We start from the raw sequence: 72089 nt of genomic DNA, 5'->3' as shown, positions 1-72089 counted from the left end.
ATGGGGGCTGGAAGACGCTGCGTGCAGAAGAGAATGTGCAAAAATTCGTGTTATAATCTTAAATTTACATAAGTGAAATCAAGAACTTTAACTTCACATTCAGTCATGTATTGTGTTCGAGTGCTAGCCAGTTAAATGTGGATAGTAAGTTATTCGATGTTAGGGAAGTGAATGCTAAAATTGACATTGAAACGAGCTTTAGTTATGAGAATTCAGACCAAATCAAGTGGAATGACACTTTCAGGATTATTTTTATTTGCCATATTATTTCCATTATTTTTGACAATCGATAAATCAACATGTTCAGAAATCGTCCACCAAAGACATTTTCGAAGAAGTAGTGATAAGCAAGAAGCGTCTCCTTCGAACAGTGACACCAACTTAAAACTCGTTGATAAAGTGCTTGATGAGGACTCCAGTGAAGATCAACAACACTCTCATTCAGCATCGGAGAACTTTCTTCAAAATCTCAGAGAACAGTGTAAGAAGCACGTGTCAATATCCTTGATATGCAATAACCTTCGTTTAATATTACCGATTACATCTAAACAACCAGTTCCAAAATCGAGCACATCCTCAGAGGAAGTTTTTGAAACTACAAACGTCAGAACAGAACCACTGCTACAAGATAAGAATATTCGAAACAGATTAAAAGGCTTCGTGGAAGAAGAAGTACGTACTTTGACACCCGACCAAGATGATCACATCACGGTTATGCCAATGGATAACCGTTATCAAATGTACTATGAACATATGATTAAAGATAAATCAAACAATGGTTACGAAGTCCCAGGAAATGAAAGGCTACCTCTATTTGAAAGCATAAATTTTGATCCAGAGTTCCAAAATTCTGCAAACATTCCAAGACCTGAAGCATATGACAAAAGACCTGAGGAATTTGAGCACAAGAAACTTTTGAAACATAGAAGTGATGTGTTGAAATCCAGCTATACACCAGAACCACAAGAACCCAACGACTTTATTGTGCCTGATGAATCTCCAAATGTAGCGTATCTTAATCATAAGATGTCTGATGAACCTCACCGTACAGAAAACAAGCAAAACACACACTACGAAAATGTTTATTCTAAATCAATTGAAATAGACGATATGGCAGTACCAAATGCAGACCTGGACAATGATTATGATGAAATAGTTGAAGATAATGACGGAGTGCTTACACGTGAAGGTGAAACTAATCTTGAAACTCAAGGCGAACATACACAAAAACACGTAAGGGAAACTCAAGAGGAAATTAGCTGTGACGATAATGTTAATTGCTTGAATAATTCCACCGACGAAAATGGTACAGAAACAGACACTGCAATTTCCGAAAGAGAAGACATTGCCGACCGCATAATTGATGATTCTGTGAAAATTTTTAAGAACTCAGTTACAGTAAAATTTCCTACATTCGAAACAGTTACAAACAAAATCAAAGAGTGGTATCAGTCCATGTTTGGCCCGGCTTCCAGAGATGAAGGTAAGATCAAAAATATACATACACAGTAACTCATACTTATTGCTTGAAATTTAAGAGTGTGATCCCAAAACTCGCTCAGTTCACTTGGTCATTATTATGATTTATATATATATATATATATATATATATATATAAAATTATGTTTGAGACTATTATTACTTTTTAAGCATGTTTTCTTTCGAAACAACGCCAATTCTTATTTAAAAGGATATGTTACAGTATATGTCACTTGAAAACTCATTCATTTCGTAGACCGATGCATTAAAAAACTAGACCAGAATTTTCATAAAAATGGACTGAACGCGCTTTGAGATCACATTCTTTAATAATAGTTGAGATTGCAGTGCGAGGTATTAGCGTTTTTCACCTATCATAAATATATAAATATTCAACGTTTCGGATTCCAGGATTGCAGAACAGCTGTTGTTAACGAATCAAACATCCAGGTTTCCCCTTTCCCTACCTTCCCTGATGGAGCCGGCACACACCTCCGAAACGATGAGTATCTTTAAATCTATGCCGCGGTATAAGCCGGGAATCTCGCACCACATTGAGCACCGTAAAGACTCCAATCATATGGTTGTAGGCCCAATTATTTACAGTTAGACAAACCTTTCTGAAGATTACCATACGAAGCATTTAGATTCAAATGCGCTTTTATCCGTCTGACAAAGTTTTGAGTAATTAGCAAGAGTTATTTATAAACCCTGATTCAATCTTTAAGTTAACTGAAAATTATCATTGAAATTTCATAGGAATAAAACTTATTTTTAAACTTAAAACTTGACAGAAAGTGCAGTAGTACCAACAGAATATAAATAAATTATTTATTTATCAATTTTGAATTTTTTGGGATGAGTGACTGAAAGTACACTCTTCATATGTACATACATCTATATTACGGTGGAGTAACGGTCAGCGCGTCTGGCCGTGAAACCAGGTGGCCTGGGTTCGAATCCCGGTCGGGGCAAGTTACCTGGTTGAGGTTTTTTCTGGGGTTTTCCCTCAACCCAATACGAGCAAATGCTGGGTAACTTTCGGTGCTGGACCCCGGACACATTTCATCGGCATTATCACCTTCATTTCATTCAGATGCTAAATAACCTAGATGTTGATACAGCGTCGTAAAAGAACTCAATAAAATAATATATATATATATATATATATATATTACGCCCCGTGAATGCAAGAGACGAGCGCTAGTAGCCCTAATTGCTCTAGTTGTTAGTATACAACCTACTGTTTCGTCTATGAGCGAGGTCATGTTACAAAAGATAATGCAATGAGTGAGTAATATATATTATATATAATGTGTATAAGAAATACGGTGCATAATATTAATACGTTGACAGTATTTATACCGGTACAACACTTTCAGCACCTCCGATACTCGTGTATTCACTACTATCTCATACAAGTCGCTGGCATAAACAGTAAACACCTCTTTTTCTGTTTAGTATTTACTCATAGGTCACAAAGGCCAGAGGGAGAGGGAACAATGATTCATATTCTTTCCGGACGCAGATTTAACTTGGGCGCATAGTATAGCTCTTTGGCTTGCTTATTCTGCTTCTACCCAATAATATTATTATTATTATTATTATTATTATTATTATTATTATTATTATTATTATTATTATTATTATTATTATATAATTGAGCAAGACAAGCAAAAGCAATATTTTAATCACAAACAGAAACTGAATGAGTCGATGAATGAATGGATGGATGGATGGATGGATGGATGGATGGATGGATGGATGGATGGATGGATGGATGGATGGATAGGTGGGTGGGTGGTTGGGTGGTTGGATGTAAGTATGGCTGAATTGGTAGATGAATGAATGAATGAATGAATGAATGAATGAATGAATGAGGGAGGATGGAGGGAATTATCATATTTAAAAGGTGCACGATGACGTCAATGTCAAAATCAATGAGGAGAAATGGGAGAAGAAAAACTGAAAATGTACGTGAGAACACGTCCTTAGCTAGGGAAATTGCGCTGAGAAAATATGTCCATGTAAGCTACAAGCCTTTTGACCACCTTTCTCACTCCGATTTTCACCGTTCCTTTGAAAGAACATTGGAGAATTTTGAAGGAGAAAACCGAAAAATGGACGTAACCTAATACCTACCATTAGAAACAATGAAATTCTAAGAAAATTCCTTTCTTGGAGGCACATTGAACAGATAATTGAGCAAGACGGACCTCGTGGAGAACCACAAAGAACTCATTTCATGTTACAGTTCTATTTCTATAGTACCACGTATTACAACAGACTGAAGCATTCATGTTAAAACGTTACAATTTTTCTGTCCTTCTGGTCAAACATAGACATGTCAAAAGCATAGCTTACTGCATATTTTCTATTTTATGTAATGTCCAGCTTTAGGACTTATTAGGTTTGATTTGTGTGTTGCAGCTCGTGGAAAGCTTAAGAAGACAATGAGTCCCATCTTTATAGGACTCTTAATCAAAGGAGTGATAGTTCTGGCATCTGTCATCGGATTCGTCATGAAAATGGTTGCAGTTAAATTTGCCTTCTTCAGTTTGGCAACAGTGATCATCGCATCCGTGTTCATGTACAGAAAAATGAACGCCCCGCAGGGTGGCACCATATACGTACACACAAATGGTTATAAGACTGGAAGCGCATGGGATAAAGACGGCTACAATGCCAACGGTCATCCTCAACGAGCGTTGAAGGATATCACAGGTTTGGATATGTGGGGAAAACAACATACAAGTCACAAAGGAGAACACTCTACCACTCCGTTAAACAGTGACAATTATTACCAATACTACAACAACTACTACAAGCCAAGTTCTGGGGTATACACAACGGCAAGTTCATATATTACTTGAAGCAAACTCGATGTCACCAGATTTCTTAAAGTTATGAAAAAGTTTCATTCATAATACACCAAGAGAGAAATGATTTTAATGGTGATGTTAACAAGACGGTAATCTAAGAAGGTCTGAACACTTCTTTTATATTTAATTCGTGTTCTTATGTTTCATTCCTTGAATGTTATTAGTATATGTTATAAAAGTATTGTCGGATAAGATGTAACTCTTTGTGCAAAGATTTTCTAACTGTAAAAGAGAAATTTTACAAGACAATGTGTATTTAGAGTAATTCATTCATGAAAGTTTTAATTTTAATGTGCGGTATATTTTTGTACACATTCGTCTGAGGTTTAAATTTTCTAATGAATTGTCTTCAGTTAATTAGTCTTTCATCAAAATTTACTTAGAGTTTGTGGTGTTTATTTACACTAAAAATGTTTCTTTAAAATTACTAGAGTTCACGGCAATTCGGAAGGCGGGTTGTCTGCTAGCGTTTGCGTCGAGAGAGACAGATAGAGAGAGCAAGGCAGCGTACAACATTGCCACATCGTACTTCACGCGCACGTGCAATACAAATAGCGCAGGAGAGAATTTAAATTATCAAAAGACAATAATGACCTTAGCCGTTGATTACTGTAAGCATGACACCAAACAAACCCTCTTTCCTTCACTAACAATATTCTTTTCACGTTTCTCAATCCCACACCACATGCTTCTGCAGTCGTTTCTTGCACGTTGGCAACCTTGCTGCCAGCATCAAGATGGCCGGCAGTGTTCTGCTCGTTAACGTTTTTATAATAATTATACACTTTAAACACTATTTTCCGCGCCTGCTTGTGTAATACTTGTGTTTTTACAGTCTCCTCTTCCATTTATTTACCTTACATACACATAGTAAATGTTAGTTTTACTTATTCAATGTATTGAAACACTCGCACGTGAACAAATGAACTCAGGAAGTGCTTGTTATAGACTGATTCCGATTGGTTCTCCTGTTCAAGCTTGTGACGTCACATGCCATACAGGCTACGGCGTATCTAGTGGCCACCCGCCTTCCGAATTGCCGTCTAGTCTAGGCCTACTTGTCTTAAATTTTAGGAAATTATATATACCGAAGTGAAGAACTTCATTTTGGATACATGTTGCATTTAATTTATTGGTCTGACCCAATATCTTGGGTTTCCCCTGCGACACAGAATAGCTCACAATAAAATTTAAAATGAAAAATTATATAAACAGGTTTCAGACAAAAGTGAATAAGACATAAGAAAGGAAATAGAACCAAGTATAATTTAAATTGAATGTACGCCATAAAGAAGCTGACGAAATATCGCTACAGAAAATTTTATAATGGTGGTGACGATGACACCTTGAAGATCTCTCGTCAGCTTGTATTTTTCCATCCACTTTACAAAGGCTTTGGGAATGGTGCCTCTCGCTCCAAAGAAGAGACCGGTAACTGTGATTTTTTCAATGTTGTACTTCGCTGTATTATTTTAGTCATTTAACAAATATGAAGAAATTTAAACGAAAATTTGGGAAAATATTACGTATATTACGATACATTAAAATTATACGCCTGGCATGAACATACAAATCAATCATCCAATATCACATACTTTGTGTTTCCAGAAATACAAGGTACAACTAAATAACTAAATACAGGGAAAATCTAAATCATTGTTACAAAAAGAAACCATTCCTGTGACTGCTATAATGAATTTATTTCACAAATACAAATACAACATGAAAGGTTAGGTACCCCTCTAAGTTTCCGTGGACATTCACAGATGTTCGATGTGGGCGCCGTTTGTGACACGGCAAATGTCTATACGAAACTCCCTTTCACGCCACAACTGTGCCAGCATAGTCTAATCAATTGAGTTAACCACGTCGTCTATCTGTTGCCTTAATTCCTGTTAGTCCTGTGGAAATGGGAATACGAACACTTTGTTCTTCACACACCTCCAAAAGAAATAATCACAAGATCGGGTGAGATGGGGCGACACAATAAAGTTATATTTAACATATTGAAGGTAGTGAAATAATGTATTTCATTTCATTTTATTAGCCAGTAGTAACTTAAAGTTTTAAATCTGTTTAAAAATATAATAATTTCATGACAAGATACTGAGGCAAGAAATATAACAATAAACAACAACACACACTATGTATAAATTATTTAGAGATATGAAGTACATTATTTCACTACGCTTAACATCTTCGATAAACACCTTTTCACAATCTAGGTATATAAGCTATTACGAGCATTCAAGTAAGTTATTTCCAATGTCTTTGGCAAAGACCTAAGCTATTAAGTGATATATATTACGTCATTATTTCATACCTTTAATGACTTAGGTCTCTTTTACGCACTAAAAACTATTTAGTAATATAATAGTTATTTGTGCTACAAGAGTCGAAAATTTAACTTAATTTTTTGAGTACGAGCGTTAACGAAACAAAGCCGCTAGCTCAAGTGCAGAAAAATAAGAAAAAAACAAATTTACTTTAAATGTTAATATCTTTCTCCGTTTCTAGATATAAATTGCTAAAGGTAGACATACATCTTATATGAACTCTTTAGAACAAGCCAAATTTGTTTGTTGATGACACAAAATTGGAATATATTTTGTGTAATTTTAGAGTAGATAATGCTTCAGGAAATGTAGAAAGTGAAGTTGATGAGATATTAATATTTCTTGAACTTTTGGCTAATATTTACATAAATTGAGTATTGAATAATAATAATACAGCCTTATTAAATTTAATGTAGTCCTTGTGCCGTACATCAACTTTTAAGGGGCTGTATCGTTTGTCAACTCTTTGAACAGTTGAAAGTTCTTAGATTTTAATACTAATAGTAATAGTAGTTACTTTTAACACAGTTTCCCATAATAATTTATTTTTAATTTACTATCATGTTCTATTACAGACCCATTTAACAATGGATCTATAGAAAGTACATTATTAATTTTAACGAATTCGATAAAGATCTCATTTACTTATTATATAAGCTATAGAGTAAAGATCTACTTTATGTTAAGCTAGTATGGAAATATTTATGGATGATAGGTAACTATTGCTACGTAAAATAGTAGGGTAAACATTGGTAATTTCGTGGCAGTGGTTATTTCGTGATACTTTTTCTTTGCTCTCTCGTGAACTAACCAATGGTGTTACAAGATTCAAATTTCCTCCAAGGGATTGCTTATAATGTCCAGTTTCCAGAAACATACAGCTACGCTTTGTGTGACTATTGTAGCTGCTTCAGTGAGCTTTTATGTTTGGAGAGAGCAAGTTAGTGTCGACTTCTCAGGCATACAAATTTTGTGGATGTTTGTAATTACATTACAGGCTTATTACTAAAGGTAAGCATATGATATTTGGTACAAAGATTTATTGCATCTTTATGAAATTTTAGGAAATGCTTTTGGAATTTTAGGTACAGCTGTAGTCACCATATAGGCTTAGCTTTACTGATAGAAATATTAGCTGTTTGAGGCGAAATTTTGTTGAGCATTAAGCGTTACATATTATACTATTTTAAAAATTGTATTACAATGCGAATTTTAGAAATCTGAAGATGAGATGTGATAACAAAAAAGAAAAGGGGGACGCAATGGGATCAGTGTAGCTTCTGTTTGATTTGTTATCATGCTAAGTGCCAATGATAAGTGCTAGATGACTTACTTGCAAGAATTGTGACAGAAGGTGAAACATGACTCCACCATTTTGGACCAAAGACAGAGGCAGGCAATGGAGTGGCATCATGCAAATTCACCAAAGAAATAGAAATTCAAAAGTGCACCTTCGGCAGGAAAAGTTATGACTACTGTGTTTTTCGATTCAGAAGGACTCTTGCTTGTGGATATCATGCCACACGGAACCACCATTAATTTTGACGCGTATTTGGCAACTCTCAAGAAACTTCAAGCTTGACTGAGTCGTGTTCGACGACATCAAGAGAAGCAAGATGTTCTGCTATTGCACGACAACGCACAGCCATATGTCAGTCTCAAGACCACAGACCAGATCAGAAAATTCGGATAGAAAACACTGAAACATCCGCCTTACAGTCCTGAACTGGCACCGTGCGATTACCATCTCTTTGGTAACTGAAGGATCCCTTCGCGGAACGAGGTTAGAAGATGACTCCCTTGTGCACGCTGCTAAAGAGTGGCTCAGACGTGTTGGTCCAGACTTTTACCGTGCTGGTATACAGGCCCTCATTCTTAGGTTACGTAAGGCAATTGAAAGGAACGGGGATTATGTGGAAAAGTGACATCTTGTTCCTAAAGGATGCATCTACATTCTGTAAAAAATAACAAAGCTGTAGGATAAAAATATAATTTTTAAACAAATGTTATGCATGACTTTTGGAGTTATCCTAGTAATATAGGCTATAGTAAAGTTCGTAATAAAAGTGTTCACCCTTTCAGGGCAAAGAAGATCAATTTCAATTTCAATTTTTACTTTGATTTCATTCTTATTATGTGTTCATATGTATTTCTATGTTTTCTTGCTATGAATATTAGACGGAATTATTATGTTTGAAGTCTTGTAACAATAAATGAGAATTTCATTTGACTTTAATAAATTTTTCCACAATTCTTCTACCTCTCACGAAATTATCAATTTAATATCACGAAATTATCAAGGTTATCACGAAATAACCAACCTTTCAGCTTAAGTTGCAAAAGTGGTTTTTGGTACGTGTTCAAGAACGTGACCAATCTTTTATGTCTCCAGATTTGTATAGCAAATTATCGTCTTTTAGATGAAAAAATCGGAATAAGGATATATTTACACATTTGCATTTTAAATTAATTTTCATGAAATTACCACGAAATTACAAATGTTTACCCTATATTGCGATACAAATGTGGTAAGTGAGATTTACGGAAACGAAGAGTTCACTTAACACACATGTATTGCATACGGTACTATTTTTTGCATGATGGGTATTTATGTGAATTGGATTATATTTAATTTTAACTAAAATATTATATGTTTTATGGGTATTTATATGAATTGGATTATATTACACTGATAGAGATTAAAAGATGAATCGCATATATTGTTGTTATGGCAATATACGACAAATAAGTACTGTTGCCCGTGTCGCCATATCTTGAAAGGTATATAAGCAACTCAATTTATTTATTTTTAAATTGTTATGGGAAAAGTTATGGATGATGTGTGCAATGATGCAGAAATCTAAGCGGCTTGGATGACTGGATGTGCCGAGTTACTACCGAACAAATCTAAACAAAGATATGATTTGGTATATACAGCATTCTGTAAATGGTTAAAAGAACAAGATGTGAATATTAATGAGAAGAATGTATTGGCGTATTTCGTTCTAAGTAGCAATTAATTAAAGTCTCCAGGAAGTTTGTGGTCTGAATTCTCAATCTCTAAACAATGATTGTAGTGTTACGATAAATATTTCAAAATAAATGTTCGTATTGTGATGTATTTACTTCCGGCAATAGTGCTTTTGGTCAGTAGGCCTATTTCAGCATTGAAATTTCTTTTGTTTCCATAGCAACTATATTACATGTGGGAATGTCAATTTGCAATGCATATCAACGATATGCGTAAGTACTAAAATTAGTTACAAAAATATTTATGAATAGTAGATAACTATTTCATTAAAGGTATATCTTTGTAATGAGCTGTATAGTTGTAAATGAATCCAGGGTTACATTCATCAATACAAATGAAATTGTGAAACTCGATTTATTAAAGTTTTACGTTAAATATTCCTATAGTTTTGATAAATGATATGTGACACTGTCCTTAGCAACAGCCTAGCAAGAAACTTACTGAGGTTAATTACTTACACTGAAAATTTTGAAAAACCGTTAAGTTCATTCTTTTCACTTAATCTATTTTGAAGCATAATTTATTATAACTGTATAATAATGCAACAGAAATGCTCAAGAATGTCTTCGGATCGCAAGCTGGTAAGCCAGTCAGACAACCCTGTTTTACATGTCTGCTAAGGATTTGTACGAATGTGGACAACACATAAATTATATTCCACAAAAGTACCCATCAATAAATTTGTTTTACTTGATGTTCTTTTATTTCTAACTAGGAACAAAACAGAACGTTACAATAATTTATTTATGAAAAGTGAGATAAACGTTAATGTAACAATATGAGAGTATTGGTAGCATTTATTAGAAGGTATTAGAAATTGTAATGGCGAGTCAAGAAAAAACCTGCCAAATAAACATTTATTCTCAGTCTGTAATTATATTTTTCAGTTTTTTAATGTTTGGTTTTGGTTTCCTCTAATAAATGTTATAAGGTAAGTATCTTTAAGTTCTTCAGGTCTCCAAAGTTCGCCACTCGTCATTTTCATCAAGATAAGATATTTGGCAGCAATAACTTAATGAATGATGCGTTAGAATGTCGTTGAATACACAAGATGTATTACCAGTATTTCTTGCTATGAGGTAATCGCCATGTTAACAATGGTTGCCGGTATAAGATTTGCTCCGTAAGTGTCCGTTTTATCCCACGGGATAAGTAAAGCATTTGCAGAGTGTAATATATCGCTTTAAAGCCTATTTTATGTACTTTCTGGCTGTATTTTTATAATTATTACATTTATGTCTTACTTTATGACATTATTATTAAATGTCGGAACTGTTCTTAAGTTCGCTACTGCAACTTCTTCCATGGCAAACGTAGGATAATTCGGTGCTGCTTCTCTAAGATCGTTTTAAACAATTGGCAGTTTAAATAACTGATTACATTTTTTTATTTTAGTATTTAAATGAGTGATAATTTAGATATTTTATAGGTGTAGAATACCAAAATTATTAATCGTATGATAATATATTAATGATAAAACTTGTGTAATTCCTACTATGACAATTTTGTCTGTATTAAAATATATATTACATCTGTACTCTGATGATATTCAAACATTACTTGAATTTACAACAGGCACACAAGCAGCGAACTTAGCGAACTCAAGCATCTTAACTTCGTCAGTTGCATCTCTCTATCTCTTTTGTTTTTGTACGAGAAGGAGTACTTTATTCTTTACGGAATTTTTATTTAAGATGCTCTTTAGCATGAATATTGCAACGCAATTTTTTTTTATACTTCCGAAATATGACTTCATCATCATTAAAATTAAATTTGCTTAAGGTGGCGAACTTAGGGAGACTTACGGTATAATACGATTTCTATGCAGTTCTTTGTTATATATCTTTGTACTTATTAAATTAATATTTTAAAATAATAAATATAATTTAATTGTAACTCTTAACATAAAGCAATTCAAACTTCGTTACGTACATGGTTTAGTTAACGTATTAAGCAAATGAGGAACGTAGGAACGAATATTTTATGAGAACTTCGCGTGGTTGGCCTGTATTCAAAAATATCACAAACCGCTCGCAGTGAGAATACGCATCATTTTAAAATCTCAATAAAAGCAATACGAAATCGACGATGTGACGAAATGGATTGGAGAAAGAAGGAAGGGATGGAGAGAACATGTTTTAAAGATGTCAGAGAACATCCGAAAATCCCTATGATGGAGTACCTGGATACACAGGACAACCACGAAAACAGTGGCAAGAAAGCATATCACCTTCTACCCAAAGAAAATTAGTACCAATTAGAAAAAAGACAGAATTTAGTCCTAATATGCATGCTACATACATACGTACGTACATACATACATACACACATACATACATACATACATACATACATACATACATACATACATACATACATACATACATACATACATACATACATACATACATACATACATACATACATACATACATACATACATACATACATACATCTCTTTAGATGGGTGAAGACCCATGTCGGAATACTAGGAAATGAGATAGCTGACCGTCTTGCCAAACAAGCCGCCATAGAAGATGAAGGGGAAATAGTTTATAACAAAATACCGAGAGATACCATATTAACAGAAGAGAGAGAAAAGACCTTAAGAAAATGGTAAGAGCAGTGGACTATCTCAACTAAAGGCGCAATAACGAAATCATTCTTCCCATCAATTAAAGACAGACTGAAGATAAATTTACCTGTCGGGGCAGAATTTACTTCTATTGTGACAGGTCATGGCTTCACAAGATCGTACCTTCACAGATTCAAGATTATTCCAACTCCAACGTGCCCTTGCAGACTAAAAGAAGAACAGACAGTCAACCATATAATGTTAAGATGAGCCACACTGACAAAAGAAAGAAGAATTCTACGTGCTAGTATAATACGCACAGGTCAAACCTGGCCTTCATCTTTTGATCAGTTCACAACAACATACATCAAAAGCTTCAGAAAATTTATAAAATCCATAGATTTTGGCAAAATGTTACAATAATTGAAATTAGAAATAATACTAACAATGATGGTAACCTAAAATAGAAGTACAATCAGGCAACACTTGTATCTATAAGAATTTCAAGATCTCAATCAAAATTGTAAATATCTTGTTCTCATGTCATGAATTATGTAACTAATTATTGTAATATTTTATGTAAAGCATGTAGTACTACTCCAATGTAATGGAGCATGCTGATATACAAAAAATACATACATACATACATACATACATACATACATACATACATACATACATACATACATACATACATACATACATACATACATACATACATACATACATACATACATACATACATACATACATACATACATACATACATACATACATACATACATAGTGTATATAAATGCTGTATGTATTTATATTTATATATAATTTCCACAACAATGACTTCAACGAATCAAAGTCTAAGAATTTTACTATACACATTTATCAAGGACTTCACAGAATGCATGGATGATATTCTAATTCCCAATAAAAAAGTTTGTATCATCAATAAGTCCACTAATGGTACAACAAATAGAACACCATTGCTTCATTTAGTTATATGGCAGAAAAATACTGTAGATATAAAAATGTATCCCAATTGACTAAAATATACATAATCTATTTATTTATAATCACAATTATTACACGAAACTTTGACATGGATTTTGCTATTCAGTCATGCAATAATTTGTTATGTAAAAATTTATAAAGATTACTTATAAAATATCATTTGCCAACAACTAAATTATAGGCCTAAACAATTTCCTCGCCTTCTTTCATGAACATGTATGTACAGAGAGAGACACACGGACACAGGTACACGTACATACATAATTTACGATACAATGAAATGGCGACATCCTTATGTGATACGAATTTGACATCTCGTAAGTCTGGTAAGATAACACCTCATACTCTTATGTTATGGGTTAGGTCCGGCAGAGACCTTGCCAATAACGAAAAAACAACAATCATAACTGTCTGCATCAGTGTCAAACACTGAACCTTATACGACGGTGAAGTTTAAATTAGCCTACAAAGAAAGATTGTAGATGTTTAAATGCTTGGTCTAATATCCAGTATCGTAAATTTGTATGTTTGTTGTACGCAAGGTGCAGTGGGCTGCAGAGAAAAATTGTAAATTATTTCTTGCTCACTTGACGTTGCAATTGAAATTGTTGCCAAATAAAATACTATCCTGCTATGAAGAGAAGTTTTCGTTCGTTGCCTTTGTTCTACTTTGTGATATACCTGTAATCATACAGGGAAATATGAGTTGCTTGAATATCTACATTTTTATTTTCTCTAAATTTTATGTTTTAATTTCAATCACATAATGATGTACAAAATGAAGTAATTTACTCAGAATGACCAGTTGCACTCCGGACACTGACCGATGTCAATAAAAACCGTTTCGTGTAAGTAGTTCATTATTCTGTACACTCTAATAGTAAAGACGATAGTATTGTACTCAGGTCTGTAGTGACGCATGGGCCACAAAGGCCCAGCCCCAGCGTGGCAAATTTATAGGGGCGGAAAATTTTTGAGAAAATAAAGAACTCGAGCTGACAATAAATATTTTATATTTTCCTACTTCGCTGATGTCTGCTTTAGACAGTTGTTGTTTAATCAACCGTCGGAAGACAGGTCTGAACCTCACAAGTGATACCAACAAGACACAACTTATGAAGCAACTAGACCAGGAGATAAAAGGGTAGGTTGGCAGTTCCTTACAAAAGTGAGTTGGTAGGGGACGCAATATTTTTCGGGCCGGTGAGCATAGAACTATCTAAATGTGAGATCGATTCTGTTTATGTTCATTGTATGGAGGTTGAGAGGCAGCGCTGTGGCAGATAAAATCATACAATAAATCATTTGGACATGTGACTCACTGGCAGAAGATGAAGTTATTGATCCTAATTAGTGTGCATTGCTTGTATCGACTTCCCAGTTCATCATAGAAACCGATTACGACATAAATGTAACTGAAGTAATGATTGACTTATCATCATCATCATCATCATCATCGTCCTTGCAGGTATTAAGCCTAGTGGCCTGTTAAGGTCTCCGTCCATCTTTCCAGGGGGCGTCCCAAAGATCGTTTTGCATGTGGTATATAGCGGAGAATTTGTCTTGGAAGTCTGGAACGGTCCATTCTATTGACATGGTTAAGCCATTTTTGTCTATAGTGGTTGAGATGTTCATAAATAGGTGTAATTTTCAATTCTTTGTAATTAGTTCATTCCTTTTGTGGTCCTTTGTGATTGACTTATGGCATGAAAATGTTCATTTTTGAGGTATTATTATTATTATTACTATCATTATTATTATTATTATTATTATTATTATTATTATTATTATTATTATTATTTGTTGCTGTTGTTTAGTCAACTGTCCGAAGGCAGGTTTGAACCTCATACGTGACACTAATAAGGCATCACTCATGAGATAACTCTAAGCCAGGAGATATTGGGGTAAGGTGACCAATTTCTTTCTCCTTCCACTGCATACATCGCTGACTAGTAACATATTACACTAATCTGACTTCAGATGTACACAAACAATTATTGTTCTTCCTCTGAAATAATATCAAGAGAGATATAGGCCTACTGTCTGATATAATAGATGTAAGCCCTACATATCAGCCTTATTATTATTATTATTATTATTATTATTATTATTATTATTATTATTATTATTATTATTATTATTAACTGCTGTGTTTATCTAGCATCTGAGTGAAGTAATGTTGATAATATCAACGAAATAAGTCCAGGGTCCAGCGTCGAAAGTTACCCAGCATTTGCTCTTAATGGGTGAGAGAAAACATCGAAATAAACCTCAAACAAGTAAGTTGCCCCAACCAGGATTTGAATTCTGTCCCGCTCGTTTCACGGTCAGACATGCCAACTGTTATTACACGCGGTGGAACTTTTGTCGTAGTCTTAAACCTCAACCTGCACTATGTGGCTTCACTTGCTTAACCTCACCATTGCATATTGTCTTGTGGATTGAATGTTTTATACATTAGGCATCAACTTGTGACGCAAGAAGATGTGACTCAAATTGCATAAGGATGAACCGAAGTCTGCCAACACATTCCACAACGTGTATTAAATCAGACTTCAGTCTGAAGATAGAGTTCGATATTTTCTATTACCTCCTACAAAATATACTTCCACTAACATTCTGAGCTGTTTATACCTACACTGTTTACTGTAGAGTTTTCAGAAAATAACATATTCCTTCATATATAGACTATTAAATAATAGTCTACAATTTTAGAAGAGGTAAATACATTTAAATACTTAGGCTGCAATCTTTCATCTTATCTCCTACAGTGATACACACAATTAAATTTAAAAAAATATCAGTAACTCGGTATACCATGAAGAAGGAAGTGAGAGAATAAACAACATTAAAATTTTATAAAAAAAAAACAATGGCATTACCAGTTCTACTGTATGGCTCAGAAAAGTAGACGTTTACAAAACAGCAAGCGAAAAGAATCGAAACCATGGAAATAGAACTGCTTAGACTTCTGGCTGGATACAGATTTTTGGACCATAAATACGAGGAAGATATCAGAAATGAATTAGAAATAGAAAGTATTACATAAATTACAAATATGTATAGACATAGACGGTTCACATATGACAAGAATGGATAGCAAAATACTACTAAAAGTGTAACACAGCAAAATATATGATTTTCGTACCTTCAGCCCATTTAAGGATCGAATGTCTGTCTTCCAGATATTGTAGGTCTGCACAATAATTTAACATTAATACGTTTCGTGTGTTTTCTGTTTAATGTTCAGAAAAGAAACTTATTTTTGTTTCAAAACTTCTTATGTATTGAAAAAAAAAATATCATCCATTTTTCTTTCGATATTGATTATTAATTTATTTGTCTCCGATTCATCCTACATTAGTAATATTGATGGTTTTGATTTAATATATTGAAATATAAAAATATTTATTCCTACAGCCCCTCTTTATCGACAGCTATACTCAAGACTCATTTCGCTGGCATTATTACCTTCATTTCACTCAGACGCTAGATAACCTTTGCAGTTGATAAAACGTCGTAAAATGAATAATAATAATAATAATAATAATAATAATAATAATAATAATAATAATAATAATAATAATAATAATAATAATAATAAGGCTGATATGTACATTTATTATCAGGCAGTACAATCTCACTTGACGATATGTGTCAGAGGAAGAACAATTGTTTCTGTACATCTTAAGTCTGATTTGTGTAATGCAATATACTACATGACGTTAGTTATTTACAAACTTTAGAAAGTGATTAAAATTGTTGAAGACAAGTTTGTCCAATAAAGCCATATTTTGTGAAACCTCATTATGGCCCCTCATGTCTAAAAGTGTTATTCATTCCTGACCATTAGACAATTAACTTTGTTTGCTTCCATGGTGGGATGCAAGAAATTACATGATAATTTTCTTTGGAGTCTGGATATTCAATTCCTAAATTTGTTTTACTGGTACGTTTTAAATAACTTTGTATAAAACAACGAACATTATAATTATTGTCTAGGGCAATTATTCAAAATGAAACCCATCCACCTCATTGCACTCATTTTAATGTTGGCCGTAGTTCATGTGGGATTATTTGTCTGTTTCCTTAAAATTATTAAGTACCCAACAAAAGCTAAATCAAACACAGTAAGCGATATGATATTTTGGAGAAACTTCGCTACACTGGTAAGTCACTGACTGTAGTATTAAAGTTCGATTTACTGAGCCCTTTCTCTTTATGATAATAATAGGCTACTAATAAAACTTGGTGAAATAACTGGCCAAAAACCAACTTCCTGTTAAACAGAGTGTAAAAACTAAATTCAGTGAACATACAGTACCCTGTTTTATGACCATCGTCACGTAGACTCACCTCTGTGCGTAAAAAAACCTGCCTGCGTACAGAATAGTGTATGTCTTCATGTTCTGATTACTGCCGGTGCCGATGAATATCGCTTGCAGTGTAACACTGTCATCCCAATGGCTCGTATAAAGAAATCGTGTCATGTCAGGAAAACAAACACCCGTGAATGAAATTTTATCTGTTCTTAAATGTTCGAGTAATTACCGAAAGAAAGGTTCTACTCTACATAAATTTACGAGGTCCTAAGTTCTTCCAAGGGTAGAATCGAGGGCACAGAGCTCCGGATGTGCCAACCAACACAGATCAACCGAGAGTGATTAAGTCTAGACCTGATGTTTATGCCAAAAACAGGGAAACCTCTAATGAATGAGCTTTGAACCGTATAGTTTTTTGATAGTTTTTGTGAATTGACTTGGAAATTTAAGATTTTCACACAAAACTGAGGAGCACACTTTCTAAATTGTATGTGTAAGGATTGGGACTTCCTGTGACCATTGTCTATCAGGCCTGCACAAGGTTTGCGTTCCCCGAGCCGGCTCATAGCTCGAGAGTGGAATGCAGATATTGGCTGCCCTCTGTATAAGGGTGGACTGAAAGAAGGGGTAATCTCGTACAAAATGTACACAAAAGAAAGTACTAGTAAGAGTGTTCATGAAATGAATTCCCGTTCAGTGTTTACAAAACTATCTTGGACAATTATTACCATAATTAATAAAGAAATATTTCTTTTACAGAAATAATAGAAATTATAGAACTGCACGCATTGTATTCTTCACCTGATATAATTAGGAACTTAAAATCTAGACGTTTGAGATGGGCAGGGCATGTAGCACGTATGGGCGAATCCAGAAATGCATATAGAGTGTTAGTTGGGAGACCGGAGGGAAAAAGACCTTTAGGGAGGCCGAAACGTAGATGGGAGGATAATATTAAAATGGATTTGAGGGAGGTGGGGTATGATGATAGAGACTGGATTAATCTTGCACAGGATAGGGACCGATGGCGGGCTTATGTGAGGGCGGCAATGAACCTTCGGGCTCCTTAAAAGCCATTTGTAAGTAAGTAAGTAATAGAAAATCTATAGCAGCTTAAATGTACAATGTCATTTGGTTATATTTTTATGTATCAGTACATGAAAACTGGGTTTTATGCTGTTGGCAGCTGGAAGGAACACTACTGTTCGTAATGAAACATCAGTTACAGATGTTCGATGCCTGAATTTATTGAAGTTGATTATAGAAAACAGTAAAATTGCTGACAAATATAAATGTTGAGCCTAACATAGCAATCATTTTCACAGCCAACCTGTGTAGTCGTGGATATTATTGCTGAGATTTAGTGTTGTAAAACTCAAACAGCCTAGTAGTATTATTCAAACGGTCTTTAGCTCATAGGTCCCATTGAAGATCAATAAGTTCGAGCTGTAAATCGTTAAATGTTAAATATTATGTTCTATTTAACGACGCTCGCAACTGCCGAGGTTATATCAGCGTCGCCCGTGAGCCGGAATTTTGTCCCGCAGGAGTTCTTTTACATGCCAGTAAATCTACTGACATGAACCTGTCTCATTTAAGCACACTTAAATGCCATCGACCTGGCCCGGAATCGAACCCGCAACCTCGGGCATAGAAGGCCAGCGCTATACCAACTGCGCCAACCAGGCCTGCCTGTAAATTGTATGACACTGTTTCAACTGGTGTTGAAGGAATTTATTATGATAACTTTAAAATTATTTGCAATTAAGACAAGATCTTGTAACCTAGAATTAAATTTATTTTGAATTTCAATTAATATTTGCACATAATCGTTTAACATGGCTTCATCACGAGCAGTTTCTATCGTTCGAAAGTGAGCCATATTACCTTCCCGAAACTGACTTACGAGAAGTGTAAGTTTACGACTGAAATCCCGTAATTTATTCAACATATCAACAATGAGCTGACCTTTTCCCTGAAGATAGATATTTAAATTGTTAAAGATTAATAAATTCTAACGTATCCTACCTCATGTAATAATGTAACTTTCAACTCCTGAATCTTTTTACTGCGATCTTCACCAACAAAACCATCGTATCTCTATGTGTGGACTAGTAATGACGCATTATATTATGTTTTCCTCTTTCTTTCAAACTTTTGTGGCAGATAAGTATTGACTATAGCTACTGTGAAAAAATAAGCATTTTCCCATGCAATATTGAAAGAATTTGCCTGATGATCACTTCTCCGTCTTTTAGATTCCTCCATTATGTAGCCGTAGATAGGCAATAGCTACTGATAATACACACTACACCAGATAGCTGCGTGGACTATCCTCTACCTATATCAGGCATACGTCATTCCGACGTACCTTTCCGGCGAGCTGTTAGACGGCTCTCCCGCTCCGAGCCGCGCTCAGTGAGCGCCGTTTGTGCAGGCCTGAATCCCATTAAGCTATTAACAAAGGGTTCTGTAAAAGTAAGCTATGAAATTAGATTAAATGTTTCGTAATGAAAGATTACTTAATTATTATTGAATCCCTGCTTTCACCTACACCTTTACATCTTTTCAGAAATTGTTTTCATCCTAATACAAAATACATTATAAAAGTATTTTCTGTATAAGTTATGCATTTGTGACATACAATTGACAAGGACAGTAAATAATATAATTTGCTTTGAAAGGGACAGTAAGGTACATTTTCAATTACGACGCTTTCTCCATTCATTTACACCTGTGAGTAACGGTCAGCGCGTCTGGCCGCGAAACCAGGTGGCCCGGGTTCGATTACCGGTCGGGGCAAGTTACCTGGTTGAGGTTTTTTCCGGGGTTTTCCCTCAACCCAATATGAGCAAATGCTGGGTAACTTTCGGTGCTGGACCCCGGACTCATTTCACCGGCATTATCACCTTCATCTCATTCAGTCGCTAAATAACCAAAGATGTTGATAAAGCGTCGTAAAATAACAAACAAAAAAAATAAATAAATAAATCCATTCATTTATTGATGTGAAATCAGACTAAAATCCGTAATTATCAGTACCATCCTACTTTACATTAAAGTACATTCTTCCTCACCTTCCTTCGTCCTTAAAGTAATTCTTATGTTGCATTTGGACACGGGCGTAGCTCAAGGGTAACAAGCTGGCCTCGTGTCCAGTGTTCAAATCCCAGCCCGTTTATTTTTCAAGGTTTATCCCAACTCTAATCTTATGAAGAATCGTCGGTCTTATGTCGCCACAATAACATATAATTTTCAACAATGTTTTCAGTCCTAGATATCCTCGCTGTTAACACAGTGTCATTAAGTAACCGATTGAAAACATAGGTTTCTTTCTATTAACCTTAATTTTCCAACATAACAACTAGTTCTATTTGGAAACGAACAAGAACACAACAATACGTTTGCCCTGATAACCAATATTCTCTCACTTTGTATTCTTCACACAATAATATTAATAATAAGTAACCAGTTTCCGTTGAACGCAGCCGCTGATCAAATGATATTCAACCCCTGTTGCTGACCTTCAAAGACACGAGACAACGGCCTACTGGGTGGTATACGTGATTCGCTGCCTCAAAGGTACTGCAGCACAGCGTCGATGGAATCTATGTTGTCCCGGCTTCTGGTGATGTGGTGCCAAATCCAATAACCCCCTTCCTAGCACCTTTCTGTCACACCCATTAACAATAAAAACCTGTGAATAACATGAACGCCGGCCAATACTACTGTCTACTTCAATACCGCAATATCAAAACTTGTTCTGTACTCAAAACTGAAGATTTAAAACTTTTTTAAAATGTTTCTTCTAAAACGCAGAGTCTATGGAGGGCTTTTACTATGCTGGACTATAATGCAAGTAGTCTACGCAGTTGAACGCGAAGATGTTAAAGTTAACTCGGAATCTAATTTAGCAAATTCTATTTCAAAAATAAAAACGGAGAACAGTAAAGTTGAAGAACTTAGTAATATAGACAAAGAGAAGATTGAACAAGCAGATAAAGCTCCAAATACAGATATGGAAACTAAGAGTGAGGACTCAAAATCTGAAGCAGGTGACGAAGATCCTTTGGATCAAGTTTACAGAGAGTGTAAAAATAGCTTATCGTGCGCCGAGGGGCGTATGGTGCAGCTCATAGATCAACTAGACGTACGGGAATCCGTCCCTCTATTAGACGATCACGTGACGCTCGTGAAAAGTCCTGAGGCTGAAGAAAAAGACGTTCCGAAAAATGACGGCACTTCAGAACCAGGTGCAGCGTTACTCTCAAGGATAGACAGGTACCTGAAAAGCCACTCAATACGAGTGGAGATTCCAGAATTTAAAAATGTATTTCCGGAGATTCCTGGAAGACTTCTACAGGAGAGGTCGGTGGATATTGGACTGCGATCTCTCGCTACGGATGACGCTTCAGAAGGTTAGTGTCAATCAATTTTCTTTAACTTAATAATGATTTTATCTAAATTCTTGTTAAGAAAGAAATTAGAAAATGTTATGTGACATATAAGCAGTAAATTAATATTCCTTAGCAACTTGTGGCACCTGAGCCTGCTTGTTTATATCATATTATTCCATCAAAATTCAACCACTTCAATATGATATGGGGGAGAGTTGGGTAGTATCGGACATCGGGTAATATCGGACAGTGAGTTTCTTTCATCTACCACCAGATGATAGTACCTGAATGACAAGGTTACGTTTCTATGATGTCGCATACAGAAACGTAACCATGTCATTCAGGTACTACCATCTGTTGGTAGATGAAAAAACGCACTGTTCGATATTACCCGATATCCGATACTACCCAACTCTCCCCTAACTTGTACACAATATAATATTCACGGAACCAAATACATGTTATCTGTAACTCACTGTATTTGTAACATATCTTTGGAAAAGAAGAAACAAAGGACGTGTGAACGCAACTGATTATCACAGCATTATTAGTATTATTTTAATTTAAGGCAATGCATCGGTGAAAATCCTAAAATTTGAATTTATTAATGTATGAACTTTAAATTTTTACCATATCATGAAAATTCAATGTTAATATGAGTACAATACATCAAATTGCATTGCTATCTAATGTACAATTCCTGAGATATTAATTTTTAATTAAATGTTTAATATCTAAATTTAAATTTCATCAATATACATCATGCGATGAAATATATAAATTCAATATTAACCTCACAAGATCAATATAAACAAACAGATTTGGGGTTTCTAAGAAACTGTTGTTACTTTCCTACAAAAAAATTATATATTGACATAATTTTTCTTTTCGCATTTTATAAAATTTTATAAAATTATATGATCATTATGAGCACTATGAAAAAAAGGCCAAATCACATTTTTAGTTCAGTATTTATACACAATTCCTGAAAACTTCAAGATAATTCCATGAAAACTGTATCGCGTAGCGGATTTTGAATGCAGCAAAATGCTGAAAAAAAATTTCAAAATTCAGATGTGAAAAACTGTACATTACCATCATCCTGTTGCCCTAGAACTTTCCAGAGGAGAGTGCCATTTTAAAATAAAAAGTTTATTCACAATAAAATACTGAAAAACTAAAGAACCTATTTTTCCATTTTTGAATATAATTTCACCGATGCATTGCCTTGATAAAAAACAGACGTTTTATTGTGAACTATTTCAAAGTTAAACGTCACGTGTAATATTTAAAAATAATTTTGATTAATTTTTGGTGTAATGAGGAGTTCTTTACTTGTATTATGTGAGGACTGTGGTAATTTAGATGTTGAATATATTTTAACGATAACGATATACAAATTGTGGAAATGTCCAATTCTTAACTGCAAACTTTTAAGAACAAATTTTAAAAATTTGAATGGGAGTTATTTTCTTCAGGCGAAACTGATGATTGGTGTAAAAATATCACTTCGGTGAGTATTTTTAAGCACAAGAATTTACCATATTCATTTTTCTTGGCATTGTTTCAATTCATGAAAGGGTTCAAGAGTTAAATCTGAAACGTCTTCTCATAAAGAATCTAGAAGTACTTGTGAAAGTGTTTTAACAATATATTAAGGTAAATGTTAATTTATCCTGTATTGTGATATTATAACACAGAGCTTTTAGTGATTTTATATGATAGGTTATTGAAAATTTCGATAAACTTCAATCAAATAATATAAATGCATAAAATATTACCAATATATAATAGTGAACTTTATCTACATTAACTAGAATATCCAAATGTTATTTTAAAGAACAAAATCTACTTTAAGCATATAGACGACAGATATGATTATTGGGTTCCCCACTATACTGAAATTACACTTCAACTTCTCTTTAAGGAAATACAATTTTATGTAGGCCTACAAAAAACTCAGACAATAAATTACATACAGTAGAATACCATAATGGGCCAGCCTACAACCATAACTGAAAGGGTACGTAAGACCTTATTCTGACGACGTGAAAGACTTTTTAATATATAATTTGAAGACACTGTATCAACTATAGTACTAGGTTATTTAGCGTTGATGAAAATGATGACAGAGAGATGGTATTTGGCGAGATACATTCGAGGATATACCATGGAACTACCTGACATTAGTCTCACAGTCGTAAAAATTTCGGAAAAACTCCAACCAATTAATCAAGCGGGGTTCGAATCTACCACCGAACACAGTATCGGATATGAAATACTTAGTAGTCACCTTGGAGGAATTTTTGATCTTGTGTCAAAATATATAGTTCACTGCTATTACAGCTACCTGAAGGTTGCGATTGTTGTACACGTTACTAAAGTCTTCAGCTCTTATCCTAACGATACACTGAAGAGAAATAATGCCATTGTTGTCCAAAATATGAATTCCTTATTTTGACTCTTAAAAAGTATTTCGATGCTTACAGATGTTCCTAGAAAAATTTCAAAGACTTGTAGCCCTTGGAAAACTTATTTTGACAGACATTTTAAAAGATTTGCGCGCTTTAAATACCCTACATTCTTTCCTGTTTAACTCCAATTTTTTTTTCCGGTTTTTAGCTTTTTGCATTTTTGCCCATGTTCACATAACTTACATTGTTCTACAAATTTTGAGCTAGCTGGATGAATTTTTTTTCCGCACTTCCCTCAATCTACGGTATGAAAGTTCGCATACATTATCTCAGTAGAAATTCAAAAGTATTTAGAAAAAATTGTACAGTCATGGATTTTTTTTCGCATCTGAGCTATAGCAACGTCAATATTTTTTAATGGCACACTTAAATTTTCTATGCCAATTATTATGAATGACAGTATACTGAACATAATAGTAAAATTTCATTTTAAAAATGTTCCATAAATATGTGATGGAAAGAATTGAAAATATTTTTATGAGACACTTTTAAAAAATGTACAAAATAAGAATTGAGCTGAAAATTTTTGTGTATACTTATGTACGAGTAGTTATATACCAACTAATGTATGCAAAAAATTGAAACTGTAGGTCCAAAACTTTAAAATTTTAAAATTTAACTTTAGTGTGCGCTTAAAAGTAAAGTAATCCTCTTCATTCAATTGATTCTGTCGAAACTTGCATGTTCGTGTTCAGCTTAAGCTAGACATCAACCAAAACTCCTACGAATTTGGAAAAAGTGGTTCATGGGAAGAATTATAGCCTAAATAATATAAATAAATAAATTCTTCTTCTTCTTGAAAAAAATGTTCATGAAAATTTAATGGTATCGTTCCTTAATATACCACTTATTATTAAGACTTCCGCGTCCAACCTGTGGAGTAACGTTAGCTCATCTGGCCACGAAACTAAGTGGCCCGGATTCGATTTCCGGTTGGGGGCAAGTTACCTGGTTGAGGTTTTTCCGGAGTTTTCTCTCAACTCAATATGAGCAAATGCTGGGTAACTTTCGGTGCTGGACCCCAGATCCATTTCACCGGCATTATCACGTTCATTCCAATCAGACGCTAAATAACCTAAGATGTTGATAAAACGTCGTAAAACCTGCTAAAAAAATTAAGACTTCCGCAACATTTTATCAGAAGTTGATCAACAATATCGACCATCTCACATTATTACTATGAAATTATGATTCAGCTACATTTCGGTACAAAATAGACATAACGCTAAAATCCATGCTCTGAGATTGGCATTTAAGTTAACAAATATTTTAACAGTAAGAAAAAAAAAACGGTTTTCCCTGTGTTGATACATACATCTATTAGCCTTAACTCCGCCAGGATAAAATAAATAAATGTATATATATATTTAACATATGTACTTATATTTTTCACTGTTCAATCATAAGCCTTACAAAATTTTGAAACTACCTTAAACTACAGTTCATTAAAAACATATCTTTAATAACTGAATGAAACTTATCTGTATGTTATTTCTCTGATATAAAAAGACATCTATAAAATATTTTAAAATCTTTTTTAATGGAATTTGAAAATAGATCTATTAGAGCCAGAACATTTCCGCATTGTAATGTGCAGAGACATCGATTAAATTTAATATCTATAAAGTAACATGAATAGTTTAATTTAATATTAAATATATTGATGATGATAATAATAATAATAATAATAATAATAATAATAATAATAATAATAATAATACTTTATTTATTCTGACAGAGGCGGTAAGATCTTCTCTTCCATTCAATCAGAGGATGGAAATAACTTAGTACAATGTTATTACAGCGGTATAATTGGTTGGGAGAGGAATTGCTAAATCACATCTTATTCCGTTCTTTTTGCTAATAATAATAATAATAATAATAATAATAATAATAATAATAATAATAATAATAATAATAATAATAATAATAATAATAACCATCATCATCATCATCATCGTCGTCATCATCAAAATTTGTTTGGCAAAGCTTGTTGATTACCCAACACATTTTTTCTCCGAATTTTGTTCATAACATTGAATAAATTTACAATTTAGGTGTTGAACTTTTTCATCAAAATCGTTGTAAATATAAAAATGGCATAGAAACACTTCGTAAAACTAAGTGAAGTAACTTATGTTATTTCTTTTACGTGAATCAAAAACACTACAAAATCTGATCAAATTCATTCTTCATATTACGGACCAAGATTAAATAATCAGTTTATTGAAATGAATCCAAAATTAAGTAATTGCAGTAATAACATTTCCAGTAAGACAATTGAATAATGTTTTTTTTTTTTAAATTGAAATTGCTCATTACTTAATTTGATCAAATAGATATTTTTTCTTTTCTTCTTTTCGACTAGTGTTTTTTTTTTCAGTACCTTTTCGCCATAATTTTACTTATATCAGTTAACTTCTAGTGTTGTTCATGTAACTGGAATTGCCCCAATCACGAGCATTTGCTCATTTGGGTGCAAACTGTATATTTTAAATATGTATTACGGAATTTGCTATTTCAATGTTAATAAATATAAATTCAAATTCAAAATATTATATGCACAAGGCAAAATCGAAGTAACAAAATATGCACAAGCTAGGAGAATGTAGATATTGTAATGAACTTAAATTATATGACAAATTAAATTATACAATTTCTTTATTAACTACTTACAATGATATTTTCCAGTGGAAACGTAATTAATTATTACACACAGAATATTTGTTGATAAATATTTACTTATGATAATGTCCATATAATGATTATTTCAGAACTGTTACTCTTTGGTAGTGAAAACATCGTGTTGGTATAATTTTGAATTGCAAGTTACTTTAATGGAATTAAACTTATTTCAGTAAAATAACTTCTTTTGAAAAATTTTTCAGACAAAACCGCGACAAATTTTCATCTGTCTCGATTCAAGACAAGCGAATTCCACCTCTGTACCAAATATTCTACTTGCGTCCGCATGTGTACGCATTTATCCTACATGTTAACCAGTTCCTTACATCGCCATCCTGCATGCGAAGTGGCGATGTAAGAGAACTTCTGCCAACAATCATGAATTGCAAGAAACTTCGCCAACAAGCTACTTTTATACTAGTGTCGCAACAATGAAATGGGTTCCGGTTTCTTTCCACCAGACACATATCTGTGACCAATCCCGTCTCTCGTTTCATGTGACGTCATTCCCCGCTCCGCTCTGTAGCGTTAAACCCTTTCTTCGAGCGACGCATCCGTTTGAAAGGTCATTGTAAAGTATGTCGGTCAACAACCTGACACAGATCCACAACCGGTAGGTAACACGATTTACCCAAGGCCATGGTTAAGGTAGCTGAACAAGCCAGTGACGTATTAGATACATACTGCCGTCGTCATAAATACCAGCTGTGACTGATTAAATACTCAATCAAGTATGTAATATTTAAATTACTGTTTAATAAAATTTAAATTGCATATACATTAATTAATAAGAACGTTGAAACGAGAACCTATTAGTGATACATATCTAACACTTTATAATCAGTTCTTTCTGTTCTTATATACGGAGATACGGATAATAAAAAAACAATTAGATAAATACGAGTATAACACAAAGGAAATAAATAACTAAAATAACTTGTTTTACAGACATGGATAAAAATGTGTGACAAGAAGCTGACATAATATTCACTCACATAAAAATGTTGTGCGTTCCAGAAAAATTAAGTTCCTTTATAATTTTGCGAATATTGCTGTTCATAGCGTTATAGGGCCTTTGGTCCACTACGTTTCGTCCGTTTTTTTTTTTTGTTCACTGCCACATTTGTCCATTTCATGACTCGTCCATTAAGTTTTGTCCACTGACCATTTAGTCCATTTTCATGCTTCGTCCATTATGTTTTCGTCCACTGACTATTTCGTCCATTATGGCAAAAATAATAGTTGACATGAAACATATGAAGAGTTCGCGGGAAAAACGATGAATGTCACATTTCTGTTAAGGATTAGATAATGATCTAATTGAGTCTATAACTGCAAGATGTAGTGCTGTTTCTATAGAAAATAAAGGAAAGGATTTCTGTATTCGTGGTGATAATTCTCCTTTTTACCATTTTTTATAAGAACAACATTAAATTTCGTAGTGATCCATGAATTAGATAATGACATCGACCTTAACAAAACTGTGACTTTCATAGATTTTCCCGCGAACTCTTCATATTTCATTTGGTGAAAATGCAATTTATTTAAATTGATATGTGTTGTTGATGTACATGCTGTTTGTATTATAAATATAATTAATCTTCATTTTCTTCTTCCTGAAGAACTTCATCAGGGTCAATTAATTTTTAATTTTCAATCTATATGAAATTCCACTCAGATATATTTCCAGCCGGCCGTCATTATTGTAGTCTTCACACCGTGTAACCATTTCCCTGATAAATTCATATTATTTACACAATGTCTGACTTAATGGTGCACGGACTCGAGTGTGTCCTCCCAACAATTGAGTACCGGTACCCAATATAATGTAACATTGGTTGACTCCGACGTATACATACAATCTCAGCCATAATTTTTAATATCAAAAATTGAAAATATAAACAGTATATTCGTACTTTTTAATATCCAAAGGAAAATGAGAAGTATCTAAGAAACAGACAATAATGATGACAGTACCTTCTGTTGTAAATTGTAGATGGGAAACACAAATATATAGACGAAAGGTTATGGACATAAAAGGTGGACAAAATGTATGGATGAACGTAAATTGTATGGACCAATCGGTAGTAGACAAGAGAACGTGGACGAAAGTGAGTGGACGGAAGGTAATGGACGAAACAAATTGTGGACAAAAGGTAGTGGAACGAAGGCCCGCAAACCGTTCATAGTTCTCTTGAAGTATTATGTGAAAGATATACTACTATAGATGTTAATATTAAACATGCACCAAAACGAGATTAACTTTCGTTTTCTGGATTGCACATAAAGATGGGATTACTTAAAATTTCAAAAATAAGAATTATTATACAGCGTACACGGTTAAAGTGAATAATGATAATGATTATGATGATAGGGTCTAATGATGGTGGTGATGATTATGATGATCATGATGATGATAGCCCAGATAACCCTTGAAAGGAAAGGGCCTGGATACACATAAATAATTTGACTGAGAACTAATTAAAAAACTGTACATACTAGTTATTATAATTTTTCTCATATTCACTTACTGTATTTATGAAACACTGCATTTAAAAATGATACACACACGCGAAAGAAATATGTCTGACAAGAAATCTCATCCTTTAAAATGACACGCTTCTTCACAGAGCGTAGTGATTATACCTAGAGCAACATGGTGCGGTGTGGGAAATTTCACGGATTTTAACAACATTTTCAACGAAAATTATAAAAAATTCTTCGTATAATTAATTATTAATTTCGAGGTCTAGAAGCATACTGCTCAGCTCATTTAAATTACCATCTTTTAATTGTACAAAAATACAAATTGTATAATGCATACATTACAAAATATAAATAAAAGACAATTATTGTATTATAGAAACATAAAATAAGGAAGTAACCAACATAATCGGAGTTTTTAGTTCTTTTACTTTCATAATTAATCAGGAATATATTATTATTTCACAAGACGAATGCCGGATTGATCGTCATTTCCTATACAGAGACACTGAATCTATAGGCCTGAATCTATAGTTGTACATGGTGGATATGTCTGCAGCCTAGTTAGTTATGGCCACCATATGACAATATGTGAGTACAGGCTATAATTATGCCGTAATTCCGGGTACAAGCCGCTATATGGCATTACGTCACAAGGACACAAGTCTGCTAATTGACTTGTAGATGGCAGCAAAGTAAGAATCAAATCAATTCCCAACAGACAGTTTACACATCATAGTTAAAGCGAAAATGAATAAAAATGTTAAAAGATGAAATAATATTAATATTAATAATAATAACTATTGGTCTGAGAGATATCTTAAGTGCAAGAATAACAACATTTTGTACATAAAATTATGAAAAAAAATCTACAAAAATAAATATACTAATACCAAAACTATTACTGTTCTAGTCTACAGTTAGGGAATGTATAGTCTTAACTACTGGAAGCGGTAGATCTATACTTTTAATTCACAAAGATTCATGTAAAATTATGCACTATTTTAGTATTAAAATTTATATCGATAATACTTAATAGCTTTAAATTCTTGGCACAAATTATATATTTTGCATGTCATTTTGCACAAAACCACTTTAAATCAATATGTAAAATAAAAGTAAGAGTTAATTAATTCTTCCTATTGCCGAAAACAATTATGAAAATATTTTACAAACAAAATTCTGTGATGTTTGATTAAAACATGACAACTCCAAATATCCTATTTTGAGATACAAGCATTTTAATTTTCACTTCTTCTATACAAATTATAATTATTCTAGTTTACTTATAAATGTGAATGAAAATAACAAGATTGGATGGAGATAACAGATAAACCAAACGAAAGATAACTGTTTTCTTTATATAGGACTGCGCTTTCAGCTAAAAGGGCCTTTTTTGGAGTTATCATGTTCTGACCAAACACTATAGAATTAGGTCTATAAAACTTGCTAAATATTACAGGGTCTTCTCGTCCGTTTATTTAGCTATGTAATATTAAAAAAAAAGTATTATTTAAGGTATTCATAACGAATCATTCAATAACAGGCAACTCAACTCAACACGGCAAAGAATTGCAAGTATTGCCAGAAATATTCCCTTGCCGTAATTTTATTTTGTTAACTTAAAATAAATACTCGTATATTGTTACTTTAATTTTACTAATTTATACATTAAGTTTTTGCAAGTTACAACATTTAGATAAAAAAATAAAGAAAGAAAGTTTGTAATTCAATAAAGTTTTTGTATGAAGCTGTGCGTAAATTTCATACAGGTAACAAAAGAAAATTAAATGTCAAGAAATTAAAAAGAAACCTCTTTGCTACCTATGATAGCAAGGGTTGGAAAACTGTGTGGAGTTCCAATGGCAAAATGAATTAGAAATCAGTTTTGACAATGACATTTAAAAATTACATTGAGTTACAGTGAAAAACAAATACGCCTACTTTATGTTATTCATGTGCCTATTTTCTTACAAACTGTTGTAATAAATTTTAATACATTAATAATGAAAATTCAAAACTTTCGGCAAGGTTCTGGTCACTTTAGCGCCTTAAAATTAAAAAATAAGAACGATACCTCCAATTAATTTTTGATACTGCATATTTAATTAAATATTTCGAAAATACGCAAGCTTGGTCTGAAGAACTTCGCTAGGGCGTGCTTTCGAACCTCGCTCATACTGCTTGTTTGTTTGGATTTCCAATAAAGCTAATTTGATGTAATGTCATGGGGAATTTTAGGATTCATGTCGCCATAGAAGCATATGGCTATCGTGAATATCATGTACGTCATAACAAAGCAGTTCAGACATGTTAATTAAATAATCAACTAATAATTGGAGAATTTTTTACAATACGGGACCGGCATTACATTAAAATCCTGAGTTTGTCTAAGATACAATATTGTGCAACTATGATTTTGTATCTATAAAACAGATTATTACTATCATGTCAATCCTTTAAATACATTTTCGTGACAGTACCCTCCCATATTTAAGTATGCGACAAGCTACACCTTAAAACACTCATATTTGTATTAGCTATTAAAGCCGGAATGACCAAACAATGACTTTTTCGTCTCTTTTATGTAGTATTGAAAACTGAAAGCGTGTGAAACAAGTGTTTCTGAGCGTCACGATTCCTCTCTCCCCTCCAAAATCATCTGCCGCTCACTAGTCCTACTTCCCAACTAATCTACTCCACATTCCCAATCGCGTGTACTGTAGGAACCTACTTTTCCCGCAGATCAGCTTCCGCCTTGGATCTGAGCCCAATTAAGGGGAAATCGTAACTGGAAACAGGGTTAAAAAATCACTAGATATTTCAGAGGATTGAACATGGACCTAAATAAATCTTTAAATCAACCAATATCCGTGATCGGAAAAACGCTTTTGGAGTCTACTAGAAACGAGTATGTCAATTCACCCCACTCCTCAGCTCCAAGAAAGAAAAGTTTCTAATAGAAAGTGGAAGCTCTGACCCACAAAGCCGGCTTTAAATTCCCGGTATTTGCTTGTAGGTCAATATAAATGTTGGTCTTTCTCGTATAATGAATAATCGATTCTGGAGAAATCGAGGCAATATCAATACTGCTCACAGAAATTTTTGGTAACACAGCATGAAATTAAATCCGACATTAAAGGAATCGATGTATATACCGCGTGTATTTTCGAGTTAGAATGTAGGGATTTAACATTGTCATAAGAAACCTATGTATATTTAGTCAGCAGTCCAAAGACTGGTTGGAACTTCATAAGTGACACCAACAAGACGTCACTTATGAGACAACTAATCTAGAAGATAATGGGTAGGGGAGCCAGTTCCTTTCCACCTCAATTGCATACATCGGTACTAGTAACATATTTCACTAATCAGACTTGAGATGCATGCAACAATTATTCTTCCTCTGACCCATATTATCAAGTGAGATGTACGACTGTGTGATAATCAGCCAGAACATCAATCAGATGTTAAAGAAACTTATGTATAAAAACAATGAAGAAATAACTTAATGAGTGGACCATGTTTAGAAATTAAAAAGCTTTGAGAATTTTCAAAATAAGAGAACATCATGCCTTTGTAGCACAAATGTATTTTTTATATTTTTCATTTCATGGATCGTAAAAAAGCTTCGATCATTTATTTGTTCAAAGTTTTAACTCTGCACTCAATTTTAAACACAGAAGGCACCTCTATGTATCATCAATAGGTGGTTGCATGGTGGAACATATGTGTTTTAATTGTAGAGAAAGAACGAAAGAAAACTATGGTTCTTCTAAACAACCACTATGCTGCAAAGGGTTAAAGTTACTAAGTCAAAGCCTGAAGAGTTGATATTTACAACGAACCATCCTTGTCAATGTTTTCAGTCAAAGTTGTGAGAAAATTCAGAAGTAAAAATATGTGGATAAATCAGAGAATTAAAATATCATGTATTACGAAAAACAATCTACAGACTATTTAATGAGTAAAAGCAATAATATATATAGAAGAAATAGTAATAGTGGTACTAATGGTATTAATAAAAGTAGTAACTTTTTGTAGCAATAAAAGTAGAAATAGGAGTGGTAAGTAATACTAGTAAGTTAACAATAAATTTTCGAAAAACCCTGAATGTAGGCAACACACAGGACACAGGAATGAGAGGTTATTTAGAACTACGGAAACGCCTGGAGTCTATACTAAATGCATCGCTTGAAAAGCAGAGAAGACAACTAGCCATAAGGCGTATATGGAGAGAAAGGAAAAATCGCAATAGGCCTTTGACATGTTTGCACAAAATCACATTTAGGCAGAAGCTCAGTTCTTAAAGACAATTCGATGTTGTTTGATGCACTGACTCAACAGGCATGGAAGCAATGATCTTTAGACACACGCACATATACGTTTAACGGTACAATAAATACAAGAGCAGTTCGGAAATATATTGATTGGCCCTCGTAGTAGTAATAAAACTAGTACTAATAGTAACTGAAGTAGCACTAATATTAAGAAATTGTAGCAATTAGTAGCAGAAGGGATGTTGTGTTACGGTTAACTGAAATAATAGTAGTATTAATAGAAATAGTGGACCTATTATGTATTGATCATAAAAATAAATAGTATTAAAAGTACGAGATTACAGTGTGTTGGTTAACTGTCCGAAGATAGGTTTGAACCTCTCAAGTGACACCAATAAGGCATCTCTCATGAGGCAACTAAGCCAGGAGAAAATGGGGTAAAGTGGTCACTTCCTTTCTCCCTCCATTGCATACATCGCTGACTACTTATGGTCGGCGAGTTCATGTAATACCAAGTAGGAAGCCTGTGTGTTGTGATATATCATTTTTGCACCCGCCAATACTTGCAATTCTAAGCGCTGTTGTCACGTTTCCGCTGTAGGGATCGTTTCTAGTTACAGTTACCATGAACGATATATTTATTTCAACTCGCGTCAATAAACTCGAGATACGGCAACGGTGTTCCGTACGCCATGTGAAGTTGATATTGGCAGGTCAATTTAAAATGCTAACACATCATTGGTAGTCATATGTTACCGTTTCTTGTGATTGGAGCGGCACCTGAGAAGGCCTAATCAATAAACAAACTCTGTCTTATCTCTTGAAAGAAAAACGTCGTCTTTGATGCCGGCTGGGTATTAATAAAATGCGGACACTATACACATTACACTAATCAGACTTCAGATGTATACAAACAATAGTATTGCAATATTGTCTAGTATGTAAATGTGAGGAAATTGGATAAACCTAATATCCATTAAGTAGTTAGTTAAATGAACACAAAAATCACTTGAGTTGGTAAATATGGACATTCTTACTTTACGGGCTTCTCCACTTCTTTAGCGGTTGCCCTTTATTCCCGTCCTCCAAAATTGCCGGTCCTCCCAATCACCTTCCTGCAGTTGAAGATCTCTCATAATTTTTGTTATTCCTTTTCTCCAAAGGGTTTTAGGACAGCCATGTTTTCTCTTCCCAGTTTGTGACCATTCCAAAACCTTCTTTAGTCATCTTCTTCAGACATACGCCTCACGTGTCCATATTATTGCAATGCTCTTTCCTGTATCCTCTGAATAACATTTTCTCCTGCATTCATTTTTTCCCTAATCACCTCGTTTCTTGTTCTCTGAAATCTGAATATCATCGCACTACGTCTTAAGCCATCCATTTCAACAGTTCATTCAGAAGTTTTAATTTATTCTTCGTATATTTTTTTTTTTATTTTAGTAGGTTATGCTACGATGCTTTATCAACAGCTTTGGTTATTTAGCATCTGAATGAGATGAAGGTGATAATGTCGACGAAATGAGTCCGGGGTCCAACACCGAAAGTTACCCAGCATTTGCTCATATTGGGTTGAGGGAAAACCCCGGAAAAAACCTCAACCAGGTAATTTGTCCCAACCGGGAATCGAAGCCGGGCCACCTGGTTTCGCGGCTAGACGTGCTAACCGTTACTCCACAGGCGTGGACTTTCTTCGTATACCTTCAGTTTATCCCGTCATAACTAGTACGAGGACTTTGAACAAAAACTACACAATCACAAGTAATAGGACTCCCCGGTCACTCAGTCAGCATTACGCAAGGTCACAGTTTAGGACAACGTAAGAGAAGGAACTCACATGTCCATATGGAAGAAGCATATACCTTCTCTTTATATTTATTTTATTGGGTTATTTTACGACGCTGTATCAACATCTAGGTTATTTAGCGTCTGAATGATATGAAGGTGATAATGCCGGTGAAATGAGTGCGGGGTCCAGCACCGAAAGTTACCCAGCATTTGCTCGTATTGGGTTGAGGAAAAACCCCGGAAAAAACCTCAACCAGGTAACTTTCCCCGACCGGGATTCGAACCAGGGCCACCTGGTTTCGCGGCCAGACGCGCTGACCGTTACTCCACAGGTGTGGACTATACCTTCTCTTCAATGTCTAAATCGAAAATAGTTTTTCTAGATTACGAGTATACCATACTACAAAATCCAGTAATTACTGTCTAGCTTTGTTAAGTACAGGGTAAGACAAACACAGTGTACGTACAGGACATCTGTCATGTTGTATGAAAAGGAGCACAAGCCAGGCTGTTCCAATAGGCGGTATTGCTTTCAATATCCCACAATCCAAGTCTACTTAACCTGGGTGTCATGTGTGGAATGAATAAAGAATTTTTTCCTCCAATCCCCTTCCTTCATCTGGTATAATGAACGAATGTGTGACGCCGTGCTGGGGGGTACCGTTAAGACAATTTCCGTAACCTCGATAGAGACAGGAACCCCTCGCTTCGAGATGGGTTCTCTGAAATTAATGTAGGCTTTGCATGTGTGACAGCAGAGCTCGTGGAGCTGAATACAAATGCAGTCTCACACACGGTACTCGGCGTCTGCCGACAGAGGGAATTCGATTTCCATACTAAGTAACGGAAGACAGCTAGGTTTCGAGAAACTTTTGTCATCGGCATGCAAATTCGTAAGAAATAATAATTCTGGATTTATATCGTTGCATATGAATTTGTCCTCTTATGCTGGATGCTATGTACATCTGTTATCAGGCAGTACATCTCACTTGACGATATGTGTCAGAGGAAGAACAATTGTTTGTATGCATCTGAAGTCTGGCTAGCGTAATGGTTCACGAGAACGAAACATTTTAAGAAGGTTATATGAAGACATCAGTTGCATAGTTTACCTCGTAAAACAATCTCGAGTTAAAATACCGTTTCAAAACAAACGTCATCAGTCAGTCATTTGTCAAAATTTCGGTATCATTAACATCAACGGTGCATAAAACAAGGGAATGCACAGTAATGTAACACAGACACAAGACAATGACTGACATTCATATGGTACATTCAGTACCATGTAATAATTATGTTATTGGAATTAAGTTTCATAGGATAAAATGTCACAAGAAATAATTAAGGTTTCTACGACTAATTACGTTTCATTGGATAACTAACAGTGCACAACATTTCCAGGATAGGCTATATTATATTCCAAAGGATAAGTAACCGATTAAACTTGAGATTATTAGGATGAAACATATTTCATTAAATAAATTGAATATTAGAATTAATATTCCTAATGTGAAATCGGTCATTATGATAAGAGAGTAGGCTATATCGAGGGCCGGTTTTTTTAATTGGCGATAAAGTCGAAATATGACAAAGATATGCACTAAGAAGTATACGCAGGTTTTATCACGAATGTAACTGATTTATGACTGTAAATTTGTCGAAAGTTTTCGCGAAAATTGCCTGTTTGTACGAAAAATAATTATTTCTACAAGAGAAACGAAAAAGGATTTTTTTTTATTTCAAAGAAATACGTAGCTCTGCAAAAGAATAGGAATTATTCTCTTTAATTTTTTACAAGACCGTTTATGACTGGGTGTTTTAGTAAAGCTAAGCTAAGTAACAATAAAGCTCATTTGCAAAGTGTACAAATATTATTATTATTATTATTATTATTATTATTATTATTATTATTATTATTATTATTATTTAGATTTATTTCGCCATGAATATTACAAATATAATTCCGTGTATAAGAAAAAATATAATACAAAGAAATTGTAAATATACAAAATTTTGCACTTTCCTGAAAGAGTATGTTCTCATCTGAGGGGAGGATTTGATACATAATAAAATTATATGCATAAACCGTAATAAAATAGCATCCAAAAATGAATAATGAAGATTGTGTATGAGCGTATGACATTACATGGCGAAAAAAATAATCACAACATTTTTAAGATATTATTGTCACATTTTTAACCATAATTTTAAAAAAAACCTGGCCCTGAATAAGATGTTATAAAAAATTCAGCAAAGCAAGAGTAAATTGTAATTTTTGTAATGTAAGAATGTGAAGATCATGCATAAAAGAAAAAGGAAAATGGAAAAGATTTTATTTCTCAAAATATGACATGCCATTTACTTCAATGTTCATAAGTCTGTAACAAATTTGAGTAGAACTATACAGGCTTCAGTAAAAAACGTACGGAGGTACCGAGTGTGAGAAAGGGACACAGCAAGTGCTATCTGTCGAAGAGTTTCGCAACTAACGGAATACACTGGCGACTGGAATTCATTGCATATATTGCAGTTATCAGCCTATAGATCGCAGCTCTCTCGCTGCTTTATTTACCGCTGCTACTACTACTTTCGCGTCTATTCGCAATCAGTTTGGAACGATTCTGCGAAATCTAAGTATCGAGCCACGATTCATCTCTCTACTAGCAACCATAATCTTCGTTTTCATATTTATTCTCAAATTTCGTCACTGACTTCATCTTTAGCATCCTCTACTTTTCGTCTTAGTTTTCATCACTTTATTCGTGCTCAGATTAACTTTTATTAATATTCATTACAGTCTTTTAGCTCTGGCAGTGATAAATTCAGTTATAGAAGCAAAGTTAACGTTGAGAAGGAGATCCGCGTAGCTATAACAAGCATTGTTCTCAGATAGGGTTCTTAAAACCACCAGAAAAAAAAATGTGAGACTTGGCACTGGTTTTAAACATTGATCTTTCGTGCGTATTTTCAATCACGCTTATCCATGTTGTCTTTGAATATTTAATTCTTGAATATATTCTTTTAACACTTACTTAGTCACTGATGTACTGCTAAGTTATTTCAGTAAATAAATAAATACATACATAAATGAATAAATAAATACATAAATAAATAAATAAATAAATAAATAAATAAATAAATAAATAAATAAATAAATAAATAAATTCTCCATTCTCCTGTAACTCCATCCCTCTTAGCCCCAAATATTTTTCTAAGAACCTTATTCTCAAATATCCTTAATCTTTGTTCCTCTGTCAAAGTGACAGTCCAAGTTTCACCAACCATACAGAACAACCGGTAATATAACTGTTTTATAAATTATTTATTTATTTATCCATTTATGTCTTCATTTATTTATTTATTTATGTATGTATTTATTTACTTACTTATGAAATTACGGTAAATAAATAAATAAATGGATAAATAAATAAATAATTTATAAAACAGTTATATTACCGGTTGTTCTGTATGGTTGTGAAACTTGGACTCTCACTTTGAGAGAGGAACAGAGATTAAGGATATTTGAGAATAAGGTTCTTAGGAAAATATTTGGGGCTGAGAGGGATGAAGTTACAGGAGAATGGAGAAAGTTACACAACGCAGAAATGCACGCATTGTTTTCTTCACCTGACATAATTAGGAACATTAAATCCAGACGTTTGATATGGGCAGGGCATGTAGCACGTATGGGCGAATTCAGAAATGCATATAGAGTGTTAGTTGGGAGACCGGAGGGAAAAAGACTTTTGGGGAGGCCGAGACGTAGATGGGAGGATAATAATAAAATGGATTTGAGGGCGGTAGGATATGATGATAAAGACTGGATTAATCTTGCACAGTATAGGGACCGATGGCGGGCTTATGTGAGGACGGCAATAAACCTGCGGGTTCCTTAAAAGCCATTTGTAAGTAAGAGAAAAAATGAAACAAATCATGAAATACAAGATGAAGTGTTTCGCCTATATGAACCAATTGCACACTTGATGTATTTTACAATAAAAGTATACCTGTCTCATCAATTTTCCTTATTCATTCAATTCTACAATTTTATTCTAGTTTTATAGTTTTAGATTTAAAGGAATACAAGATAGTAATTTAAAAGTCTACTTTCTATAAAAATACCATCAAATCGAATGTTGACTTTTTTTTTAATTTTGGATTCAGAGGCGTCTTACGGATAAATATGTGAAGGGCCATACAGTTGCAAAAAGTTTTAGAACCCTTTTTTTACACTTTTCCTCTCTTGTATCTCAAACATAATCATTTCACGTAAAAATCTTCGAAGAGAACTTAGAGACATGAAAGTAATTGTGTGAAGAATGAGAAGTAAGTTTAGTGGAAAACATAAATCATTAAGAATGTCCGTATTTTAAAGTGTGAAGATTGTGTGAGGTACGAAATAACTAGACGGAGAATGTATCAGATAAGAACTTTACTAAGTTCATTAATCTAATACACCTGCCAACTTCTGCAAGACATTGTCACTGATGTAACGAACATGCTTGTTAAATTATATAGTGTGATAATTGTACACTGCTGCAAGTAACTGTAAATTTCAAGTGCAGACAGTCACTTCCTTGTTGGAATCAAACTGGGAAACAACACATGAAATTACGGTTCTCCTATATTCCGTAAAGCAACGTTTTTTCTCTCTTAATACACTCCTACTTCTTCATGTCATAACTTTCCTTCTCTCTTTTCCAAATGTGTATGAAATTTAACATATGCAACGTTATAATATCCATAGCAGTAGTTACAGTGATTTATTTAAGGGGTTAGGTACAGCTTACTGCAAGTAAATTTTGAAAATATTCAACATTTTTTTCCTCCAATACTGTATCTTGTACAAAAATGAAATTTAGTATGTGTGAAACACTGTCCTTCTGCTAAATGGGAAAAATATTTTTACGATTAAAAAAAATTATTTAGATTTTTTTTCAAAATTCAGTTCACTGTGCAGTGATGAAGCGTTTCCCACAACTCAAAAACTATCCAACATTCTGTGATGAAATATTTTGTGTGTATTTATGCATGTCATATCTACAATATGATGCATGATCACTTCTCTGTCTTTGATAGATTGTCTGATAAAAAATAAATTCATTTTTTAAAATGGTAAAATATCAGTATTTTCTTCAAACACAAAATAAAAAAAAATATTTATTAAGGAACGTAGTTGAAAGAGCATGATATTGTAAAAATGAGTTTCAGCAATAAAACAAAAGAGAGATAGCATGAAAAAGTTAACAAGTTTATGAGTTATGAGGGAAACGTTTCATCACTGCACAGTAAACTGCCTTATTTTGAATTTAAAAAAAATATACATATAAACAAATTTTTTTTAAATCGTAAAAATATATCTTTTTTTTTCATATAGCAGAAGGACAGTGTTTTACATATATCAATTTTCATTATTGTACAAGATACAGTAATGGAGGAAAAATGTTTAATATTTACTGCTGTAAGCTGTACCTAACCCCTTAAAGTCGTTTTCACCTAGAGAGATTATTCAACGTCGAAGTTCAATTTCATCAACAAATGGCGAGCAGTTCTTTTCTAGAGCCTTCTATCATAGACAGTGTTCTTTTACGTGCCTTAGATCTACGACATGAGATCCACAGCTTTACTTCCCTCTCCGATAAAACCAATGTAAAGATTTTATTGTCGTTTAAAATCCATCGCCATTGGTCAGGTTTTGGACACAAGATCTTATGGCTAGAATGGTAACCACTGGACCATCCAGCGCGATCATAAGCATTGTTTGAATTAAAAGCGACAGGGAATTCGTCGAAGCCCTAATTGCGTGAAACGTTTATGCTGTTAGTGATTGTTATTGTGAGCATGTCTGAGATTATAAGGGTATTTTAATTTGAAATAAAATTTTGATATTTCTGTTTTTATACTCCACGCATTTAAATTCAACAAGGCTGTGCCTTTTGTTAACTACTTTATAATCGCCTCCTCATTCTATGAGGCCTATTCTCGACACAATAATGCAATTGATAGTCGAAACGATTCACATATTATAAATACGATGTCAATGAATTGTTTGAAATTTTAATGAATAATAATGACATTATAGAGAATTGGATTCATTTGGCAATTAATAACATAGTGAAGTATTTTGTAATTATACACCCATACTTTATTAATCAGCCCAATTTATGTAAGTGTGGGAATGATGAATTAATTACAGTGTCACATTCATTTTACTTTTATACTTTATCAAAGTTGGCTGGATTGGAAATTACTTTCTTCTAAACACGCCATAATAAATTAGAATCATCCAAAGTCTACTTTAATTAATGACGTCACCATATTAACAGAAAGTGTGACTATATTAACGAATGTCAAGGGAATAAAAATATTTTGCGTCAAAAATTGTTATCGTAAGATACTGACGTTTCATGAAATGAAATAATACACCACCCTTACTTGCGAAAATAAGCGAATGAATGAACAGTGGAACTATTTACTTGAAAGCTTTATAACATACACTTTGTGATTTTTTTAAATAATAAGATTGAAAGTACTTTGTTTATAAATCGAAAATGGTACTTGTATTTTTATAGACAAAATGAAATGAAGATTAAATTACACCGATATTACCAGGTACCCAGAATATTTTTATTGGTATCTTGGTTAACAAATTTTAGTATTTATTCGAAAGTAAAAGCTTACTAAAACCAATGTACACACGAAAGTTCGTTTGGGTTTCTCTAAAGACTCCCGAGCTGTGACATTGCAGAAAAAAATAATTAGCTTCCATCTCAAACCTACTCATATTCTTGCCCATAGCAAGTGTTGCCGCGTTCCGGTAGGGAGATAATTTACTCACCTAATGTAAGTGTTAACCATGACGTGTTAAGTGATGATAATGATATGTAGATTATCTGTTGATGTACTGGATATTGAATTTAATTATTATTTTATAGCATTTAGAAATACGTTTGCGTAAACAAATATTTTGATCACGAAATGTCACATTAATGTAATTAGAATTCATGAATACGAAAACATTTGGAGGAAAATGGAGTGTGAAGTCCTATTTTATTTAGTTACTCTTAACAGTAATATCAAATGAAATGGTGACAAGTCAGAAAGAACTTTTTGATGATATTGATCACATTTTCTTTTTCAGGAAGAGGAAGACTGAAGAAGCTGATCTTGCCATTGCTGCTGGGGATGAAGCTCAAAGCCTCCATCCTGTTGCCCATCTTTATCTCTACTATAGCCCTCATCAGCTTCAAGGGCCTGTGGGCGGGACTCGCGGCCATGTTGGTGTCTGGAGCCCTGGGACTCAAGGCACTGCTGTCCAACAGCGAAGGCAGTGGGGGTCCGAGCACGCGCTTTACTCTGGGGTTCCTGAAGCCCCATCTCGTACCTGACGTCTACCACAGTGATTACCTATCCGGCTGGAGTCGTTCTGTGCCCCTGCCTGCCGACCACCCGTATCGCACAGATCCTCACTACAGGGGCGAACACCCCTACAGGGGCTACTATCCCTCGTCGTGGGACAGACCTGTAGCAGCAGCTGCTGCCGCCCAGTGATGGCCGCAAATGATAAGACTTCACTAGGACTCCAATGTGAAAGAGGATAAGAATGACACAGACTGGATTCAGTACTCTCAGAAATTAACAACGTACCAATTGGAAATTTTCTGAGCACCGAGTTGTGTTGTGTTGTGAGTACACCAGCCGATAAACGTGGATCGAGTTGGTTATGGTCTCCACTTCGAAACTTTTCTTCTACATCACTGTCCAGTAGCGTTTTTGCAGTGCTATTGTGAAAAAAAATAATATTACTAAAATCCTAAAGTCTCTTATTTAAGAAGTTATTAGATATAGTGCAATTACAACTTCAGAATTTAAAAATAATCGAATAAATATGCACTATTAATTAAAAATAAATACATTTTGTGTAAAAGCATGAATCCTGAGAATAAATTTAAATTAATTCCTTAGGAGTTTAGGCAGAAATCATTTCGTTCAAAATAATCGGTGACTTACATTTCATGATCATTAACTGAATTTCAAATGTATTAAATGTATAGGATTGTATTTATAAAATCTAAACACTGTCGAAATCGTTTGAACCTCCTTAAAATATAGTTTGATAAGACATAATAAAAATTTCAAAAGACTCGGACTTAAAGGGGTTCGGAACAGCCCCGTTCATGTAATGTGAATTTATATCTAATTTCCTCAGATTCTATCAAACGTACACTACCGTTCAAAAGTCTTCGATCACCTATCACAAGTATGGATTTGTGGTTAAAACAAGGATTTCGTTTTGAATATTCTATCATATCATAATTCTAGAGAGAGAAAATATTTATTTTGTTGATCTATTTAGTTTTTCCGATGTGTTTGTGCATGGAAATAAAGTATATACAGTGTAGTTGTTTTCATAGCTGATCGAAAACTTTTGACCGGTAGTGTATAAGAACGTAATTTTCGCAATATATATTTTACTCGCTGTTCATAATTTTATTACGTAATTATATTTCATCTTATACTCAGTATTTTCAAATAAAAAATATAATTTCAAAAGTACTCTTTTTAATTTGAAACATTTGTTTAAATACATCATACATAAATTCAATAACATTACATAAAGCTCATGTTAAGACTCATAATAATACTCTTAGAATATCAAATCAATTTATATATTGCTTCACATAGAAGATGCTGAGAATATTGTTATAAATTAAGGCAAATGTAACATTACAAAAACAGGGCGTTCTGCACACCCTTAACATCATATGGTTTGTCTTCAATTGTTCTATTTTGATTGTTCGGAAATATTTATTTAAAAAATGAAAAAGTTTACTCTCTTAGGATTATGTCTGTGGGTTGAGTTCTATATTTTATAATAAGTATAATTATATTTAAACGGTAGTTCTTGTTTATACAGATGCGAGAAGAAAACTTTCAAACGTGCCGAAAAAATGTGGAGCATTTTGGAGAATCTTTCTTTGAATACTTATACAGAGAATGAAAAAAGAAACTACTACAGAGTTTTCACGTCTAGAAAGGAGCATTGGTCCTCTGGGCAAATTTTTTAAGTTAATATACCCGTTGTATATTGAATTCTATAGATTCAAAATCCCCTACCTCCCCTTCCACAAATTAATAGATTTTGGAAGTAACTGGTGGCAGATAGAGGGGATTTTGAACCTAACACTGTGTTTAGCAAGCCTTTCGCAAGAAATTTTGTGACTTTTGGAACTCAAAGCATTATAAATCAATAGAACTCATCCTTGTCAGCATATCGGTGCGTATAACAAATGTGAAAAGTTTGTCTTTAGGAGGCTTTGAATCTAGACGATTCTATTGTCTTATTGGCGATACGGTGCAGCTTTCTTCAGGAAAGTAATTATATAATAATATATTGTATAATGATGTAATTACAATACACCTCATCTTTTATCCTCAGGACAACTGACCAGAGAAGATCACGGTCCTTTTTAGACACGAGAAACCATATAATAATTTAAGAATAAAACGGTAGTAATAGGTCCTATTTAATTTTATCAATTGCTAACAACACTAGGAAATACTCCGTCTCTAATTGTGAGATATTTTATCAACTAAAAGTGTTCTGATTTTTTCAATAATCTCTATGCGTTAACAGGTTGACGAGAAAAAAATTGTAAGACCTAATAACAATATTTATAAATTGATTTGATCCATGTATCCATTTTAGACTGACACATTCGTTCATGTTGTAATATTGTTGAATATTTGAACTGACGACGATTAAAATTCAGCACTGATCAAATGAATATTAATATTTTTCCTTGGTTTGTATTTATATTAGCCCGCATTAAAAATATTTAACGACAATTAATGTGTCTATCGTAGTGCAGTTACTGTATATCGATTTTAAAGCTATGCATTGCAAGATATTCTAATGCTTTACTCTTTAAAGTACAAATTGTTACCTGTATAATTTATTAACTGTGTGCTTACTATTGTAATAGCATTGTAACTCCACTCAAAACACAGAGTTGTATAAAATGTGAAATAAATCATTTGCCTAACTGTCATACTGTCAGTAATTACTTCTGTTATCTGTGCTTATTTCAGGGAGATATTTTATCCACGAGCTGATTTATCTAGAGAAAATCAAACTCGAGTGGGATTTAGTTGACTATTACACGATTAGAAGAAAGTATATAAAGATTAGGAGAAATAAAATACTCTAATACAATAAAATATTAATTGGCTTATAAAAATATGTAATAAACTGTCTTGAAAATGTACTATTGTACCATCTCATCATTACAACTATTCCGCTAGATGGCAGTAGTGTGTTATTATTAGCTGTTCTCTTGTTAACAGTTGTGCCAACTATACCATCTCTATTGAACTCTATGGACGATCACTGATCAAGAAGGCTTTGTTGATTCAGTTTCGTTTTTATGAAAACAGTTGCATTTCACTTCAATTATCAATATATATTAAACAATCTCTGATACGTGACTATCCATAATCTCACATAGCAGAAGCTAGGCCTATAACATAACCTAAATAATATAAAAAGATAAATTACAGAAAAGTTTTAATTAAGGATGATGAAATAAACATGAATCATTTTAAAAGGTACAAATATTGAAAGTACTATGTTGTCAAACAAAGAAACAAATGCTAGATAGATGATAAAAAGCAAATGCTAGAGAGGTGATAAAAATTGTAGGATAAGCAGTCATGATTGGTTGAAACACGTCGTTCCGTACCGTTTTATTGGTCAAAAGTAGTATAACTTAATAAACGTGTAATTGTCAGAATTAAATCATTACATCAGATACCTATGATATCCTATTGTAGCAAAACCTGGATTATAAATATGAAAGTGCGACAATAAAAGTGAATGGTAGCAAAATGAAGTTTTTAAGAAGTAAAAGTGCGGTTTTCGGTGAGGCAGTGTCCACTCAACATGAATCCATACCTATCATTCTGCACTTCCAAACTTATCTATTTATTATTTTATTTATTGTTATATTTAGGTTATAACTTTTTCTAAGGATCTCTTATCAGTGTACATAAATCGATAACTTTAACGTTTTATTTATTAAATCCTCAATCTAATTTTTTATTCTTCATTTGAATTCCCTTCGCATCTAGACGGTGCACAAGTGCAAAATATTAATATACAATACTATTAAAATTAGCTCTCATACAATTGAAATTATGTAATGTGTCCCGCATGATTTATATGATATAGAAAAAATTTAAGAAATTATCTCTCTTACGGGCCAAAGGATAGCAGAAGTAGGGATATCAGACCTACGTGCTTGCCGCCTCTACAGCCAAGGAAAACACCCTGGTATTCATTTCTGTTAAGAAGCAGGGTCGATCCTAGGATGTAGGCTATATGATGCAGCAATATCATAACACATAAAATTTCTTATGATTTTCCCAACAGATGATACTTCTCAGCTGCAAACACTTTAAAATTCCCAGACGATGTCCGCTATTGGAAAGTTTCAATTTGGAACATAATGCAATAATTGACTTTTGTCTTTATTCGAAAATCTTCGACATGTTCTAAAATGTAAATAAGTGGCCGAAAGTTTCCCATCTTCATTCGACGGAAGTTTTGATTAGTTTCCATCGTCTTTGAGTGGGATTGAACGCGCGGCACTTAGCTTGAGGAGGAAGAATATTAACCAGTACACCACTGAAATGGATTCAACCTTAACAAATCCTTCGTTTTTCAATAATTACATGACTGCTTCCTTCAAACCGATGAAGACTTTTTGAAGTAGGCCTACCAGAAGAGATGAGAATCTCTGAAGTAATTGAAGATTTTGGAGAAATATTACCATAGTAGCTTAAGACCATCGGTGTGGTCTAAGGTTAGTGAAAGAACAGACCATACTCGTGCTTCTCGGGCGTGGGTTAGAGTCCTGCTTAGTCTGATCACCCGATCAGGCAAATCCAAGGCGATTTCTTCGATACATGTGGTCAAAATACAATCTTGGCATCACCAAATTTCACCGACACTCAGTTCATATTGTATCATAAAATAATCGACTAAAGAAAACTGTACTGGATATCTAAGACAGATCTCGTTTGCTACAGCTATATACCTTCGTTATAGCTATGAATAGGCCAGCGCTATACTAACTTGCCAACCAGGCCGACTCCTTCGTTGTTAACTCTGTAACATTTATTAGTGCTTTGTGGTTGTGCTAACAGATGGAGTTACTTGTCAACAACATGACACCGCCCAGCAAAAGTTCTGATTATATTGTATTTCATATTTTTGATTATTGGTTAATTAATATTAACCCGACACACTCACATTCATACAAATTTCCAGATCCTAAACACCCAGGCAATTTTTCTTCAAGAAAAATTCACCGAGAATCGAACCTGGGACCTCCAAATTTGGAAGCCAGCATGCTGACCAACAGACCATGGAGGCAGTCTAAAATATAGTGTCTTCGAGGATTAGGACACGTTTACACATCGCAATATTTCTCTAAGTCGATATACGAGATCCAACAACACATATTAGTCGCATCTGTGTTTCTTTAAGTTTTAAGAATGTTTCAAGTATCTGGATTTATGCTTTATAGTTCATTCCCTTACACATTCTGAAGTAATAAACGCAGTAATAAACGCATGTTATGCGGATGGTTCGGGTTCGAGTTCTATTCAAATCCATAATGACACTTGTGGGGTTATTACAGTAGTTCTCCTGTTTCTCCCTGGTAAGTATTAACACTATTCTGTTCGATCTTCACTCCAGTATCATTTCTCCGATTACTGATTGACGACGTGAAGAGGGGGTTGTTCTAGAGACAGTCACATGCGAATGCCTACATGAAATCTGGATACTCAGCGATAGTAATAGTATTTAGTAGTATTATGCGGAAGAGAGAGTGGTGTGTGGAAAGCAACGGAAAGCTACAGCATTTATCTTTCCCTAGAAAAACTGCAAACATGATATGATGAGTCCTCCCACAGTAAAGGATTCCGTTACGTGACAAGAGTTCGGGGCAGAAGAAGATTTCAGATGATAGACGACATTAGATAGGCCTACATTATGTGGAGACAAAGAGGAAAACATAGTAATTATTAGGGATAGGATTTTGATGACCTATAAATCATGAAAAAATATCCTAAAACAATGCATTTCTGACCTAAAAATCTATAAAAATGCCCTTAAAATGCCCTAAAAATTGATCTTACATAATTGGCTTACCTAGTAGAAAAATAGGTTTTGTATTAATTAATATTTAGACTAGTGCTTAAATTAAATTCTAGTCTACTAACATTTAAGTTTATTTAATTTTACACAATTTCTTCTAAGTAGTACACTTTAATTAATTATTTTACCTGATGTAGTTCCATATAGTCCACCACAAGGCCACTCTTATTCGGAACTAGCAGGTATAGAGGAGTCTATATTGAAGGGGTGGTTGGACTGATCCATTACGTGGGGTGTACTACGTTAAAATGGCAATATTTATGTACAAAAACGATTAAAATATTATACAAAATAATGGGTATTAATGGACAAAATATGTAGAGAAAATATCAAATGAAATAAACATTATTTTACATTAATAATGGGGATTTATGGCCAAAATTTAAATGAAAATGCCTCAAAAATGACCGAATAAAACAAAAAATGCTCTTATGAGCTGAAACAGGCAAAAAATGCAAAACAAATGCCTTAACAAATATGTCTTAAAACACTCAGTTTATCGCATAACATATAAATACTAAAGCAGCTATGTTTCTGGCTTACTAGAAAGAAGATACAATTTCATCAAAATCCTAGCCCTAGTAATTATTCATGCAAACCTAGCTCCCCTTGAAGCAGACATGAATAATTTCAAGGGAAACATTGTTTCTGGGCCGGGTATCGATCTCGGGACCTTTGGCTAAACGCACCAACGCTCTAACCGTCTGAGCTACCCAGGAACTTCACCCGACACCGTCTCAATTTAATCACAGTAATTATTTTATCGCTTTATCACTCTCGACCGTTTCTGAACCAGGGAATCTCAGATAAACATGGAAACCACTAGACCAGTGGTATTAATCCGAGATCACGCGAAGACTTTCTAGGTGGTACGTGAAATTTAAAATAAACTTATACGTTTCATGAATGATCGAAGCTAATGATTGGATCCAAGATATTTAACTTGGTCTATAATTCTGTTATCTATTACAAACTTCGCTCTTAAAGGTCATGATAGATAAGAAACATAATATACTATATGTAAGGAAGATGAAAAGAGAATAAAGATAAATAAGTAAATTAGATTAGGCCTATATACATGACAACAGACAGAAAGGCCGAAGTTAAAAATAGAATGAAAAAGAAATGAAAAGAATATAATAAAAATGATACGGTTAAAAAGGACGAAGAAAAAGAAAAATACGACAGACGAAACGATAGAAGACTATAAATTAACGAAAAAATACAGGAGATCGAAAATAAATGAAATCGTGAAGAAAGTGAGAAACAAAAATAGGATGAAGGAGAAAAGGAAAAGCGGAGGGAAAAAATAAAAGAAAAAAGTTGTAATGAAAGAATTAGAAAGAAATGAAGAAAACAAAGGATGAAGAAAGGAAGCAAAGGCGAGAGAGATCAGGAAAAGAAAAGGAAAGAAGGAATTAACGATGAATGAATGAATGAATGAATGAATGAATGAATGAATGAATGAATGAAGCAACGAGGTCGTAAAAGGAGAAGCAAAACTAGATGGAAGATGAAACAAAAAGAAGAGGACAAGGAGAGAAATAAAGAAACGAAGAAAAGAAGGGATAGTATTCCTTTGTATTAAAGGATTCCTGTACGCAAGTCTTTTATCGCCATTTCCTTCTTTTTAAACATGCATTACCCAGAAAAAAAGAATCCAAAGTAAACTTGGCCTTGATCCGAGCGTGCGCGTTATCGGTAAGTAAATCAAGTGTCAAGTGGCGCAAGGTGGAGACGACCCACATACCACTGGAATGCTAGAATCTCTTCCTGACCACCTTGACCTCCATCGTGAGCGAGTCGTCTTTATTTACCGCGCTGGACTACTTTCCACTGCGAGTAAGGGAAAACGCTGACTTACTGAGCCAATGACCTACAAAGCCCCACATCCTGATTCGTTGGAGATGCAAGCGATATAGTAGCCACCTGAAAATCTTATATAAACACGACGCTGACGTCGATTATTCAGTTTAAGCCCGCAGAATTCTTGACGGGCTAACTGGCTTTCTCACAGAACCGAGATATAGACTATTAAGCTATATTTTCCAATACAATAAATTCCCAATGTCTCGGTAAATGAAAGTAAGGACTTGCGTGGATATCCGGATAAAAACACGGGAAATTCAAAGGAATAGAATTAAGATATCTAAGCAATTTCAATGGCCTCGTGGAAATTTAGCTCTCAATATACTCGTATATTACGCTTGTTACAATTTCTACTGTAGTTTTTAACTAACCCTCCGTAGAAGTCTATATCTAATATATTTTTATAGCTTGACTTTCTTAAACATTTCTGAAGAATGAGCAATTTAACATAATAATGTAATACTTTGCTGGTATTATATCAGTACCGACGAACCTTCTAACCCACCGTTCCGTAAGACGGCATTAGATCGCCATAGAAACACACTGCTGCGACCTTCTCAAAAAGTTCAGTCGTATATACAGGGTGGAAGTGAAACAATCGCGCATATTGAAAGGGACGATAGAGTAGACTACACTTAAATAAAAAACTTGTATTATGTTTCGTGATTAAATTCACGGTTAATTAGAAAATTAAATTGGAAGTTTCAACAGTCTGGCAACATTACCGCTAACACACTCGTCTTTATTCTCGTAATACAGATGTAAGAGTTCAACAAACTCAGATCTGTTTCTGTACGCGAGACTCCCTCTTTCGCTAAGACGTTTCAATCTGCTCGCATCGTTCATTGGGTTCCAATTAGTGGTTTTAAAATTAAATTTACGCGAAAACCGTCCAAGTTATTGAAATACGCCAGAGGGATAAATGATACTTTATTAGATTTTCTATCGATATGGACAAAACTCACGATCCTATTCACAATAGATACCGAGTAAGAGAGTGTTAAACATTTGTGAAAAAACTTTTTTCTCAGAAAACTATGAACTTTCCACCACCAATATGATATTTCAATTTTTTCTTACATACAGAGCTATTCGCTCTGAAAATCTGCAGGGTTATTTCGCTTCCATCCTGTATATACGTGAATATGCCTGATACAAATCCCTTCCGATTTGTTTCGTTTCTCTTAAGATCGCCAATAGTAATTCTACCCGCTATCTGCTTCAAACTTTAGACGATGATTCTCGTTTTTGAAACTCTCAGTTATTTCTAATTTTGATTTGTTCTTTTTTTTATAGAACGGTTTCCTTCTATTTTAAACATATGAAAATATACGTAAAAGTAAATGAAACTGATATCCGTATAAACTCGTAAAAGGAGCCCAAATATAGTAAAAAATATTAAATTTTCATGCATATAACTACAGGCTAATTTGACTTTCTCTTTAAAATCGTAGTAACATTAAGTATAAAATATTGTAATGAATTTAAAGATTTTCTTGCAATTACATGTTTTCTAGTTTTACTAAACTACTGGAGGGATTTTGTTCATATCCAATATTTATTATATAGTTAATTTGGCCGGAAATGATGTGTATGAAAAATAATACCTCTCAGTAAAAAATTTAAATTCTTCTATTATAAATCAGGGAACAGTATAGAATGAAGATAAATGAAAATAAGACGAAGACCATGGTCATAGGAAGAAAAATAAAGAAGGTAAATTTGCGAATTCTAAATGAGACAGTAGAGCAAATGGACAGCTTCAAATACTTAGGTGTACCATACGCAGTAACATGAGCTGCTGCCAGAAAGTCAAAAGGAGAATAGCAATGACAAAGGAAGCTTTTAATAGAAAAAGGAGCATCTTCTGCGTACCACTGGAAAAAGAACTAAGAAAGAGACCAGTGAAGTGTTTTGTATGGAGTGTGGCATTATATGGGAAATAAAAATGGACATTAATACGAAGTGAAGAGAAGCGAGTAGAAGCATTCGAAATGTGGATATGGAGAAGAATGGAGCGTATGAAATGGACAGACAGAATAAGAACTGAAGCGGTGGGTGAAGAAAGAATAATACTGCAAATTTTCTGGAAGAGAAAAAGAAAATGACTGGGCCAGACTGGTTGAGAAGAAACTGCCTACTCAAGGATGCACTGGAAGGAATGTGAACAAGAGAATAGTTCGGGACAGAAGAAGATATCAGATGATAGACGACATTAAGATATATGGATCATATGAGGAGACAAAGAGGAAGGCAGTAAATAGGAAAAATTGGAGAATGCTGGGTTTGCAGTGAAAGATCTGCACTTGGGCAGAGTTTTCTTGTGAATGTAAAATATTAGAAAGTGTTACATAGGCCTATATAAATTTGTGAAAAATTAATTTATGTATATGTAGGCCTACAAGTAGGCCTATAATGTAGGATTATTCAAAAGTCAAGAAAGATTTGAAAGTCATATTTGTTAATACGTCAGTTTATAGAAAATCACTTCTAAACTGTTGGTTTACTGCTAGAATAGAACTTATTTCATCTTACAAGCATGAGAAGACACGTGAAACCAAACAGAACTACAAACCGTAATCTGAAAAAATTAACGAGAAAGAGAGATCTTAAATATCCTACACATACAGCTATCAATTGTTTGTTCACTTCTTCGTTACAGAAAATACTGTAATACTGCAAATGACTAATTCTGGAATTTTCGCTGAAATATACAGTATAATTCATCATCACTGATGCTGAAAACGTGGTTAAATTTTTAAGCGAAACTGAGAGGTGGGTGGAGAGAGAGGGGACTTTTTAAATCTTCAGATAGACATAGCCTATTACTAAGAAAGCATTAGTAGACTAATAAAACTTCAAGAATTGGAAATCTAACATAATTTTGGAGATGCGCATAATTTAGGTCTTCAGTTCGCATAATTATTCCTCCCGATTCTGGCAACGCTGGTATCTACTATTGAATACGCCTAATTTATTTGGCATATTCGAACCTTCTGTTGCATGGTGAACTAAAGATGGTCGAGGCGTAAGGTACATCACATACCTTATGTAGTTACGTTACGAACAATTTAAATTTAAATCCTTAAAATTATTATTGTCTCAATCTGAAACCAACATCACAGTCTAGTATATACAGTCACGAAGCTTGAGTTGTGAGGGTGCTAGGAACAATAGACTGTGCCGGTACTATTTCGCATTGTCTGTAATGAGACTATATTAGCGATCCTAGTGGTTGGCAACTATCTGTGGATGCATATTTACTACGTATTGAGCTTCGTGACTGTATATACTAGACTGTGCTAACATAGTGACATATTGGTATTAATTTTCTCTACGTACAATTTTATTTAGGACTCCTCTATAGCGTACAAATCAGATTATTGGTAATCTTAGATATTCAAATTTGTTTGTTTTTGAAATAAAGGAAGAAAGTCATTAGTGTTATGTACTGTAGACCTACGATTCTTTCATCCATTAATAATAATTAGGGCAGTCCCACATTTGTGCTTTCTCCGCACATGTTTCTTAGGCAGTATGGAATCTGCATTGTGCGTACAAGATTATAATCATAAACGTACCGTAATATGTACCATGCAAAAAATCCATCTTAATAAGAGGATTGATAGTTTCTGTATGAGAAAGCTAGAAGTTGAAGACAGTGATTTTCAATGTGTTTCAAAAGATTTTTTTTACCGTTTCACCACCTAATCGTTTTAATTTATACTGTATTCAGTAAATTAATTATATACAACCAAACCCTATACATGAGACACTTCTATACAGATACGGAATTGGGTCGAGTCTTGGTAGCAGTCTTCGTCTATGTAGGCAACAAGTTTCGCAAGACTGTCCACGAGCAGCATACATTTAGGCGCTCTTGTTTACTGCACATGCGCAATGAGTTATATCTGGAACTTCATAAAATAAGGTGGCCCAAATTTTGTTTTTCGAACTGTACTACGAAATATAATTATAATTTCCTTTACGTCCTACCAAAAGGATTTACTTATGAACTTGGTTAGGTTTCCTGCTTTTATCCTATTAAATTCCTTGAAAGCCAAAGAGCAGTTCTGGAATTATTTACATTATCACTGTATCCAGCTTATAAACAGAAGTAGGCCTACGTAGTGCATGTTACTCTGTAATCATATTTGTAGAAAACAGTCACATGACTCTCAATGCTACCGTATTTTATCTCATAAAACCCCCCTAGCGCGTAATTCAACTTACAAGCTTTTTTTCTTTAAAATATTTAAATTAAATTAAATATCCCATATTTATATCTACTCGAAGGACGATGTAATTTCTTTCTATCGGCTAAATTTTAAGTAAATCAATGGGAGAGTGTTAAGGGCTCATACTTTTTTTTATACTTGTAGTAATTATTATGTTCGGCACAGTCGGTTAGACAATGACCTTTAATCGAGACGATCGGGGTTCGATCCTCGGCAGTGCCAGTGAAATTTATAGTTCATAATGCGGTTTTGGGATAGACATTCTTATTCTAGTATTACTCCATTATCATTCCACACTGCTAAAAAAAATAAATATTGTCACTTCTTGAGACGATCACGGATTAAGTTGCCTAAGGAGATTTTGAATTTCATTTCATAATAATTGTTACAAAGAAATAGACTTGTTTATTATTATTATTATTATTATTATTATTATTATTATTATTTTCAGTTCAATATGTGTATTAACCAGTAAATTTATGAACGTCCACAGGACTAAGTTAAATTAATTTTTTGAGCTGCTTGTGCATCATCTTCCTCAGAGATGTGCGATAATCTGACTAATTATGTAAGTTACAATAAAGTTTTCTTGGTTATTAAAAAAAGTTACAGCCTAAAAGCTAGATGTTCAGACATGCCTAGGTTTTACTTTTCGGAACGAATTTTCGCTTATGTGGTTGAATTATTATCGTAGTTCAATAATCATCGCAGTTTTGTACACTCCATTCTCGACGATAATAATATAATCGAAGCTCCACTGTACGTTACAGATAAGGAGGAGAGTAATTACATTGACGGAACCATCGTCACCAACATACAATGTTCTTTTCTTCACCGCCTGGTCGCAGCACTTGCTCGAGCATAGCTGAGAATACGGTAACTGGAAAGCAGATTACGTGTGTGCTGAATCAGATCACATTAAAATATGTTTGGTGCAATTGATATCAACTAAAACTTTCCAAAATATGCACTATAGGCTAAATGTAAAATTACAATTAATTATATTATCGTGTCAAGGGATTATATTATTGTCTACTATTACAAATATAAGTCATACAGATATGGAATTAGTTCTAATGGAACATCTTTAGTCTGTTACTAATTAAGTGATTAATGTTTCATTCCGTCCAAATATTTCCTTAGCACAAAATGTTACCGACACATCCCTTTAATCCACTACAAATTCCATTATTAAATACAGCCATTCTACTTGCACCCATTCAGTATAGACCAGAAATGAAAAACGATCTTCACATTTTCTTAAACATCAAGTACCTACGAAAATGCTAAAATGGGAACGACTTTTTCTCCAGCACTAAATACCGTAAACACGTAATTTGTCTTAATAAACCTCTTCAACATGTGCAGCTATACGAATTTCCTATTGTTATTGTTTAGTCATCTGTGCGAAGACAAGTCTGAACCTCACAAGTGATACCACTTATTAGGCAACTAGACCAGGAGATAATGAGGTAGGGTGGCCAGTTCCTTTCTCCTCCATTGCCGACTAGTTACATATTGCATTAGTCAGACTTCAGATTAGAAAGCAAGAAAATCCTTAAAATTATGGCCATAAAAATAGACATTTATAAACTTAAATTAAATCCACGTGAAATTATTGTTAACGAATACATAGTTTTGAAATAATATCAACATTGAGCAGAGTGTGTAATTCTATATTTTCCCACTGAGGATATCTGATTACCTCTCTTCCTTTTTCTCTTCCATTTCCTACAAATTGCACTCAGTTTCAAAATCTGCCTGGCATCACAGTGACCACTAAGATGCAGAAAAGATGACAAATGAATTCGAAATGATTAACAAAAATACGCCAGCATTTAAAACTTACACTGAAATAAAATACTGGTTCCGTAGTTTTGGTAGAATACGAAAATCGTAAAATTGGTTGTAATAGAAAATAAATTTTAATTCATATACTATAGGAATCAAAGTAGACCTACTTACTTACTTACTGGCTTTTAAGGAACCTGGAGGTTCAATGCCGCCCTCACATAAGCCCGGCATTGGTTCTTATCCTGAGCAAGATCAACCCACTCTCTATCATCATATCTCACCTTCCTCAAATACATTTTAATATTATCTTCCCATCTACGTCTCGGCCTCCCCAAAGGTCTTTTTCCCTTCGGCCTCCCAACTAATACTCTATATGCATTTCTGGATTCGCCCATACGTGCTACATGCCCTGCCCATCTCAAACGTCTGGATTTAATGCTCCTAATTATGTCAGGTGAAGAATACAATTCGTGCAGTTCTGTGTTGTGTAACTTTCTCCATTCCCCTGTAACTTCATCCCTCTTAGCCCCAAATATTTTCCTAAGCACCTTATTCTCAAACACCATTAACCTACAGAGGTGTGAAAATTATTAGAATAATCTTAATTTTAAAGATTTTTTAATAGTTCCTTCACAAATATTCATTGAATTGATGAATATTGGTATATAATATTACTATACTGATTTAGGATATATTTACTACTAACAATGCCGGAAAGCATTGTTGTACATTGGTATTTTTCTTATTTTACAATTGTTATGGGAATTCAGAAATTATTATATTATGTTGGCGGAATTGGAAACATAAAAAATTAATTAAGAAATGCTTTAAACAAATTGTTCTTTGCGTTTACATTGTTGTGAAGGTTCAGATGAACGTATACATCTGTTTTGTGCATATAATTTTTTACGTTTCCAATTCCGCCAACATAATATAATAATTTCTGATTTCCCATAACAATTGTAAAATAAGAAAAATACCAATGTACAACAATGCTTTCCGGCATTGTTAGTAGTAAATATATCCTACATCAGTGTAGTAATATATACCAATATTCATCAATTCAATTAATATTTGTGAAGGAACTATTAAAAAACATTTAAAATTAAGATTATTCTAATAATTTTCACACCTCTGTATGTTCCTCTCTCAAAGTTAAGAGTCCAAGTTTCACAGCCATTTATAACAACCGGTAATATAACCGTTTTATAAATTCTAACTTTCAGATTTTTTGACAGCAGACAAGTGATAGGAATCAAAGTACTTTTCTAAATAAGAGTTACTGAATAATCAACGAAATGCCTTTGTAGCATACTTAAATACGGCTGTAAGCTGGTTATAAGTGCTATGATTTTGTTAGTGTGAATGGTAATTTGGAGGTATTTGTAAGATACCAAATAGGTTTTTAGCAGCAAGTTGCATACTGTAGAAAGAATTTATGTTACCCTATCAGCAGAACGTCAAGAAAATAATCGTAGGTACGGTACTGTATTTCTCTCACTAATGTAAGAACAATCGAAGAATTTCTTAAAGGCGTCGCGTGCACACAACGTAGTGATGTCTGAGGAACTATATTCCACTCGTCAACCTGTGGAATATTACGGTTTGCGAGCGTAACTACACCCACCCTGTCGTCAAGTCACGGCCCTCACGTTCCGGTCTGCCTAGCGTGGCCTCGTTGGGCGGTCACTTGTTCAGCCCGTGGGTATATAAATGGCGGCACACGACTCCACCTCCACTCCAGCTACTGGCAGCACACCGGAATCTGACACTTAGGTTAGGTTAGACTAGGCTAGACTAGGCTAGGCTAGGCAGGCCGAGTTAGAGAGGAAGACGGCGTATTCTGTTATAATTAATAACCTGAAGTTATAACTCAAAATCGAGTGTTAGTGTCATTGTCTAGAGATCAGTGGCTGATAACTGGAAATTAATCTGCCTCTCAAATAGCTCCATTTTTGTTATTTTGTATAGACATTCCGAGTCGATGTCGACATCGCCGTTTTGATTCTTTCAGAATTTAGAATAAAGCGGACAATGGAAATGGGCAATGGGTAATATTACGTTTGAAATCGGATGATGATGATGATGATGATGACGACGACGACGTTGTAATGATAATGACAATGACGAAAACGTTAGTAACGATGGATATCAAAATGAATACAAATATAATATAAATTGTGACAATGATAACGATGACAATGACTCTGATGACAACAGTGAAGACAATACGAAGACGATGACGAAGTCTGTGACAATTATGACGTTATCGACGAAAACTATAACAATTATAACAATAAATGATTAGAACGAAAAGATCTTAAGGAGGAAAACGTTGACTATAATGAAGAAAACGATGATGAAAAATGATGATGATGATAAAGACAATGACATTGAAGAAATAATGACAATGATGGCAATGACAATGAAGACGATGACGATGAAGACAACATGACAGTAGCGAAGAAGAAACATAGTCTATTCATTGCTGTGGATTAACGGTTAGCATACCTGACCGTGAACGAGCGGTCCGGGTTCAAATCCTCGTTTGGACAAGTTCCCTGGTTGAGGAATTTTTCTTGTTTTTTTTCTTAACCCATTAACAGCAAACGCTGGGTAACTTTCGGCGCTGGACCCTGGACTCATTTCGCCGTCATTATCACCATCTCATTCAGACGCTAGATAACCACAGCAGTTGATAAAGCGTTGTAAAATAACAAATTAAAAAATAAGAAACAATGACAATGATGAAGACATGACGAAAATAAAGATGACGAAATGAAAACGATAATGGTAATGAAGACAATGACAATGAATATAACAATAACAATGGGGACGTTGGCAATGATGATAACGATGAAGAAGAAACTATGACAATTAATAACATAATGAAGACAATGATAATGAAGATGATAATGAAGAAAATAACAATGAATATGATGACAATGATGAAGGTAATGACAACGATAAAGAAGACAAAATGACAATAAAGATGACAATGAAAACAACAATAATGAAGACGGTGATAGTGAAGACACTAATGACAATGGGGACGATGACGATGTAGACAATGACAATGATTTATAACAAAACATTGACAATGGAAAGGATGATAGCAATAAAAAAGATACGATTACAATAATGAAGACTATGACAATGAAGACAATAGTGACAACGGAAACAATGACAATAATGAAGAAGACAAAATGACAATGAAAACAATAATAACAATTGATACGGTGACAATGATGAAAACAATGACAACGATGAAGACAACAATGATAATGTAGAAGACAATAATGGCCATGAAGACGATGACGATAATGAAGACGATGACAGCGATGAAGGTGATGACGATAATGAAGATAATGACAGATGAAAGCGGTGACGATAATGAAGACAATGACAGTGATGATGAAAATGATGACGAAGAATGTGACTGTCATAATTAAACAATGATGTTCATTTCAAAGTAATGACGATGACAAAAATTACACCATTAATTAAGAGGACAATGAACACAATGACGATCATGAAGACAAATATATTTATATCAATGCCAATTATGAAAATGACAATGATAAAGTTGATGATGACGAGAATAATGTACACATGACATTAAAGAAGATGACGATTAGGAAAACTGACAAAGAAGACGATGATAACTGTGAAGACTATGGCAATGAAAAAAAATAACGCTGATGAAGACGATAACCAAGCCAATGAAGACAATAACGATCACAATAAGGGCTATGACGAACACAATGAAACAATGACGATCACAATAAGGATGACGGTGATGATTATGATGACGGTAATGTTTACGATGACAATTATAGTTATGACACTGATATTTACGTTGTGGATAATTATACAGATGATACATATTAGGTCTACAATGACAATGAGTCCACACCTTTAGAGTAACGGTTAGCGCGTCTGGCCGCGAAACCAGGTGGCCCGGGTTCGAATCCCGGTCGGGGCAAGTTACCAGGTTGAGGTTTTTTCCGGGGTTTTCCCTCAACCCAATATGAGCAAATGCTGGGTAACTATCGGTGCTGGACCGTGGACTCATTTCACCGGCATTATCACCTCCATCTCATTCAGACGCTAAATAACCTAAGATGTTGATAAAGCGTCGTAAAATAACCTATTAAAAATTACAATGACGAAGTGACGATAATAATGAAGGGAATGACAATGGCAATGATGATCACGGAAACCAAGTGATTAGGCTATCATGACGAGAATGCCAAGACGTTGACGATGATTACGATTATAAAAACGATGACAATTTTCAAGATGACCGCAATAAAGACAATAATGGTAACAATTATGATAGTGAGATAATGGTTACTTTTATGATGACGGTGGTTATTATGACAATACTGACGACAATGGTGATAAATTAAGATGACAATGAAAATTATGACGATAATGAGAACAATAACGATAATTAAGACGTTAACGACAATAAAGATGGCAAAGAAGGTAAAGACATGACAATGATTATGCAGATATAGGCCTATGTCGGTAAGTTAGAGATCGTAGGAATCAGAGCGTGAAGATGTTTGTATGGATGAAATCATTAATTAAAATATTATATTTAATTGGTAGCAAATAGTGAAATCATAGAAATACTGCTATAGTCACATTATTATTCCAAAATTCTACAACATAATGTATAATATTGTAATAGAATATATTACTCCTAGTATTTTATTTAATTCCTTAGCTCTTATCGGTTTCTTGTAACGAAGTTATAGGTCTTACCCTACAGTTACAATCCAACAAGACTAGCTGTCTTACTTTGAAGTAAACTTAGTCGCTTATTAACTATTCTCGATAGAAAATTCAACCTTCTTAAATAAGCAAATTATTGTATTTAATAAGTTTTGAATCGGAATGTTGCAAAACCGTTAACATGCCATTTAAATTTTTCTTTATTTTGGCGGTTTAGTTGACAATCCGTAATCGTATCATAATTACATCTCTATACGTGGATTTAAACCATTGGCTGATCCGTTCCGGTTTCAATTACTAGTAGCAGTTTTAGAAATCTTATTTGTCGTCTAATTCCTGTAGGTTGAACATATTTCCTCAGCAACCGTTGGACAAGTACAAACCAATTGATCAATTTAGTATTTCTGAATTATATCTAAAACTGGGGTGACATAATTCATTTATCTTATGTGATCAAATATATTATGCAGATTTTCTCATAAATTTCATTTCAGATGCTCTAATTTTTTGCTTAGTAATCCAGATTTCGCTACAATATGTTAATATCAGAAGGGCCAAGGAGTTATAAATTTTTATTCAAGTAATCTTTGAAGAATTTGTGGGTTTAAATTTTATTAATAATCCCTGCTTTCTTAAACATATTGACATTTTGTTATAAACCTATTATGTCCTTCTCATTTTCTAAAGATAATAATTATCCTAAATAATTAAATGACAAGGCTTGTTCAATAATTTTATTGATTACTTTATATTACTTCATGTTGGATCTTGTCTCTTAAAATCCATCCTTTTTCCGCTTGAATTATTCATTCTATATTCTTCTTTTATATTATTCACTTTGTACAGTATATTGCTAGCTGCAAATTGTTTTCCTTGTTCGACTTAAATATTTGATCATATGCAAACAAAATTGTCATAATTTCGGTTTGTTTTAATTCCAGTTACTTTTGTTCCAAATTCTAAATTATTTTATTCAAATTGATATTGAAAATATTGGTGAGCGACTGCGAAGTTGATGTATTTCTTTGTTAATATTAATAAAGTAAGACAATTTTGAATTATATTTCATCTTAATTTGATTGCTAGTGTAAATTTTTATAATGGCATTTAGTAGTTCAATAATTTATTGGTACGAGTATATTTCCTATTCTTTATATCAGTGTTTCAGTTTCAAACGAATTGTGAAATATGAGACTGCGTAATAACATGTACAACTGTTTATGCTAATATATTAATTTTCGTTATAATAATAATAATAATAATAATAATAATAATATCAATTTTTATTACGTGATTTCAAATTAATCACTGAAATATTCTGAATTGAGAACAGAAATAAATTTAATTAAAAGATGTATGTAAAGATTTATATAAAAGAATATACTATCAGATTATTTTGAATTATAGTTACAAATCACATATTTTAACTCCGCCTCTGGAAAGTACTGATGTGCTCTCTGGTGCCGGTCCCAAGCCCGGATAAAGGAGGAGGGTTAATGGCTGGTGATTTTTATTTTTGGAGTCTCTAGATGTGACTAAGTCAAGTAGATGTGACCATTAAAACTCAAAGAGTGCCTAATCTGGCAGGTTCTCTTATCTATAATGCCAGCAACCCTACCCATACTTAGAGTTCCTGGTCTTCCAAGTTGCGGGTTTGGCTTTATGCTGAAAACCTAAGCCAGTAAGACTCGGTATTTGACGCAACAGTATGTCTTTCTCCTCACAAGATATGGAGAGAAGTTACTTGGAAATTAACCATCACATAAAAATGCAAACCCCTCTCTGCGTTTTCCTCTGTCAGTCTCCTTGTATTCCCCATGTAATTCTTGCCTTCCGTTTGTTCTCATTTTATTCCCTATATGTTCATTACATTCTCTTTGTTCTCATTCTATTCCCCTTCTTTTCCTTGTATTCTCCTTGTTCTTCTTGCCTTCTCTGTTGTTTCCTCTGTCTTCCCCCTGTTCTATTTGTCTTATCCCCGCTATCCTTGTCTTTTCCTTGTTCTCCTTGTCTTTTCCTTGCTCTCTTTGTATCCCCTTATCCTTCTTTTATTCTCCTTGCTCTCTGCATTTGCAGCTTTACGCCTGAACCGCGACACTACCTCGCGCTCCGAATCTATAATTGCAAGATACTATTTGTCGAGATGAGTCCGAGGGTTCGCCATGGAATTACCACACATTCGCTTTATAATTGGAAAAATCTCGGGGGGGGGGGGAACCCTACTTTATCAGCATCTTTTAATGTCTGCACTACTTGAATTTTGTATGTGTAAGTCCTTATGGAGAATATATTCTTCGTATACTGGTGTTTGACAAGCCAAATGAAATTGCATGATGACGGGCAGAACGAGCAGACTACTGTTCATAGCAACTCTTACGTCGTTGACGTTTTCCGGGGTATGTACGGGCTATTCCATATGAAATCGATCAGTAAAAAAACCTCGCATTTTTTTATACTCTAATTTTTCCCCTATTTATACAAGGTGCTGAGGAGAGTGCATTTGCAAAAATATACTATCTAAAGTCAAACGGTTTTCGTATTGTTGAGCAACAAATTTAGCGTATTTTAGAAAAACAAGCCTCTTTCAGCGCTCAGAACTCTGGAACCATTTACTGCAGAACATTGAACGAGAGCTCATTTTGAAGCTGACATCTGGTAGGTTATGATAAGAAGTAATCCTTATTTTTATTGTATACAGAGAGACAGATAATCTGATTTTACTTACTTTTAGGCTTTTTGCCCATTTGTAAAATGTAAACAAATATTGAGAAAAAACGTTGCATTATTAAGAGGGATTCGGCATTGTTTGTTTAGTGTCACGGCAATAAGTTTCGAGGGTATTAAATAAATTATATTCACATGCCTAGACTTGAAAGGCGCAACACAGGCAGCACTGACCGAGGGATGAAGATAAGCGAGCATTGGGCGTCATTTTACTCCTGTGTTTATGAAATCCTGTGATAAAGCTAGCCCAGCTATGCGCTACTAGACGAAACATCACGTGTTTATGTCTCCTGGCCTTGCTTGCCTAGCCTAGCTCCCGCCTCACAGTCAGCTGGTTAGCTCACGCGCGTACTATTTATTTTCTTTATTTGATTTTTCAATACTTTCTTATTAACGTTGCACCAGTAAAAAATACGTGTTTATTTGTACTTTCAATGCGGAATCTAACCATATATTTTAAAAATATTTTTTCGTGGGCAAAGGTGTCTTAATTAAGAAAAATCTAAATTTTTCCATTTCCATAAAAAGGAAGAAAATATGTTTACATGTCAATATAAACTTTAACTTTTCGGCATCAAAATAAACCATGATTTTGATCATTGGGTGAAAGGGTTTCGGAGCCACAACAGTTTAAACTTGTTAATTTTATGAAAATACGATAAATTAAAATATTTTTAATTCAAACGCTATGAAGTTCTGATGCCTCAACCTTTACACAAAGCATTGTATCATAGTTGTCTACGGACAGAAAAAGTTTCATTGTATTTAAAAATTGCAAGGTCAATTTTCTCTATATTTCGGTCGATTTGAGATGGAATAGCCCGTATAGTTCTTTACTTTACTGGAGACTTCTTCTTTAACGCAGAACCAGTTACTTCAAAGTTCTGATTCCAGATTTTTATTGCATAGGCTAATGGAATCGGAACATTGCGATAGATATTATAGTAACGCCGAAATAACCGTTGTGCAGCAATGAAACTATCATTGTTTTTGTAATATGCCTTAATAGCTAAAGCACGTTGTTCACCTGTCCAACGATCCATTATAAACAAATGCTATCGAATGAAGAATAGATTTCTGCATGCAACAATTAAAATACCCGACAACAGCCGAAAAGACACGAATCTGAAAATCGCCCGTTTCATTGGCTCACTTTGTATTAAAATGAAAATCACTCATATTAAAATTATCCATCTCTAGAAAGTATATCAATATCTACATCTCATACATATTTACATTTTTACATTTTTACATAATAAACGTCATTATTTTATTTGTATAACACTTTGTATATGCAGAACGTTAAAAGAATAAATTCAAGGTCTACCTATTTACATATAAAAATTGTATTTGATAAGTGAGTGACGGCTATATGACCGGAGGTCAATGCTGTCATTCAACATTGTAACGCATTGCAGCCAAATAAATAAAAAATAAAATAAATTTCCTGCCATTTACAATTTTCATTGAGGTCGATATTTTTAGCAGTTTCACTATGTAGGTTACTAAAAAGTGGATGTACTTTCAACATTAACAACCTAAATATTTATACATAAAAATAATACAATAGTGTAGCCTAACCAATCGTAAGTTCATTAGCAGTTTTGAAACGAAGAAGAAAGCTCTTACATCAACTCTGATATTAATGTTTTAAAATGACCAAAAAATTCAGAGCTCCTTATCTTCAGTCATATAGGCGCAGATATCTCCTACCGCTCTTTACATTTGCCGACTCCAGAGAACTGAGCCTGCATTATAGCTCCGAAACGTTGGAGATGTGAAGTTAGAGGACACGGTGGAATAAGAAAAAGTGTATTTCTGATTTTGAAAGCCTATGAACGTGTATAACTGTAAACAAATCCGTCAACACTATAACTAGTCAGGAGCCATCAAATAAAATATTTGTACTTTGTTCTAGAAAGTTTAGAATATTTAATATTGAAGAAAAGAATGGAAAGAACAGTAAATCAGAAAGTCTATAGTACAACCATAGTATAATCAAACGTTGAAAATTCTCCCTTTGAAATAAATATGTCAGTAACATTGAGGAACTTTCGGCTTAACAATCCAGCCCTCATAAACACAGTATGGAGGAAAATAATTACTCGTAGTGACCTGTAAAGGTTCACCTACTGACATTAGCAAGTAGCTCAAAAATACTCTAAGGTTTTCAGTGTTAACCAACCGTACCTAGATAAAAAGTGTCATTAACCGAATTATGATTCTCTAATTTGCAGTTTAACTGCAAGAAGCTCGACAGTAAAAACACGAAGTCATTATTGTTGTTGTTGCTATAGTTATTATTACTATTATTATTATTATTATTATTATTATTATTATTATTATTATTATTATTATTATCATTATTATTGGATACTTCTTTATTATAACCATATTTTATAGATAGTACATATAGCCACAAACTTGTAGTTTGAAACAACTTGGGTAATTATAAAAATGAACAAACAATAAATTTAGTACACACAATCTCGTAAAAATATAAGCATGGAATAAGTAAGCAGTAATTATATTTTAGTGTAAGAAGGGGTTTGTTTATGAAATATCGGAATTGTTTAATACAGCAGATTTTGTAAAAGATTTCGTTTGCCGGTACTGAGTTTGTGTATTGTGTTTTGTTTGAAGTGACTTGTCAGATTCTTTTTATCAAAATATTTCAAATCTATCTATTTATCTGTCTGTCTGTCTGTCCGTCCATCCAACCATCCATCCATCCATACGTCCGTCCGTCCGTCCCTCCGTCCGTCCATCCATCCATCCATCCATCCATCCTATCCACCTATCCACCTATCTATCTATCTATCTATCTATCTATCTATCTATCTATCTATCTATCTATCTATCTATCTATCTATCTATCTATCTATCTATCTATCTATCTATCTATCTATCTATCTATCTATCTATCTATCTATCTATCTATCTACCTACCTACCTACCTACCTACCTACCTACCTACCTACCTACCTACCTACCTACCTACCTACCTACCTACCTACCTACCTACCTACCTACCTACCTACCTACCTACCTACCTACCTACCTATCTATCTATCTATCTATCTATCTATCTATCTATCTATCTATCTATCTATCTATCTATCTATCTATCTATCTATCTATCTATCTATCTATCTATTTATTTACTAGCCGTACCCATGCACTCCGCTCCACCTGTTACAAATAAATATAAAGTAATTACGTAATTAAAATAGGACGTTTGATCCAGGGAACATTCGTGTTTGATAGAAGGATAAATCGTTTAATATGTTACTTAATTTAAATTGTATTTAAATAATTATGCGATCATTTTGGTCCAGAGAGCACTCAGAAGTTACTGTAATAACATTATAGCATTATGTCCATTTAGAGAAACTACACTTTCCTATGGTGAAATAATAATTAATTATACAAATCGGTTAATTTAGCTTTCGATATTACTTCATACAAATACAGAAACATTCTCTGTAGGCTATGTTTCATAGCTTTCGATTGTTGTTGTCCAAGGCCCTTTATAGACGTAGTCATTTGTTTTCATTTCATTACTCCGCCTTAGATTGCATTGTATTTTAATTTTAAAACTAATTTATCTCATTAAATATCAGTCCTATTAAAATTTTGCAAGGCATAAAACTTATCGGAAATCATTTTTAAAGAAACGTTTGTTATGTAACATTTTTCACAAAAATCAATGATAAGCGAGATATTTTGATTTATTTAATTCAGGCCCCCTTATAACCCCCCTTTTAAATAACATAATTTTGAATGTCATATAGCCTAAAATCTAAGTTACAGCGAACTTAATTTATATTCCAATTTTCATATAAATCGGTTCAGCCATTATCGCGTGAAAAGGTAACAAACATCAGACAGACATGCAAACAAAAATTTCAAAAAAGCGATTTTCGGTTTCAGGTGGTTAATTATATATGTTAGGACCAATTATTTTTGGAAAATCGAAAATTACCAGAAAAATTTCGGCTACAGATTTATTATTAGTATAGATTTATTTATTTATTTATTTATTTATTTATTTATTTATTTATTTATTTATTTATTTATTTATTTATTTATTTATTTATTTATTTATTTATTTATTTATTTATTTATTTATTTATTTATTATTTATTTACTTATTTATTTATTTATTTATTTATTTATTTATTTATTTATTTATTTATTTATTTATTTATTCTGGCGAAACTTAGCCTGAATCAAAAGAAGCTGATACAATTTTATTAATATTTAAAGAACACTAATAAAAAATTTACACAGCCATACAGACACAAGTTGAGTAAAATAATGCAACATACTAAATAACAATTACAAAATAATATAAGCCTAGAAGTTACAAAATAATATGCACTCTTAAAATTTTATCATAAAATTTCTAATTAGTCTATATTACAGCCACATGATCATGGTACAAGGCGAAATAATAATTTTACAGGAAATATCAAGCGAAATCATGACGTCTGGCTTCGCTATTTCGAAAGACTTGAAACATAAAATTATGATGTTTGCGTTACCTTTATAACATCGATTTTAGTTAAGATAATGTATCACAAAATTGTATTGTGTTTCTCAAAAATTTCGGAACTTCATTAATTTTGGCGTGAGGTCGAAGATCTAGTGCTACAATAATGACTTCTTTAGTTTTTCTTACGATTAACTTCATTATATTATTACTTTAATGACGAAGAAAATATACCGGATGTAAAAGCAAATTGGAGGGAAACAAATACGCATGCTTATTCTAATCATGATGAAAGAGTGATGGAACGGAGAAAAAGCATCAGCACGTAGAGCTGAAAACCCGGGTTCAAATCCCGGCGCCGGAGAGAATTTTTCTCCGTTCCATCACTCTTTCATCATGTGATGACGCAGAATATCTGCATGGAAATATCATATGTACTTCGGTACATCAAAAAAAAAATATATATATATTATTCTAATCAACCTATATTTTCATATCTTTGGGCAGCATCGAGTTCGCTGCACATATTCGTTTTTAGATTTCGTGATCATTGGGGTCGAGATATAATAACACAAGGAGGCCGTAATTATACGCCACGCTGTGTAACTCTACGGCGGGATCAATTTACGAGAGGTCACATAGCATGTGCGGGGGAAAAGTTAGCATTGGATTGAGAGTTGCTATGAGAAACAGGTTAACAATGATTGTGATGTGGGTTAGTGGAACACCGATGACTGGCGTAGAAGTGTGGCCATCGCAAATGCATTAGCAGAATAAGACACACAAGAGCATCAAATTGGCTGCCGTTCTTGTCGAAGCAAAAAGTAATGGGCAAAGAAACAATATGACTTATAAGCGTAGGTCACAGTTGAGGTAGTTACTGTAACAAGATGAATAAAACAGGAGGTAGGAGGTAGTTGAAGCAATATGAATAAAACATGAGAGAGTTCAAGTAGGAAGAGGAAAATAGGAAGTAAACTAATAAAAAGTGGATGAAACAAAAGATATTTCAAGGCAAGTTGAGTAAAAGAAGATAAGTCAATAAATTGAAACAGAAAATAATCCAAAAATAGTAATTAAAAATAGGAAATCGTTTTTATTAATGATATTTATTTAATTATTCATTCATTCGTTCGTTCATTCATTCTTTCATTCACTCACTCATTCAACGTTCACTCCCATCATCAAGTGAATGTTACCTAACTTTAGTCTTGGTATGATAATTTGATGTTAAACACGTGTTATCAACCTGTTGTGTTAATTATTTATTTTCTTTCTCCTCGCCAACGTTTATTCCAGTCTTGGATAATGTTTCATCGAGTCATTTTCTCTTCTTATAGTTCCTATAACATACTTACTTACGTCTTTTAAGGAACTCGGATGTTCATTGCCGCCCTCAAGCCCGCCATTAGTCCCTATCCTGAGCAAGATTAATCCAGTCTCTACCATCATAACCCACCTACCTCAAATCCATTTTAATACTTATTTTGAGGTTTCGTAAAAAAGCTGTTTTTTACGGTGACGGGTTGTTAGCCCTTCGCCCAACCCCCAAGCTGGAGGACCACCCCTCATCGGCTGTCCGCGACTGCTTATTCAATATATTCACAGCTACCCTCCATATCTGGAGGCCGTCTCCTCGATCCGCAACTTGAGTTCTTAAAACGCAAGTTGTATCCAATCCTACAAATTAATTAATTTCTTTTGTTTCATTCGGAATAAACAACGTATCTTTAAAGAACTGACAGCGTAGAATTTTAATACAATTTATTAATTTATTTCAATAGCTATATTATTGAATATGTCACACCTAGCAACACTACCATGAGAACGTCAAAATCTGGGTAGACCATGAAAAAGATGAAATCAAACTGTGACATACTATATGGTCTAAGACATACGATAACAACCCGCATCCATTTTAATACTTATTTTGAAGTTTCGTAACAAGCTGTTTTTTTACGGTGGCAGGTTGTTAGTCCTTCGCGCAACTCCCAAGCTGGAGGACCACCCCTCATCGGCTGTCCGCGACTGCTTATTCAATATATTCACAGCCACCCTCCATATCTGGAGGCCGTCTTCTCGATCCGCAACTTGAGGACGCGCCATGCCGTGGTGATAGGGACCCACAATACATGGGTTCCTATAACATAGTTTTCTTAAAACGCAAGTTACATCCAATCCTTCAAATTAATTAATTTCTTTTGTTTCATTCGGAATAAACAACGTACCGGTATATTTAAAGAACAGACAGCGTAGAATTTTAACACAGTTTATTAATTTATTTCAATAGCTATATTATTGAACATGTCACATCTAGCGACAATACCATGAGAACGTCAAAATCTGGGTAGATCATGAAAAAGATGGGATCAACTGACAGACCGAATGGTCTAAAGGTGCGTACACAGCGAACGAACAACGAACGAATGATGAAGCAAAACTTCGTTGTTCGTTCGCTGTTTGAAGCGACGTACAAATCATCAGCAAATTGTCAGAAAACATTCACATTCGCTGATTATCCGCTATAAAGGCAGACGAAAATATAATTATAGCAAGTGCAGGCCTGTTTCATAAACACAGTAATAATATTAAGTAATAGTATTGCAGTCATGAAAACAATTTTATTAACCGACTAAATTCTGTTTCATAAACGTTTTGCACGAGTCATAAAATACGTACAGTAGCCAGATGATTTGAGGTTAAGGCTGACAAACATAACCAAGTTGGTCTGCACTCTACAGCTATTTATATTATTCTCTCTGTTAACAGTTGTTGAATGAAATAAGTTTTGAAGTACTATCTTTAATAGCAACAACAGAGTAAATCGTAATATGTGTGAAGGTTTGGGAGACAATTTATTTCAGATAAGATTGTAAATCACTGCAACTCGAAGTTATTGTTTCTGTTATTTGATTCAGTTGATTTACGAGTAAAAGAAACAATATGATAAATCTAAAATATTGTGAACAGATATTTATCATTCCTAATTGTTCACGTCTCTGCTGTTGTAAAGTTTGCAATTCCAAAAACAGTGTATCAGTGACAGAAGCGTGTGTGTGCGCGCGCGTGTGTAAAAATTGGACCTCGTTATCTAAAGAAGTACCATATGAAAATGTTAAGCAGTGAAAACTTTTGATGACAATATTGTACCAGCCTTAAGGACAGTGTTAACGACAGGGTTAGTGGACCCTGCAAAGCGTCTTATGTAAGATATTTCAAGTTCCGTTATAATTCGGAATACTGCGCAAGTACTTATATAA

At 33.8% G+C, this 72089-nt stretch overlaps 1 protein-coding gene across 1 annotated transcript; it reads left to right on the top strand.

The window, feature by feature from the left end:
• The first annotated feature begins 21356 nt into the window (after window positions 1-21356).
• Window positions 21357-45793, top strand: LOC138697717 (uncharacterized). The gene is made up of 2 exons (XM_069823197.1): window positions 21357-22051; window positions 42883-45793. The coding sequence occupies exons 1-2, from the start codon at window positions 21433-21435 to the stop codon at window positions 43290-43292; spliced, it is 1029 nt and encodes a 342-aa protein (XP_069679298.1). The 5' UTR covers window positions 21357-21432; the 3' UTR covers window positions 43293-45793.
• Window positions 45794-72089: the final 26296 nt, after the last annotated feature.

This window comes from Periplaneta americana, chromosome 4, assembly GCF_040183065.1.
Source record: "Periplaneta americana isolate PAMFEO1 chromosome 4, P.americana_PAMFEO1_priV1, whole genome shotgun sequence".
In the NCBI taxonomy this organism is placed as follows: Eukaryota; Metazoa; Arthropoda; class Insecta; order Blattodea; family Blattidae; genus Periplaneta; species Periplaneta americana.
This window is presented reverse-complemented; position numbering and strand designations above follow the sequence as displayed.

Coding starts and splice junctions, on each gene's coding strand:
- LOC138697717 (XM_069823197.1), top strand. CDS start 21,433: ATGTTTCTTCTAAAACGCAGAGTCTATGGAGGGCTTTTACTATGCTGG. Junction 22,052..42,882: donor TACGGATGACGCTTCAGAAG/GTTAGTGTCAAT, acceptor TTTCTTTTTCAG/GAAGAGGAAGACTGAAGAAG.